This window comes from Marmota flaviventris, chromosome 4, assembly GCF_047511675.1.
Source record: "Marmota flaviventris isolate mMarFla1 chromosome 4, mMarFla1.hap1, whole genome shotgun sequence".
Lineage (NCBI taxonomy): Eukaryota > Metazoa > Chordata > Mammalia > Rodentia > Sciuridae > Marmota > Marmota flaviventris.
The window spans coordinates 6,462,869-6,534,681 of NC_092501.1; the positions used below are offsets into that span (position 1 = coordinate 6,462,869).

Below are 71,813 nucleotides of genomic sequence, written 5' to 3' on the forward strand. Positions count from 1 at the left end.
GTGAAAAGGCAGGAAAATTCTTTGTCCCACTACCCTAAGAACATAATCTGTACAGTATTTTGGTGTCATATAATGATTTTGCCACATTTTTTTGGTACTGAGCGGCTCGAGTAGTTCATGCCCCTCTCCCTCCATCATGCTGTCAATGAGCTCGGGCAACATGCCCACAGTTCTGTCGACTTGAAGAATCAGTCCTCCTCTGACCTCAGATTTCAGAAGGGCTCCAGAGGACCGACTTTCCTTTCTCTCTCTCTCTCTCTCTCTCTCTCTCTCTCTCTTTCTTTATTTTTTGTGGTGCTGGGGATTGAACCCAGGGCTCTGTGCATGCGAGGCAAGCACTCTACCAACTGAGCAATATCCCCAGTCCCAGGGGACCATCTTGATGGCTATCTTGGCTGGAATTCTCTTCCTTTTTTTTTTTTTTTAATAGATACTTCTGACTGGGTCAGGAGAAGAATAAAGTTTATTGTCAGATATGTGAAATAAACCCATGCCAACATTCTCAGGGCCTGGGGAAGACTGGAAATGGAGGCCTGCCTAGCCTCTGTCTAAATACTTAAAGTTTTCATGGATTGGGCTAACAAATTGTTCACTGAAGCATGTTCCTAACAGCCATCCTTTGGAAACTATTCCAAAGTGTCCCGCTATGTTACCTCCACAACAGCAGCCCCTGGGCCACCCCCGGGACCGGATGTGCACACCAGCTCCTCTGGAGAGGGTCCTGGAACCAGGACTGTAGCTCATAGGACAGGCCCCCTGTCGCTCCTGGTGAGCCCCTGTCTTCACCCGGGGACACCTGTGCTTTTGGCTGTGCTCTGAGTGAATGAGTCATTCCATATTTCTCTGGTGTAGGGAACACAAAGCTGAGTAAAAATAGTTTCGTGGGTCACACAGAAACTTCCAGTTCCTCCCAGAACGTAGACTTACGGTGTGAGTTGGCCCAGTCAATGGCTGTGCAAAAAAGGGCAAGAAGAGAATGGCAGAGAGGAGAGCCCAGGGCCCTGTCCTCACGCAGCAGGGAACACACTGGTGAGGTACAGAAAGACCCAGGGAGGGAGGGCAGAAGCAGGCCCAACCAAGGTGGGAGAGGGGCTGTGCAGGCAGGGACACCAGACCAAGAAAGGCACTTAATCAAGCTCATCTGCAGTGAAGGCCTCTCAGCAAGGGGCCACCCTGGGCAGGGCAAATGAGGCCAACCTAGACGGATGACCAGCCGTCTGGGGGACATGCTTGCTCTCTGGCCCAGTGGGGTATGGTGGAGATGGAGAGGCAGCTGGCGTCCTGGAGATTTAGAAAGCCAGGACTTTGCTGGGTCAAGAATGAAGGGGCAAGTAGGGAGCGGGGATACCTGGCTGGCTGAACAGGTGGAAGAGCTGGGGACGCTGAGGGGGGATGAGGTGGTGGTTCCCTGTGGGGCATCTAAGAGGGCAGCAGGAGGCGGGAGGATATAGGGGCTGCACTGTAGAAAGGGTGGGGTCACGGGTGGACAGGCGCGGGAGTCTCCTTCACGCAGCTGGAGGGGGAGACCAGGGCAAAGCTGCCTGCTGACCTCCTGTCCACGGTGGAAATGGCCCACCCAAGCTTTCCAAGGCCAGTGAGAACTTGGAAAAGGAAATCCCGTGAGCGCTGAACTGAGATGAGAAGGGAACACCTAGAACTGTCCTTGTCCTTCCCGAATCGCCTGCAAGAGCCAAGAGGGTCTGGGCTGGCGAGGTCCCAGCGGCCAAGATCTTTTCTCGCCTGGGAGTCGAAATCAGATTCCTGCTCCTCACACACCATTTTGCCATGTGGGTTTGTAAATATATCTTGCCAGCATATTTTATGCTTCAGTTAATTTAGTTGACATCTAATTTAGTTGACATATAAAAATAAAATCAATTTTCAGACAAAATACCCATAAAATAAGTGAAATGGTGTAATAGGTTTCAAGAAATTAAAATGTAATATATTTAGGCTTCTATTCTAAAGCAATTTCATCTAGAATAGTAGATGCTGTAGATGTAATTTTTTTACAAATCTCTGTCAATTATACAATAATAAATGTTGCCACTCTATAGTCAGAAATTTATTGCTTGGAGTAGTTTGTCGTGAAAAATGAGGATTTTTGTTGTGACTTCCTTTAAAATGTCAAAGAGCCTAAATATGAATACTTTGTATCTTGATGTTCAGGCTGTAATTAAGCTGTGACAATGATTATTGCTTTTGATATAAACTCTATCAAATTTTCATTGGGCGAGTTCTTTTTTAATTAATGTTGAGTTATGTTCTGTTTATCATCCCGTTTGCCTATGTTTCCTGTCATTTTCCAGTTGTCTGCCTGAATCCCGTTTTTTAATAGTGATTTAGCAACTGATAATGTGTATTGATTTCAGTTTTGCTTCTAATTTACATTTTTATCTCTTTGGTTGATGTATTTGGCTTAATCATTTTATTTTTATAAGCAGTTGTACAATTCGTTAATTCAGCTAGACGATTAAATTTGGCTTCTAAAGAGAGTTTGTTTTAGAAAATGGTCCCTGAAGTGAATCACTGTCTGGCCTTTCTAACATGTCAAAGGGGCTGATCTCTTACAGATAACTGGAAATGTAATTCTGAATTCTTAAAAGTGGTTTCGCAATTCTAAACCTGTGACTATATAGAGCTGTATATTCCAGTAGGTGGTGCAAATCGACTCCATTTCAAATGGAAATGTAATTTAAAATTGTGATGTAACTATTTTCACTGTAAAAAAATAATATTTCAACATGTTTTCCAAATGCAAAATTATGTCCCTCTCCTTCTAACGGAGCAGGATTTAGCCTGCAGCGCTCATTTTTTCTTATGTTTTATTCACAGGTGCCATCCTGATGATTACTGTACAGGGAGGTGAGGGGACAAATTAGAGGGACTAGAGGAACCGGGGACCTGATGAAAATTATGAATACGTAGAAAAGTCATTTGTCTCTGTGCTTCAATTCCATAATTCAGTGAGTATAATGTCAGTATTGGCATTATTCTAATAGTTTTTATGCCTATATGATGAATCCAATGTCACATTTTGGTCTTTTTATAAAAGTGGGAGTTATTTTGCTCCTGGGAGTCAGATATCCTCACACAAGCACATAAAATATGCCTATAAGGATTTTCACTGCAGCATATTTTTGCGATTAGTTTTTTCCTTCCATCCCCGTCATATAGATACAAGAGAGGCAGGGAAAAGGGACAATGTCGGGCAGGGAGGACTCTGGGGCAGCCTGCCTGGGTGGAGCCCTTCTACTTCAGAGTCTTTCCATTTCCTTTTCTGCAACCTGTGGGCCCTTAGCGGCACCTGCTTCCAGCAGCAGTGGGATCCGCGGGCACATGCGCTACCACTTTAAAGCACGCCCGGCACACAGTAAGCACTGTATAAATGTTACTGCGGCACTTTAAAAAGTAAAGTAGCACTGAAAGGATCCTAATGAAAACCCTCGGTGTCTTGCGGCGTCCTTAGTCTCCCAGCACTGTGTGTGTATTAGCGACTGCTCTGCTTCTGGATGGTTCCTACCACAACTTTAAGAGTTAACCCAATACAGCTATTTTTAAAAACCATCTTCACTGTTTTAAGTGTCTTATTTAATACGTGCAAAGTGTTGTGCAACCTTCACTATTACCCATTTCTAAACCTTTTTCACCTTCCCAAACTGAAACACTGTCCCCAGTAAACACTCACCATCCCCTCCTCCCAGTGCCTGGGAGCCACCATTTCACCTTCTGTCTCTATAAATTTGACTAAATTAGGGACCTTATAGAAGTGAAATCATACACCATTTGTCCTTTTGTGACTGACTAATTACACTTAGCAAATGTTCTCAAGGGTCATTAATGCTATAGCATGTATCAGAAGGTTATTCTTTTTTAAGGCTGAATAATATTCCACTGTGTAGATATACCACATTTTGTTTAACCATTCATCCAGGAATGAATATTTGTTTGTTTGATTTTTTCTGCCTATTCTACTGTGAAAAAGCTGCTGTAAGCATGGGTACACAGGTAACTGCTGAAGACCTGTTCTATTCTTTAGGGCAGATCATTTTTGGTTTTAGGGATTGAACCTGGAGCACTTTACTATTGAGGCACATTCCCAGGCCTTTTTATTTTTTGAGATAAGATCTCACTAAGTTTGTTAGGGCCTTGATAAGTTGTCCAGGCTGGCCTTGAACTTGTGATCCTTCTGCCCCAGCCTCCTGAGTCCCTGGGGTCACAGGCATGTACCACCATGCCCAGCAACACTTTCTTGGTTCACCAGTTTTTCACCTTATCTCTTGACTTCCAGGCATGGTAAATGAGCAGAAGACATTCTAACTGCAATCAACTCCCTACCCCTTTGCCTACACATTCCTCACCACACCCCACTTTTGTTAATAATCAGCATTATCTTTATTATACCTACACAGATGTAGATAACTATGGTTAGCTGTGAAGCCAAATGTGTTTTAGACTCAGGTCTCTGTTTTTGAATACTGTCACTTTTTTTTTCTGGAGTTAACAATGGTGTCAGTTTACATTTGCTGTAGTTTCTGTGTCTCATCAGTACCCTTTCCTCGATACCTTGCTGCATGTTCACCAAAACAAGTTCTTTTTGATTAGAACCCAGAGTTCTTTTTTTTTTTTTTTTAATTTTATCTTCTTTTGTTCTCTTTTCCTTCTTTTTTTTCCAGAAGCCAAGTATTCTTCAGCTCTGGTATGGATGTTCCCTTTGGCTATCTTTTTAAAATTGGTTCTTTTTAGTTATATATGTCAGTAGAATTCATTTTGACATATTATAGGAGCATGGAACATAACTTGTTCTAATTCAGTCCCCAGTATGTCCTCTTCCCCTCCCCTTCTCCCTCCCAGTTCTCTTCCCTCTACTCTACTGATCTTTCTATTGATTTATAGTTATTTTTAAATGAGTATCTTGTGGATGTGTACAATGTGGAGATTCACTGTGGGGCATTCACATGTGGACACAGGAAGGTTGGGTCAGATTCACTTCATACTCTTCCTCCTTCCCTCATTCCCCTTTATCTATTCTCTATGATCTTTCTCCTATTCCTTTGTTATTCCCCCACCTTATTTTGGATTAGCTTCTGCATGTCAGAGAAAACATTCAACCTTGATTTTGGGGGATGGCTTATTTCACTTAGCATGATAGTCTCCAGCTCCATCCATTTACTGGCAAATGCCATCATTTCATTCTGCTTTGTAGCTGAGAAATATTTCATTGTGTATATACACCACATTTTCTTTATCTGTTCATCTGTTGAAGAGCACCTAGGGTTGGTTCCATAGCTTAGCTATTGTGAATTGAGCTGCTGGAAACATTGACATGGCTGCATCACTGTAGTATGCTGATTTAAAATCTTTTAGGTATAAACTGGGGAGTGGGATAGCTGGGTCAAATGGTAGTTCTACCCCTAGTTTCTGAGGAACCTCCACACTGCTTTCCAGAGTGGTTGCACCGATTTGCAGTCCCACCAGCATGTATGAGTTGTGTTATTGCCATCTTGTGGCTCCCGTTTTCCAGTGTTCCAAGACTTCTCTTCTTTGATGTTGTTTCCTGCATCCCAACTTTGTAGTTCAAAGTACATCTCTTAATACCTTCATAAGGAAAGTACACAGGAGATCAATATTTTGAGATTTCAGATGTGTTAAAAATATATTTGTTCTGGGGCTGGGGATGTAGCTCAGTGGTAGAGCATTTGCTCAGCATGCACAAAGTACTGGGTTCAATCCCTAGCACCACAAAAACAAACAAAATATATATACATGTATTTGTTCTGCTTCACTATTTTGGTAGATGGCATAGCTGGGATTCGAATTCTGGGCTGAAGATCAGTTTTCTTTAGTATGCTATAAAACAACCTTGTCCTTGGTCTTAAGCTCTCAGTTTTGCTGTCGAGAAATTTTATGTTACTTTTTATTTTTTTTTCTGTTTTATTTTGCAAAATTTCAAACCTACACACACACACACACACACACAGACAAAGCACTATATACATTTAATGCAATTCTGACAAAAATCCCAATGACATTCCTCATAGAAATAGAAAAAGCAATCATAAATTCATCTGTGTTGAGAGCCACAGCCAAAGCGGCCCCAGCAAACTTCCAGCTGATTGGCTCACCGCGGCCCCAGCAATTGGCTCCTCTGTGGTGATGCTCACTGGGCTGTTTCCCCACCCTTTCAGACCACGGAGCTGCTCATTGGGGGACTCTTTTGGCTCCACCCATGTGAACCAGCCAATGGGCCTCAAGAGCGGGAGGAGTGAGGGGGTTGAGAGGCTCACCAGAAGCTGGTGGTGGCAGTTGGGCTCTGAGGGAATTCCTGAAGAGCTCCTGTGGTGCGGCATGTGTGTTCTAAAAATAAAGTTCATTTCTGCTTGACAAGTGGCTCGTGAATTGTGCCCAGCCAGACTGTGGCACATCTGGAAAAAGAAGAGACCCAGAATAGCTAAAGCAGTCCTTATCAAGAAGAGTGAAGCAGATGGCATCACTATATCAGAACTTAAACTATACTACAGAGCAATTGTAACAAAAACAGCATGGCATTGGCACCAAAACAGACTGGTAGACCAATGGTACAGAACAAAAGATGCAGAGACAAACCCACATGATTATAACTATTTTATATTAGACAAAGTCACCAAAAACATGCATTGGAGAAAAGATAGCCTCTTCAACAAATGGTGCTGGGAAAACTGGAAATCCATATGCAACAAAATGAAATTAAACCTCTATCTCTCACCATGCACAAAACTCAACTCAAAGTGGATCAAGGATCTGGGAATAAAACCAGAGACCCTGAGTCAATAGAAGAAAAAGTAGGCCCTAATCTCCATCATGTGGGATTAGGCCCCAACTTCCTTAATAAGATTCCTTTGGTGCAGGAATTAAAATCAAGAATCAATAAATGGGATGGACTCAAACTAAAAAGTTTCTTCTCAGCAAAAGAAACAATCTGTGAGGTGAATAGAGAGCCTACATCTTGGGAGCAAATCTTTACCCCTCACACATCAGATAGAGCACTAATCTCTAGGGTAAATAAAGAACTCAAAAAGCTAAGCACCAAAAAAACAAATAACCCACTCAATATATGGGCCAAGGACCTGAACAGACACTTCTCAGAAGAGGATATACAATCAATCAACAAATATATGAAAAAATGTTCATCATCGCTAGCGATTAGAGAAATGCAAATTAAAACTAATCTTTCATTTCACCCCAGTCAGAATGGCAGCTATTATGAAGACAAACAACAATAAGTGTGGGCAAGGATGTGGGGGAAAAATGTACACTCATGCACTGCTAGTGGGGCTGCAAATGTATGCAGCCAATATGGAAAGCAGTATAGAGATTCCATGGAAAATTTGGAATGGACTACCATTTGACCCAGCTATCCCTCTCCTTGGTCTATACCCAAAGGACTTAAAAATAGCATACTACAGGGACACAGCTACATCAATGGTTATAGCGGCACAATTCACAGTAGCTAAGCTGTGGAACCAACCTAGATGCCCTTCAATAGATGAATGAATAAAAAAATGTGGCATATAAACACAATGGAATATTACTCAGCAATAAAAGAGAATAAAATTATGGCATTTTCAGGTAAATGGATGGAGTTAGAGAAGATAATGCTAAGTGAAGTTAGCCAATCCCCAAAAAACAAATGCCTAATGTTTTGTCTGATATAAGCAGGTTGATTCATAGTGGGGTAGGGAAGGGGAGCATGGGAGGAATAGAGGAACTATAGACAGGGCAGAGGGGTGGAGGGAAAGGGAGGGGGCAGGGGGTTATAAATGATGGTGGAACATGATGCACATTATTATCCAAAGTACATGTATAAAGACATGAATGGTGTGAATATACTTTGTGTACAACCAGAGATATGAAAAATTGTGCTCTATTTGTGTAATAAGAATGATAATGCATTCCACTGTCATATATAAATTTAAAAATTAATTTTAAAAAACTAAATAAAAAACCAACGAACACCTGAATACACATTGGATTCATTATTTAAACATTTTGGTACATTGGCTTCCTCTGTTTTCTTCTCTCTTAGGGCCATTTTGTCTATTTACCTATCTATGCACATATTCACACACATTTGCATTACATAATTTATTTGTTGAACTTTTGACAGGTGCAGACATCATCAGGCTTCCATCCTAAACACATCCATGTGGCTCTTCTAAGTACAGAGACCTTCTCTTACATTTCCCCAATAGTGTTATCCTAGCAAGGTATTTATAATATAGAGTCCAAATTCCAATTTCCCTAGAAGCTCTCAGGTCCTCCTTTATAGTTGCCTCTTTTTCTGACCCAGGATGGGACTGAGCTCCCACAGGAAACTTTGCTCTTGGTAAGAGGCATTTGCAGATAAATGGATGGAGTTAGAGAAGTCAGAGAAGATAATGCCCCCTATGCTGAGTCCACTCCGTGAGCTCTGGCCAGCTCTCAGCCCTCAGCGCCTTCTGGCCGGTGCACGAGGGCTCTTCTCCCCAGCTGCGACCGTCCTGCTTGACTACTGCATTCAGCTGCAGGCCCTTTCATTTCCTTGCCTCAGCTTCTCACCTGTGGAGAATCCCAGGTGTTGGGGACCGCAAATCAAGTCAAGATGGCGCCTGGCAGTTTGCCAGGAGGAGTGGTTTGTGAGGCAACACCACCGAGCCATTAAGATGGTGGGGATTCCTTATTGGCTGACTGCTGTATCTGGATGATGCTAATTGGGTCAAGCTGTGTGTAATCAGTTAGGTATATATACCTCTGCTGTTGTTCCGTAATAAAGCAGTTCCCACTTCAACCTTCAAGTTGCTTGTCACCTCCTGGTTATTTTGCCCAGCCGGACTGCAGCAAATGGTGGCCCGTACAGGGGAACTCTGGGACACTCGGGGGTAAGTGACAAGGTAAGCAGCCCGTCCCTAGAAATAGATAGGATGGGAGGAAAGCTGCCTGTCCCTAGAAATAGATAGGATAGGAGGAAAGTTGCTCACCCCTGAGGAAACAGGGCGAGAGGATGAATGGCCATTTCAAGAAAATGGAGAAGACTGATACAGTGTTTTTGTTTCGTTTTATCTTAGTGGGTTGTGTTGTCTTTGTTACGGATCAGAAGTTAGTAAAAATCAAACCGAAGGGGTGTTAAGTACATTGCTAAAGGAAGGAGGCACCCCAGTAAAACCAAGAACAGTTAGGGCATACGTTGATAAAAGCCCAGGAACTCTAGTCAGAAAGAGGAAGAAAGTTCAGAAGAGAAAGGACTATCAGGGAAGGAGTTACAACAAAAGGCTGCTACTAACCACTTTTTGTCACTGGAGGGTGCGTAAAGTGGCGCTGCACGGCGGTTGCCACGTGCGCAAGCCGGTTGCAGTGCAGCAGGGACTTTCCAGCCGGTGGCGGTGGTGGCCACCGGCCCTTCCCCACCCGGGGAAGGGGCTGCCCGGGGAGCAGGATGCTGCAGCCGGTGGTGGAGGACGCGCCCGGCACCCCTGAAGTTTGGCCATTTCCAATGCCAATAACTAATGAGTCGTCAGTTTTTCCCTGTTTGCTTCAGGTGCTGCCATGGGACTCCTCACTATTCCTGTGGATACAAATGTTCAGAATGCTATTTTATCTCAAATCCATAACAGCTGATATCTAGAACTCCAGTTTAGCTATCCTTACATCTGTGACAATGGTTCTCCCACACCTGGAGGCTAATGAATAATGAGCACCATTAAGGTCTATTTCAAATGTAAAAAACCTTGAGGCTTACTTGTGGGAATACCTTCAAACTCATATGCAAGTTACAGGAAGAAGGAATTACAGCTACCATCATCACAGCTATCCTCCTCCTTCTGCTTGTGACAGGTTGTTTATGGTGTTTGTGTAAAAACCACTATGGTCGTTATCTACAAGTATGGCTAAGTGTGTTGGGCCGGTAGTCAAAGACGGGTAATATCCAATTGCAATGGTACCAACCTAAGCCAGGAGGCTGACGATTTGAGGTCAGACCATCCAATGACGGGTAAGGACCATATGTAGTATTGGACAACCTAAAACAGGCATGGTCCCTAAACCACATACTTGTTGTTTAATAAAACAAAAAGGGGGAGATGTTGGGGACCGCAAATCAAGTCAAGATGGCGCCTGACAGTTTGCCAGGAGGAGTGGTTTGTGAGGCAACACCACCGAGCCATTAAGATGGTGGAGATTCCTTATTGGCTGCTTGCCGTAACTGGATGATGCTAATTGAGTCAAGCTGTGTGTAATCAAGTATATATACCTCTGCTGTTCCATAATAAAGCAGTTCCCACTTCAACCTTCAAGTTGCTTGTCACCTCCTGGTTATTTTGCCCAGCCGGACTGCAGCACCCAGGTTCATTTTTCTTTGGAGAATAAGCCTCTGCTTTCTTTCTGGGGGTGTAAGGGTAGAGAAATGGTGCTTGTCTCCACAGGGCGAGGAGGTGTGAGGGCTTAACTACTCTACCCACAGAATTTTAGGCGACTTTCCATTTCAGCCCAGCTTTGACTTCCCCCTGCTGTGTTACTAGGTCTCAGTTTCCCTGGGCTCTGGGTATCTCCTGGTTACCTTCCTGATGGCTCCTGGGATATGGCTGTTCTTTTCTGCACAAACTACGATTTCTCTGTCTGCGTTTGACATTTCCAGACTCACTCAGCTCCTTTCGCTGTGGTCTCCTGCTTGGTTTTCTTAGTCCTGGTGGGTCTACACTTCTGAAAACTCCCGTTGGTGGAGGACTTCTAGAAGGAGAGGGAATAGAAGCATGTGGTCAATTTGCCATGAAATGTCTCTGAGGTATGTTTTTAATGGAAAACACCATTCACACAGGACGACTGAGAAGGTGGTGGAGGGTTGGTGCAGGCAAAACCAGGGAGAGCTCTGGGTTTGGCGCTCACCGTCCAGAGTGGAGTGTAAATGCATGTCACATTACAAACTGTTGACAGCTGCTCTGGTGGAGGGTCTGGGTTTCCCCACTGACCTGGGGCCCTTGACCTGGTCTAGAGGAGTTCTCAGTTCTCTGCAGAAGCCATGTTTGAGATCTGAAGGATGCATGGGAATGGACAGATAAAGGGATGGGGGAACTCTGGAGCACAGGCAGAGAGCACAATGATGAAGGAGTCCAGGTTGGAGGTGCAGCCAGGACAAGGCAGGCCCAGAGCCTCACGGTACACACACCGCGCTCAGGATGTATCTCTAATGCCCAGTGTCACGGAGGCCACTGACGGGATTTTCAAGCATCGACATGGTCTGATTCATATTTTTCAAAGACCATAGGGTGAAGCATGGCTTGGTGGGGAGGATGGTGTGAAGAGAGGGATTCTAGGAAGGGGGTAGTCATCTAGCGGCAAAGTAACGGTGACCTACACCAGTGTCGGGAGCAGGGGTGGGAGACATAGCAGGACTTGGGAATGACTTGATTTGGGCCGTGGAGGAGAAGACAGGATGATACCGATGTCTTTGGTGTATAGATGGTGGTGACCCAGGAGGAGTAAGAAACTAGAAAGTAACCAGATTTAACAACTATCAGAAACAACAGGATCATTTATCACCAGAATTACAAGATCAAATAGACTATGATAGAAGCAAAACCGAAGCAGCCATGACCTTGACCAACAGAAAGCCGGACAGACCAGGGAGGAAGAATGTGAGTCATGAATCTAGAAACAGGATCAGTGTCGGGATCATGGATGGACCAAGGGGCCAGTTGATAAATTCCCAATTCCAGTCTTGAGAGGTTAGGATGGGAGGAGGAGGAGGCTCCTGAAAAAGAAAATTTTTGAGGATGTTGTGAAAATTCCTCCTTTTCAAACTTGACACCACCATTTTCAAGGGAAGCCAAGCATACTGGAGGGCTGCCTCCTCTTTGGTGACTCAAAGGAGGAGGTGAGTCAGCCTCCAACATTGGATGGAGCTGCAGGTGGAGGTACCTGACCCCACCTGTATGGAACTCAGTATGGAACAAAGAGGGACCCTGGGCTTCAGGAAGATCTAGCTAGTAAGGGGCTGCCCTCCAAGCAGGGTCCCTAGGTCCCTGTCGGGTTAAAGAGTCCCACTTCCCTAGCCCCACCTGCAGTCCTACCCTGTACCACCCCCATCAGGTTGTGGACAGGAACTAGAGCTTGCCTCAGATGCCTCAGTGGAAAAGATCTGGTGAAGGTGTGGGCAGGTTAGGGGACCTATGAGTGGCGCGGCTCTCTTACCACACCCAGACCAAAGGGGTATGGGGAAGAATGATGTTCCAATGCCCACTGAAAACGAGCCAGGGACGGGTGGAGGGCAACAGGGGCACCTAGAGAGTCTTGCCAGAAGAGGGAGGGAGGTGGGGCGAGATGCCCTGGCTTCTCTTCCTTTGCTCCCATCTCCTGTGGCTCAAACCAGCATGGAAGCTAGAGAGCAAAGGTGCCCAGGCCACGCTCCCCACAGGGGTTACACTTCTGGGCAGAGCTGAAAAGGATGAGAATGGCCAGGAAAGGGGGCCAACTGGAGAAGCACCTCCTGAACCCCTTCTTCCTCACCTGCTCCCTGCCATGCCCACCACCCCAGCTGCTGCTGGCCAGGGCCACCACCTGCCCTGGAGAGCAGCCTGGATGTGAGGCAGTGCCCAGGTCTCTGTGTGCACACCCATCTGGCAGGGAGGCTCCCGTCCACCCACACTCAGAATGAGCACAGGAACTTCTCCCAAGGCCAAATAGAAATGGCTTTTGGATTACCCGCCATTTGGCTAGATTATCTGCACCATTGCTTCCGTCCATTACAGCAGGAGCCAGGAGGTGTCTGCGCTGTCCTTGGCTTTCCAGGATGACCTTGTGGACAGCCCATTGCAGCCCATGCGCCCGCAAAGAAGATGTTTCACGGTCGTTGTTTTCTTCACTCTGGTTCGGCAAAGCTTGATCTTTGGCCTGTGGCTGGAACACATATCAGATAGCCTGTCACTGCTCATGGCTTCTCGTAGGACCTGAATTCAGACTGAAACCAGCCTTTCCATTAGGAGAGCCATAAGGAATCCATATTCGCCTGAGAGACTTCCGGGCCCCTGATTTACTGCCGGGACCTTCTCCATAGGACGTCTTCTTGCCTTCCTCCCAGCTACCTGGCTGCAAGCTCCCTGCCCCAAGCCATCAGAAAGACAGATGCTGCCATGCTGCCAGGGGCCTCGTGTCTGAGCCCAACAGGGAATGAGAGCAGGGGGCAACTCCAGAGCAGGACCAACCAGGGCCGGCAGAGAAGCCGGAAAGGAAAACCCGGACCTTCTAGGTGGTTCCTCAGATTTTGTGGAGGGCACCTGCCTCTGCCCAGCCTCTGATACCTCACAGTTGGACCCAGGACAGACTTTCAGAGCCGCCTGGCTGGACCAGGTTCCCAGCACTGTCCTGCTCCTCTCTGATTCCCTGCACTGCAGCCTTCTGCCCTCAGCCTCGACAGTGTCCACGTAAGCACTATGATATCTCCATCTTACAGACGGGAAAACTGATGCAGGAAGAGAGTAAGTAACCTGCCCCAGACCGTACATCTCAGAAGTGGCACTGCCAGGCTGGCTACTGCTGAAACTCGAGCTGATCCCCACAGGGTGGTATTGTCCCCAGAGGTCCTGGGTGGCTTTTCCCAGGGCTTTCTCTGCTTGCTATCTAAAGGCTGGAAGGTTTTCCCGCTATTCAGAGAAATAGTGAAGCATCAGCACCCAGGTGGTGCTTGCTTCCAAGTATGACTTGGAGAACAGACAACAGGCAATTCTGCATAAACCTCCACCGGAGACTGGGTCAGAGCAGAGTCCAAGTGCACTAAAATCCAGAACATTTTATGATCAACAAAGGTGCAGCATGCAAGTGCCTATTTTTTAACAGAAAAAAATTACAACTTTATGTTAATGATACTGATATGAAGATTAGTAAGGAGATAAATTTAATATGGAACTTAACATCCTTCGGTGACAGGACTGGCGGGTTTTTGCTATTTGCTCTCTTAAAGTCATTGTGATTTCCATACCCCGCCGCTCATGTCCCAGAGGCAGAAACTGGGTCGTGTGGCCAACAAGTGAGTATGTGCTATGAATAAGAAGGGGTGGTTGCATCCTTGGGGCGAGTGTCTGGGGCTGTCTGTGCCAGCTGGAGGAAAAGCCAAAGTCACAGGACAGTGGGGCTGTCATGGAGGCCCTGGGATTTGCCAAGAGTAGTACTTTCCAGGGAGAAACAGATGGTGTTTGGGGATGAGTTCAAACCCAAAGTAGGTGGGCTGGAGTTGGAGTCGGGCATGTGGAGGGTCCGTGAGCACCCGGGACCTGGGAGTCCTTCCCTCCTCCCACCTTATAGAGGCTCAACCTTCTACAGGCATCGTTCCTGGGGAGAGGCAGTATCTAGGAACCCGACCTGCAGTTTCTTCCTTCTCTCTACCCCTTCTTTCTTTACCCACTTCTCCCTCAATCCTAATTCTCTTTTGACAGCAAGAAGGAGACCCTATTGCCTCGTGTCCTGAACAGTTCATGGGAGCCGCTGGCTTCTGGTGCAGCTCCAGCCACGTGGCCAGGACCCGAGCTTCCTCCGTGGCTCCCACAGGTCCCCTGAGTGGGCCTCATTCTCAAGGCTTGGAGCTGTGGGTTGGAAGGTGGCAGCAGAAACAGCAGCCCCGTCAGGAAAGGTGGAGACTCTTTCTCTGCTCCAGTAAGAGTTCTGGAATGAAGTCTGCCTTGCTCTGATTTGGGTCATGGGCTGGTTCTGTAAACAAACCATCTCAGGGGAAGGCAATGCTCTGATTGGCTGGTCTGGGAGCAAGTGGCAGAGTTAGCTCTGCCTAAACCACAGGGAATGGTGATGGGGGTGAGAAGGAAATGGGGATCATTGCTGGGAGAAGGAGGGGTGCTGGAGAGGCAATCACTAAGTACCCTCCCTGATACCCCTGTTTCTCTTACTTCCAAGTAACCCATGATTGCCCTTTAAAATAAGACCTGGGCTGAATGTGGTGGCACATGTCTATAATCCCAGCACCTCAGTAGGCTGAGGCAGGAGGATCAAGTTCAAAGCCAGCTTAAGCAACTTTGCAAGGTCCTAAGCAACTCAGCAAGACCCTGTCTCAAAATAAAAAAAATAAAAGGGACTGTGGATGTGTCTCGGTGGTTAGGAGCCCCTGAGTTCAATCCCTGATATCAAATAAATAAATAAGATTTAGTCCCTGGCACTCATCCCTGGCCTTGATCACGTAGCCTGCCCAAAACCCTATAAGGAAGAATTCGTCAGGTGGTATAATTATTATAAAAATTAGTACTGATACTCAAAGAATTGTGTCACAAGCTGCAAAAGTTTTTCAATATGGGAGAGGATACACACACACACACACAACCTCACACACACACCCACACCCCTCCAAAGTAAACAACATATACCATTTGGGGGTCTGGTTCCTAAGGGCAGAAGCTTTGAAAGTGTCAAAACTGTGTTCAGAGAAACCCATGGAGAGATTTTGGGAGGTCCCGGATTTCCAGCCTCAGCTTCTCATCAGAGGCTTTGCTGGAGCTCAGAGCTTTGCTAGTCCTGGTTGCTGGACTTGAAGTCTTCTCTCCTCAGAGTCTGGGGCAAAGCCAAGTGTCATGCCTCAGCAGACTTGAAGCTTTTCATGATCTCCCTTTCTATAATGCAAGACTCATCACAGTGGGTTCCAAGGAGCTGACAGGAGAACTTCTGTGCCCACCACAGGGGTGGAGTGACAATGCTCCCATGGAAATGGGGACATACTCCTCAGGCTGCGAGTCCTTGAGAGTAGGGACACCTCTCATCCGGTGGCAATCTGGAGGATTACCTGCAGAACACTTTTCTGGACTGATGCAAGTTCATTTTTTGACCGTAGTCAGTCTTGCCCTCCGTTCTTAGCAGATGTAATCGATTTTGTCTGTATATGTTGCAGCTTAATTATGTGGCTTTCCTGTCTGGATCCTGAATGATGGCAAGACATTGGCAATCTATTGCTTGATCCATCGCTGTCTCTTTCAAAAAGAAGTCTTTTTAAAGCTTTCTTTTAAAAGCTGAGCTGGGTATGGTGGTGCACACCTATAATCTCAGAGACTCCAGAAGCCAAGGCAAGAGGATTGCAAGTTCAAGACCAGCCCTGGCAACTTTGTAAGACCCTGAATACATATTTATTTATTTAAAGGGCTGGGGATGTAGCCCAATGGTAAAACTCCCCTGAGTTCAATACCCAGTATGAAAAAGTTAAATTTCCTTCTGATCTCAATAGCAAAATGCATTCATTATTAGAAATTTGGAAAGTCCCAATAAAGAAAAAAAGAACAATCCTAAAGTAAATGTGTAATCTTCATTTTTTTCCACTAATCTTATATATAATTTTTACAAAACTAGGATCATTCTATATGTGTATTTACCTTTCTCTTTTATGGAACAATATATTTTTTCTGTCCCATTCTTTCGTATTCTTCATGACTGCATTGGGTTCAATTGCATTTATATTATGTTTCAATTTTTCCTCCTAACAAATACTGTAATGAGCATACTCAGGGATAAATCTTTGTGCAAATACATGGGTATTTCCTTGGGGTAAATTCTCAGAGGTAGAATTACTGGATCATAAAGGATTTTGGGAGCCTTTGCTACCACTAGTAGCCTTGCTGCCAATAGTTATTTCTTGGTTCTTGGTCCCAGTGCCACTTCTGGCAGAACAACTGCACAGTGCCCCTCCCTGTCCTGTGGCCCTGTGCTCTGGGAGCCAGACTTGCTGGAAGAGGCTTCTTGCTTTCAGTGCTCTTTGTTCCCTACAGATGGACTCGCCTTGAAGGTTCCCCTCCTCCCCACTGCTTTGTATTCAAATGTCTCTTTCAAAATTGTGGGGATGCAGTCTCCAACCTGAGACCCGCTCATGGAGAAGGCAATACTGTGCTCCTTGCTCAACTCTCATTCTCCTGGTCTCCAAGAGGGTGGGGGTGCTGCAGCTTAGGGCACCCCTGCAGTCAAGCCCTGGTTTCCAAGGCCTTCCCCATTTGGGAATACTCTACCCACAGGAGTTATTCTGCCTTGACAATGGCCTGGACTCCAGGGGTGGCCATAGGGATTTTTCTGGGAAGGGAGCTGGTTTTAAATCCGAGGGCTGCCATGCTGTGTGGCCTCTTCAGATGCCAGCAGTAATTGGCCAAAGAAGGCGAGGCTTGTGGGAATGGCCCTGGGCTAGCCAGGCAAAAGTCGCAGCTGCTCTGGCCAATGGCAACAAGAGCTAATTTGCTCTAAGGGCCCTAATTGGCTGATGGTGCAATTACGTGCCTACTATTTTAAGGCTGCGTTTCTAGCCCCAGCTTGGCAGGCTTTCTTGAGACATCTGGCAACAATGATCAGATGCCTCTCTTTTCAAGGAGGCTCACAACCGATTCATCTACGGACTCACAAGGACAGGCTCATTTAGTAGAGCCAACATGTTTCAAAGAAAAGTGTATTTTCATTAACTAGCCTCAAAGCAATAATTATATGTTCAGAGAACACAGTAAAAATTTATTTCTAAATATTTGGCAGTGAAAGGTTGGAGGCGGTATGTGTGCGTGTGTGCGTGTGTGTGTGTGTGTGTGTGTGTGGTGTGACCCCAACGTGTTGCATGTGTTTTAAATAAACTCAGCATCTTCCCCTCTACAAGGAAGCAGGAAATACAATTGTAGACTTTGAAATTTAATTTTTAGCAACAGGATGTGTTTCTAAATACTGCTAACATATCAAAAGGAGAATTGTAGTTAAAGGCTTTAAAATTATTATCAAAGCAATTGCAAAGCAAATGAGGTGCCTTTAAATTTATTTATTTATTTATTTTTAAAGGTTGGTGGTGTCTGAACACTGAAAACTGATCTCCACCAAGGATCAAAAGCAATGGTGGAGTCTTCGCATGAAATTCCGCTGAACTTGGATGCTCCCCCTGATCTGATTCACAGTTTATAATCACAGTTATCACAGAACCATTAAAAGCCTATTAACTTGAATTCCCACAATTCCTTGAGGGCAAGGGCAAAGAGAAGGCAAAATAACTTTGAATGTAAATGTAACACAACATTCGAAAGGAGAGAATCTCTTCTAATTATGCCTGCGAAGGAAGACGTCTTGCGGATGCATCTACCCTGGCAGATGGCTGATAAAAGAATACAGCATGAACTCATAGACACTGGATGTTGGGAAACTGATTTCCCTGGGAGGAGAAGTGTGGGGAAGAGGGTCCAGACCTCTTCCTGAGAGGCAGGAGAGTAGGGGGCTTGTTAAAATGTGTAACTGCTGGCAAGGTTGGCTGGACAAACACTGTACCGTGGCTGATCGAATCAGCTGGAGAAGAATGCTCAGCCATATTCAGTGGAAGCAAAAGCCCAACAGATATTCAAGCTATTGTCATGTGAGAAATTTGATTTCGTGTTTTTCCACCCTCCAGTGCCTTCGCTGACATTTCCCCTAACAATGCCATTATGTGCTGCAGCAGTAAGACAGTGCAGTCAATAAGCTGTCCTGTGACTTCAGATAAAATGGAGTGTTCTTATCTCACCGCAGAACAATTAGACGCATCAAATTACTTTTAAAAAATCATACAGCAGCCAGCTCCATGCATACCAATAGCAAAGCCTGTTCCCAAGTATCTGAGCTCCTTGTGGCAAGACGATCTCCTCTGCATTGGGATACTGGCCCTCTAGGGTCCCCTCACATACATGTGGTCCTGGGCATCTGGATTCAGACCTTGCATGACCATTTGTAAAGGAGTATTGGAATCACCTGAGGAGGGAACCACTTTCTCTTGCTGCCTGCAATAACTAATTCCAATCAATCCAGCTGCACCTTAAATGAGTTCTTCCTGCATGAATTACTCACATTCACTGCCCAGCTTGATCTCATTCCCGCAATGGATAAAGCAAATGACTTAGTCCAGAGGGAGTGGGTTATTGACTAAGTGCTTAATTAGGCGCACAGCCCTGATGTGGTCATTCTTGTACAGTCAAAACGGCTGGACCACGGCATGGCAAAACCATGAATTTGGTTTAGTCCCATTTGCCCGAGCCACAGTTGAATCAATGGGGCAGCAATCTAAATTAAACATTAAGACAAGCACACTGCAGCTTGTTTATGTATCTGTGCAGGGCAGTAGCCTGTCTGAGGACCCCCCAGGGGAGCACATTATCCACTTCCTTCTGATACGTCCATATCAGACTGCACCGGAAGGTGGCCATGGTGTCCCCCAGAGTTTCATAGTTCCCAAGGGAAAGCTTACTAGATACACACGGGGCAAACTCACCCTTCAGCCTCCAACTTTGGCTTTCAAATCTTTTAAAAAAGTCCAATGACTGCTGTCCAATTGAAGGTAGCAGGTTGAGACCAGGCTTTGGTGCTTACCTGCAGGTGCAAGGTCTCCTGTGCTTGAAGGCACCCTCACCATATGGTCCTTTTCCAGAACCGAGAGAGCATTGAATACAGATATGGCGAAGGTGTACGTCCTGGCTTTCTAAGATGGCCCCGCTGGAACTTCAAGGTGCTCAGGAATCACCAGGGAATCTGTGAACATGTAGATTCTGATTCAGAAGGTTTGGGCTAGGCCTGGGAGAAACTCCACAACTGGAGGAGGGTCCCAAATTCCAGGGAAGGAGGGGAGAAAAGGCAGCTGATATTTTGGTGACCACGTGTTGGAAGCCAGTGGGGAGGTTGAAATCCAGGGAAGAAGAGCCGGCTGGAGGGTGGCTGCCCAGCTCCTTCAGGGGACGGCACAGAGCTAAAGCAGCAGGGGTACAGAAGGCACAGCAGGGGTACAGAAGGCACAGCACGGTGAGGCTTCACGCCACAGCACTTCCTATCTGCCTTTCGAGGCACACCCTGTGGGCAAAGCGCCCTGGAATGTGAAGAAAGAACAAAAGCAAGAAAGGACAAATGCCTGACCATCCACTCGATTAACTGAGTTGATGAAGCCTGGGTCCCCGCAGAGTCAGAGAGAGTGAGGCCTGAAGCCAGAATTCAGCCAAGTCTCTTTTATGACTTTGTCTTCTTATTATCTTTGTAACAAGGCTCTTTTATTAGCTCGCGATTTCCTGCCAAGTTGATGAAATCTCCATTATGTTTTATAGTGCAAAATAAGAGAATCAGGGAGGTTTGTTAAAGATCTCTTCGATTCGGGGGCCCTTCCTCCCCTGCCTCTCTCTTGCTCGGTGTGAGGCACACATGAACTTTCTGTCATGTTCCAAGACATTTAGTTTGTGGTGCGATTCTGGAGGCTGGTGTCCTCCATCCCGGGGCTCTTCCTTCTGAATCATAATTACAGCTGTCGTTTATACTGGGTTTTCGGAGGACTATCCTGTTCAAATGCAAGGACAAAACGCAGCTGTGTTTCCAGGGGGTGAAGCAGGGACGGCGTCTTCATGTGACCCTCACAAACACGGAGAAGCAGAAGGGGAAATGGGCCTCAAACTCTGGCAAGCTGAGAAGCAGGAATTGAACCAGTGATTTCCACCGTCTTTGTTTTTTCTTTCAGAATTTAGAGAAGGAACAAACACATTCAGCCTGCCTGCTGCCTCTTAGGTGAGTCTCATTTCTCACCCTGCAGAAGAAAAGATGCTTTTTTCATCAAAAGGCCAAAGCTCAACTCTTCCTTTTTCCTGCTGTTGTTAGTTACTCTTGCCGCCTCCTGGCATCTCTGCCTCCTACTGACGTTGTGCTAGTCAAGGTCACAGAGGGCCGGGTGCTGTCCACGGCTCTTTCCACTGCCTGGATGGCCTGCCTCTTGCTCCAGCCCCATGTGCCTCATTCATTTGACTGAGCCAAGCTCCTCCCAGCACCAGGCCTCCCATCAGGCCTCCGTCTGCCCGGGCTGCTCCCTCCACTTCCCCAGGTTCACTCCTTCACCTCCTCCTAGCCTTTCAGATTCACTCAGGGTCCCTGTCACGTGCTTTGGAAGGCCCCCATACCTTTCCCAGTTTTCTTCTGTTACCTGTACAGTAATGTCTCTCTCCCCACCACAGCCAGTTTCACGAGGACAGGGACTGTATCCACATACCCATCACTGCCGCACCTAGTACAAGTTGCCACATGGAGCACGGCTTGCCGTGACCATTTGTCCAAATTATCAATCAGGAGCTTTTCTAGAATGCATTTGAAAAGTTTATAGCAATTTGTGTGTCAGTCAGAACATCAAATATTTAGTAATTTCAATGACAGTTTTATATGGAATTTGAATTTGGGGTGTCAGGCTGGTCAAGAGTCAGTTGAAGGACTGGGGCTATAGCTCAGATATTAGAGTGCTTGCCTTACATGTGCAAGGCCCTAGGTTTGATCCCCAGCACCAAAAAAAAAAAAAAAGTATAAACAATAATATAATCATTATGAAAAATATTAAAATTAAAAAAAGAGTCAGTAGAATCAAGAGTTGTTTTTTTTTTTTTTTAAATAAAGGTTACAGTGAGTTTGTATGGTTCATTTACTGACTTTCTGGTTGGTCATCTTATCCTTCTTGTCTTTCAGATAGTCTCACTTATCTCGAGCCAGGAATTGCTCTCTTGAAGATGAGGGAGAGATGTAGTGGATCTTCCCAAGAGTTTGCAACTCAAGATAAATAAAAAACTGCTTCCTATTACTGATGTCTGAGGACTTCTCAAGACAGCATACTAACATGCTGTTCCTCCAGTCCAGTTTCCATTGGTACCATAGGAACCCCATATTGTGACCAAGTGAGTGCAACTGGGTCCCCTCAATTTGTGGGCTACTTGCAGGAAGAAACCAGACTCACTCTTGCAGGGTGAAACAAAATGTGATTTAGTTTAGACACCTGAGAACTTCTCAGAGGGTCAGCCCTCCACATGCAAATGGATCGGCTTTCCCCAAGTGCCTATTGAATTGTCCAGGGTTTGTAGACACAAACTGAAAATGCAATTTTATTTGGTAGTGTGACAAAACACAGCGTGCCTGTGTATAGAATCTGGGTGTTTGTGGGTGCATTGCTGGGGGGACATGTGCACACCCATGGGAGAACTTTTCTGCATAGCAGCGATAATCTACCACTTTATCTCCTGCAAAAGACAAATCATTAATCAAGACAAGGAATGGCACATTGCACTGGAAAGACCTGAAACAGACATATCCACCTTTTATGAAATCCTTAATTCAGTGGATGAAAGAGATCTAAAATTCTAAGCACACAAAATCTGCCATATCAAAAAAAAAATACAGTGAGCAAAATAATTTGCTATAAAATCTTGTAGACAGTTCAACGAAAATAATTTTTGGTTTATTAGTAATCTGGGGCATGGGTCATTGAATGCATTGCAAAGTCATGATTTGCTTTTTTTTTTTTTTTTAAAGAACTGCTTTTTGGTGTTTGCTGTCGTGTTTCTAGAAATCACGCTAGCCCACAGTGGACTGGCAATAATGTTTGTTGAAGGAACTGGTAAGCCCCACCATGCACTCATGCTGCCCTGCACGTACTCCCCGGCAGGCCATTTTGGACACAGAACGTGCAAAGGCAGGAGGCAGGACCGCACCTGACCCTCTGTGTTCTCAGCCCTGAGGTCTGAATTCCTTGAGCGCTGCAGGATGTGTTTTCAGAATAGCAGGTCACAAAGTACAGCCCAGTCACTTGACCTCTGAAAAATTATAGCCCCAACGATGAACAAACCCCACCCTAATCTGTGACTGAGAACTCCTAGTTGAAGAAAAATTCTATTTCGTTTTCCTGGCCAAGGTTTCTTTATTTGGTTTTGATTTTCTTGGACAACTTTATTAGAAGTCATAACAACCATTCAAAAGGATATTGAAATGTACTTAGTGTTCATCTACATGGTTTAACAGAGCATAAGACTAAAAGATGCACAACATATTTAAAAAGGAGGTTTTGTTTCTAAAAGAGTTTTGGTCCACTGGTGGGGACTGGTGGTAACATATAACAAATGCTGTGTTGTAAACGGCGCTGGTTTTAGGTTTTAGATTCTGGGTCTATGGCTTCCTCTCCTCTTACAGGCTTCACCTTTAACCCTAGGGTCAGGACCAGCTGCTTCCTGTACCACCCCCGCCTCCTCGACTTGGTAGGATCCCACCCGGACCCTTGCCTTTGCTTCAGGAGAGAGCCCTGGAGTAGCACATAATGTCAATCAATTGGTCCTTGGTCTAGAAGAGCTCACCTTGGAGGGCACTATGGCTGAGTGTGGGCATTTCAAAGGGCCTGCTTTAGAAAGATTAGGAAAGGGAATTAAAGGCATCCTCTGTAAAGTAACTGCCCAATAATCTAACAGGGTCAAGGAACTGTAGTGGAACAAACCTTGTTTGGTGCTGGTATTGACCTTGGCTTCAGTACACCTGGGTTCTAGTTCCAATTCACACTGGTCCTTCCTTCTGGATAAATTTGACCAAAGGGTCAAGGAATAGGCGATACAGTCTTTGTAGCTGGGCTTGGGGGTGCAGAACAGTGGGGATGGACAGTGAATGGGGGTGGGTGGTACATGCAAAAGAAAAGTAATCAGCCTATATCTTGGGGTCGATGGGCAAGTTATTTAAAATGGACAGTGAAGAACTTAGTGGACATTGAAGTTTTTTCCACATGCACTCTTCTTGCTTTTGCAAAGTGCTTTAAAATTGACCAAGTATTTTCTGGGTGCCATGTTGCCATGGTGCTGAGAGTGGACGGCAGGCTTCCTCCTCTTCTGCTGTGCTGGCAAACTTTGCTGTGAGGAATGAAGTTAGGCTTACCCCTAAGATACAAGGAAATTCAAATTCAAGGTTAGGGAGCGCCCTTTGGGCAGGGCCACTGGTTGTCCTCTGACATGCATTCTCTGTCTCTCCTGTGGTGGTGACAGAACTCCTAGCCGGACAGAGACCCCACCAGAACAAAGCCTATTCCACATTAACCCTAGGGGCAGGAATAGCTGAATCCTGGTCCCCACCACTGGAGGCGATTGCAAGGTGTGGTCCTGTGGCTTAGGCTGTGTCACATGACAAGAAGTGTTGTGTGCAGCTGCCAGGGACTTTCGTAAACTCATGACAAGTGTGTGTCCTGGCCCAGGGGTCGGGGATCGGTCTAACATGATATATTGGGACTTCCCTTCCTCCGCTGTGCTGCCTGGAATCCAGATGTCACATTTGGGGCCACAAGGTAACAGCTGCTCTCCGGGGATGGCGGAGTGGTGACAAGTAGGGGGGGAGCCTCATCTCTGAGGATCATGTGGCAGATCTGCCCGACAGAGAGAATAAACATGGATTGTGTTTAAGCCCTGTTATTTTGGGTTTCCTGTCCCGGCTGAACTTGATCCTAATCCATATACCAAATCTTGGCCAGGCTGGGGATCAACAGGACTCTGGTGGTGCTGCTGGGCGGGAGGAGTTCCACTGCGGCACTGGGGAGCAGGCGGCAGCACCTGCTGAAGGTGAAGAGTCCCAGGAAGGGGTCGTGACCCCCAGGTCAGCATCGCTTGCCTGGGGCGGGCGCAGCGGCTGGAGCACAGCAGAGCTGCTCTGTCCCCTCCTACCCTCTCCCGACATGTGGCTCTCAGTGTCCCAGCTGCAGCAGGCCTGCTGCACCTCTGGCTTCAGAGCCAGGAGCCCACCTCTCGGTCTGACTGGCAGAGGACGAGTTCCCATCTCACTTCCTTAGCAACTCCTGTTAGTACCCAGGGAGGTGATTTGGGAGGGGAGTTTTAAGGACATAATTTCTTAGGAAGAGACAGAGTGGGATAGAGGCTTCCGTGGGTGTCACTCTATCCTCCCATGGAGCAGCTGAGAGAGTCTGTCAGACAGCAAAGGAGAAAGGCAGCCGAGCATGGTCAGGAGCAGAAGCAAGGTGGTGCCTGTGTGTCAGCCAGGCCCAGGGAGGAGGGCCAGGCTTCAGGAGCAGCCTTTGCAGCCTCGGGGAGGCCAGGTGGTCCTTGGAAAGGCTCCTGGGCTCTGGAACTGTCCCATCACCTTGGTTTGACCTCCAGTGCCCCATCCATTGGCTGGGCGGCCCTCATTTCCCCATTTATAAAGGTTGAAATTTGTCATGGAAAACAAATAAAAACACAGGGAAGTGTCTCCTTTAGTGTAGCACGTGGCATATAATGACTATTCATGAATGCTACTTCCTTGGGCCTCCGTGCTGTGCAGGCAGGACAGAGCACCTGTAAGTGTGTTGGGACACAGAGAGTCATGGAAGGAGACAGTGGCAGGTGTGGAACCTGGTATAGAAGTGCTCCTGATATGGACAAGATCACCCTCTGCCCAGGGATGGTAACTAAGAGGTTGGACAAAGGGTTATCATGGGGACATCAACTCAAATAGTATTAGTTCCAGGATTTGGAGGTGCAAAGTGTTCGCCATTACTCCAGGATTACCTTACCTTGTCCTTCCCTGTTTGACCCATCCCTGGGACTTCCTCCCCTGGGACCTGGTAGCTCTCTGCTTCCTACTTTGGGGAGCCTCACCTGCAAGGAACCAGAGACAGGAATCCTCAGGGGCTTCAGAAGACTTGTGCACCCATTGTGATGGTGAGCCCCGCTCCATGGCAACAATGCCCCCCGCCCCTGCAGAGCTGAGGGGGAGAGACCAGGAAGGGAGAGAAGGCCTGGCCCTTCGAGTGTATAGAGCTTCTGGGGCCATGGAGCAGTGAGGGTGCCAACCTCAGCCCCCCTCAGCTTCCTGGAGAGAATGCCCAAAGGGAGACGCTTCAACCCTCCGCCAGACAAGGACGGAAGATGGGTAAGAGAGACGGTGCCCTCTGGACACCTCCTCACACCACATGGATGTGGTCTTGGGCACAGAAGTGAGTGCCTATCCCCTTCTTCCTAAAGCAGCATGACCTTTGACAAGCCCCTTCCACTGGCCTCAATTCCTTCTTCAGTGAAACCGGAACCTCTACATTTGTAGGAGAATTAAATGAAATAATGCGGGTAAAATTCTCTGCTCGCTGGACCGTGTAGATGCCCGCTAGGCAGCCTGTTCTAGTCCTTCTTTTTTTTCTCAACATCTATCTTCTGACAGACTCTACCCACCTTGATAGGTGACGGACATTAGTCATCTCTGCTTCCTAGAATAGAAGCTTCATGGGGGCTGGGCCTTGATCTTTTTTGCTCGCTGATGTTTCCCCAAAGCTTAGAATTTGATCTAATACACAAGACACACTTGATAAGTATCTGTTGAAGGAGTTCATATTAAACTAGAAACCTAAACAGACTCCTGTCGGCTGGTATCTGACTCCCTTAGCCCACCCCATGAAACTGGCAGAGTCTAGGAATGCACATCACCCCTCCCTGTCCCTGGGAAACCTTCCCTTCCCAGCTTTGAGCACAGCCCCAAGCCCCTCCCCACTTTGTAAATGTTGCCCAGGTTGTTCCCAAACCCTGGGCTCAAGGCAACCTGCCAGCAGGAGCCCCCTGCGGCAGCCCTGACATAGTCCAGTGGGCGGCCACTCTTCTGGCACCTCCAGGACACCTCCTGCGGGCGGCCCAGCCCTGCAGACCCCGGCTTCTCTTGTTGGCTCTTTGCTGTGTGCATTCTAAGTGTTTCCAATCGATACAGCTCACTCACAAAAGGAAGTCCTCCAGGTGCCCTCCACAACACCCGTGGGAGAGGCAAACCCTGGGGAAAAGCTGGCTGACTTTTTTCAAGAGCAGCAATATGCAGAAAACGGTTACAATTTTTATTTGTTTGTTTAAAGCAAAAAAAAAAAAAAAAAAAAAAAAAAAAAATAGAAAGGCCTTGGCAAATTTGGGTCTTTAAAAAAACTGATTGTTGTTAGTCAGATGTAACCTTGGACTGAGACAAATAGTCTAATCTCAGTTTCTTTACCTGTAAAATGGGAGCATAGTATACCAAGGTGGGATTAATGAGATGAGTCATTCAGAAGTGCTCAGTGTAAGGCTGGGGATGGAGCTCTTGCCTAGCTTGTGCGAGGCCCTAGCTTTCATCCCCAGCACCACACACACACACACACACACACACACACACACATACACACATGTGCACACACACACAAAATGCACGCCCTGCTTCATTTCACTGATATTGGAAGTAATATATGGAAAATATGCACAATAAATTAAGTAGAATTAAAATAAAAATCTATAATCAGTTTAAGTGTATTTAGAATAAGAGACTGCGATTAGGAAGAATTTGACTCGAAGCTCCAAAGTAAAATGGGGAATAGTGTCCACTATATAACACTAATTTCCTATAAAGAGAAAAATACAAATTTCTCGAACTAAGTAGCTGCTACTTCTCTATCACTTAGCTATCATTTAGGATCATGTTTGACTGAATATTATAAAAAGCCAACTGTAGCATCTTACCAGTTAGGGTTTCGGTTTCTCAAGTAACAGTAGAATCCAGAAGCAGGGCTGCAGGGTGCAGGGCTGGGACAGGGCCCCCCAGTCCTCTGAGGCCCAGGTCCTTTCAGTCTTCTATTCTGCCATCCTTAGTGCAGGGCTATTCCAACTCCAGGCAGTGAGTCCACAGCCCAGGAAAGAAAATAGGGGAAGTTCAAAGGACAAAAAAGACAAGACACCCGCTGGCTAAGGCTGCCCCTTTCTTATCCAGAGCTTTCCTAGGAGCTGGGCCTGCAGGCTCATGCCTCTGGCTCACTGGGTCATGTGGCCACTTCAGCTGCAAGAGTCTAGAGACAACCACATTGTCATTTCAAACGGCCTAGAGAAAGCAAGAGTCTGCATTTCAAGGGTAGAAAGTTCATTCCATGCTCCGGTAAAGAGCCTGGGAATGCAGCCTGGTGCCCGGGTTTCGGGGAAGGCCACTGTCCCCCAGGGTTTGACTTGAATCTTTGGCATGGGTCCTCTCTGCTGTCAGCACCTAAGAATATAAAAAGAATATTGCTGATCAGGAAGTTTCCCAAAGTAACTCGTAGACGAGTTGAGAAAATTAAAGAAATTGTTGGCTTGGAGTCAGCAGCAGCCCATTTGGGAGGACAGTAATTGCCACATTAGAGGTGACAGTCATTTTGCAGTTGACCTTGCTGGTTGTAATCTGGCTGTCGCCGCACAGCAAAGGCTTTTTCCCACATACTTTCACTTTCCTATTTAATATTTCAGTCATTGAGTGATTGAATGCAGCAAAAATTTCACCGCCAACTAGTTAAAAAGCTATATTTCACAGTTACAATATCTAACAGAAGGGTTTATTTCATAGCTATCATGTTATAGCCATTAAATATATATGTTAAAAGAGGGAAATTAAAATGCTAGTGCCATTTTTTTAAAACAGCGATTTAGTCCACAGACTGGCAGAATACAAATGAACTCAAGTCCGTCGTCATTTAGCGGGTGAGAGCAATCATTCCTGATGTCAGAAGAGGTGTCCCCAACTGAGAGGGGCTCAGCCAGGCCCAAGGAAAGCCACAGGGAGGGTGGTGAGCCTGGAGCCCCTTGGTGTTAGTTGTATGTAGCTTCAAAAACATTTATAATATAGGGCACAGAATGAACTAGAAACATACATGTGTGAGTTGACTGAAAACCTTTAGGATATATGTTAAATGACAAAAGCAAGGTAAGGCAGCAGGTCCGATGCCATGTGGTATTGGTAAAGCAGTGTAAAGCTCCATGTGTATACGGGTTGGTGATCACACGAGGGATCACTCAGTACTGTCCTCTGGGGTGCAGTAGAGGTGACAGAGAGGGCACAGAAGGCAACCTGAAGTACCAATACATAAAAAGGTATCCACAGCTTTTGGAAGTCATACAGATAAAGTAATCATCCATGATGTCATATCATATCATGTATGTATCATACCATATCATGTCAAGTGATCTGGGCCTATAGATGCACATTTGCATAGGATCATGAAGGGATGGTTTCCAAAGGGTTAAGGGGAGAGGGCCACAGGATCTCGGGGGTGTTTTACTTCCTACGTTTTTCTTTATTTTTTGAGTTTTTAAAACCAGAAATATATATGACATTTCTCAACAGAAACAAATACATTTATTTTTTGTTGAAAAAAGACAATGTAATAACACAAGTTAGTTAAGAAACACTTAAGTGCACAGTGGTGGTCAGTGGAGAGAAAGTCACCCCTTCCCTGGGGCCCTTCCTCAGAGGGCCTGGTGGCCAGTTCCCTGTGTGTCCTCTGGAAAGTTTGTGCACACAGAGGCACGTAGGAGTATATTGCCCTTGACCCCCATTTCCCCTCCCCTCACCCACAGGCAGCCATTTAAACATGTTCAGAGGGAGTTCTTCTCTTTCTGTGTGTCCTTGTCAACCACACATGGTTTTGTGTGCATGGATAGTTTACTCACGTCCATGGTGATGGCTGACACGGCTCATTCTGTTTCTTCCTTCCTTCCACTCTGATCCACCCATGACTGTGTGTCCTTTGCTTCCTATGGATTCCACACCCTCCTCTCACATATATGACATTTATAACATGACCCCCTGGCCTTTTTACACAAATGTAACATACTGAACACACCTGTGGGCAGACATTCATCAAACCCTCCTGAATACACAGTGGTATTGTGACTTGAGAGGGTGGACAGCAATGTCATACTCCCAAAGGGAAGAAGGGGGGACTGGCCCAAGGCAATGGCGTTAGGTTTGAGGACAAAGAAGAGGACAGCTATGAGCAACTAGAGAACCTGCCAACCATGATGGAGCACTACCTGGTACATGCATTTTCTCTTTTAATCGAATCCACCCTGTTGAGTAGGCATTATTATCCCACTCTACAGATAAACAAAGCTGAGGCTTGGAAAAGTTGTCACCTAGCAGGAGAGAGAGGGCTGGACTGCGCTCGGGCCCTCTGCTCCTAGAGCCTGGTCCCAGCCACCACGGGATGATTCTTCTTCCCTAGAGGAATCGGGTCTTGACTTTTGCTGGCTTTAGCTTCCATTTGTTTTCTTCTCCCAGAGATCCCTACTTCAAAGCTCATTTTTTTGGGGATTGCTTTTCAGAAGTGCCATTCACATAAACTAGGGTGAGCTCCCGGGGGCATCCGGTGCCAGTCATGCTTGCGTCAGGGATGAAGGACCGTTGCTCTGGGTGCCGAGAACACCTTAGGGATCCCATGGCCAAAGAGCACACAAAGGCCAGAGCCCCTCACCCCGATTCAGGGCAACTTTGAAGGACCACACTGTGCCCACAACTTGCCAGAGCATCTGCTGAGGCCCTGTTTGGGACAACCCCCCTCGGCCCAGCCCTGTTTCCTTTCTTCCCTTTGTAGGGAGATGCTGAGGACAACCCCAAATAACCTTCCTTATCCTGTCTTTCCTTCATTTTCTCCTTCCCCCCTTTTCCCTCCTTGACTTCTCCTATCCTCTGCCTCACATAGCAGTGGGGAGTCAGCGTCCTCACCCCTCACCTTCCCCTTGTCTCAGGCCCCCTTCGTGCCTACCTGAAGGGAGGTTGGTCCATCCCTCTGATGGGATCCTAGGAGGGAGCTCCTGGAATAGTGGGGATCGCAGAGAGCCTGTTGGTGTCTTCTCCCAGTGCGCAGGTGCACACTCCAGGCCCTCACCCTCCTCACCAGGCTCCCACACACACAGCAGGATGGTCCTACAACCTGAGACAACCGCAGGGATGGATCTGGACTATTACAATTTTATTTTTATTTTGTCTTGAAAATTACCAAATCATACCATTTCCACTGCATGCCAGAAACACCCAAACTGCACTTTAGTCACCTTACAGAGGAGACACTAAGCCTTGGTTATAGTCTGGGGGGGTCCAGCTCTAATCAGGGTGTGTGCTGATTTCCAGTTCCCTCACATTGGACTAACGCAGACGACACCAGAGTCCATCACTAGTGCTACTTTGAAAGAGCCTCATTATCCACACTCATCTGGACGAGTGGACGGGAAGCTGCCACCCATATACAAACGGGAGAAGGTGAGTCGGCTTGCAGCTGCAAGCTCTGTGGCTCTCAAGGGGCAGCCCTGTGGCCTTCTGGCCGGCAGTTCTTCCTAGCAAGGCTCTTGCACAGTGACCACTTCCTGTTGGGTCCTTGTGCCAGGCTGGATATTCTGTAAGAGTGGCTGCCTCCTAGACCACAGTGAGCAGAGCTCCCTATAGTCGTCTCAGGTGGTGCTCTTGGGTCATTGGCATCCCTGTCCACCTCCCTGGCCAGCTCATGAGCAACTCAGGGCATTGTGGCGGCATGGGGAAGAGCTGGCGTGGGCCTAGTCCTGCCAAGACCAGGGTTCTGGTCTCCTGGGATCCTTACTGGTTAGAGAAACTGGTCCATGTGACCTCAAAATTCTTTTTCAGCTTTTATTTTGTGAACCTGAATGCTTTCCCTATCCCTGCCTCCAGAGCAGGTGTTTGGAAAGAGGATTTTTCTGATTTTTAGAAAATTGGCAGTAAGGCTGAGTTTCAGGTCCCCGACACGTACACCCACATCCCCATGTTCCTGCTGTTGCTGGGGCGGGTTGAGTCCTCTCACTGAGCGATCGCTCTGCCCCATCGGGCCTCCTTCCTGCCACATACTAGTCTGACAGTGCCCCAGAGTTCTGGGGAGTTCTGACGTGTGCCTTCCCATCTCCTCCTTCACTCTTTCCAGCAAGCAGCGAAGGACAACTTCCCCTTCTCTGTGCATGACAATCGTCACAGTCTTGAGAACTCTGGATACTACTTTGACTCTGTGAGTATTTCTTTCCAAATGACTGATAAATCAGGGAGTAGCCTCAGGGCTCTTGATTTTCAGAGGCCTGCGGGAGACAGAAGACTGATCTCGGAAACTGAACAGGGTCCAAACAGAGTGGGGTCTTCAAGAAGACTCAGACAGGTTACAAGAAACGCCTCCTGGAGTTCGCAAAGTGGCCAGCAGTTTTCAAGTCTGCACTAACCTTCTGTCCTGTTAATGTGCCTCTCAAGCTTTTCCAAAGTGCCCTTCCCATACATGGTGTCTTGTGAGCTTTCTTGTGAAGATCTGTCCTAGGAAGGAGGAACATGCATGTCTCTGGATGACAGAGCCGGGTCCTCAAGGAGGGATCCAGGAGGGAAAAGCTAACATAATAGAAGGAAGGACTTCCGAGTACCTAGTTACCTTTTCTCTACAGGTGGTGAGTTCCCTGTCATTGTTGAACTTGAAGTCTGATAGCACTTGTTAGTGGTGGTTAATAGCACTGTGATAGGAATATAGAGCAAGCTGTGTATGTGATTTTAAGTTTTCTTGGAGCTTTAGTAAGTAAAAAGAAACAGGTGAAGTTAATAATGTTTTTCTACTTATGAAGGTTTGATTTTTTCAACTTAATGGTGGGGTTCAAAAGTAATAGGCTTTCAGGAGAAACCATACATAAATTTTGAACTTTGCTCTTTTCCCAGGTATCAATATATGGTACCACACTCTCTTGGGATGACTGACAGTAGCAGGCGGCCGCTGCCCCCAGGCAGGTCTGGTTGGGAAGCCTCACCATGGAAACTGCCAGACCATAACAGAGCCCTGTAGTGCTAAGCTAGGTTAGTCAGGAAGTTTTACATAACATTAGAGGCTTTTTCTTCTTCTTCTTCTTCTTCTACTGGGGACTGAACCCTTTACTACTGAGCCACATCCCAGCCCTTTTTATTTTGAGACCGGGTCTTGATAAGTTGCTGAGGCTGGCCTTGAATTTGTAATCCTCCTGCTTCAGCCTCCCAAATTGCTGGGATTATAGGCATGCATACATTCTGCATAGCTTATATGCATTTGTGACTTAGGATATTTTCAACTACCAACAGGTTTATCAGAATATATGTCAAGGAGGAGTTGGGATTGTGGCTCAGTGGTAGAGTGCTTGCCTAGCATGTGTGAGGCACTGGGTTCCATCCTCAGCTCCACGTAAAAAAATAAATAAATAAAATAAAGGTATTGTGTTCATCTACAACTAAAACAGAAATTCTTAAAAAAAAAGAAGATATGTCAAGAGAGTTTGTATTTTTTAAAATTTATTTTAGTTGTAGTTGGACACAATATGTTTATTTAATTTTATGCGGGGGTGCTGAGGATTGAACCCAGTGCCTCACACGTGGGAGGTAGGCACTCGACCACTGAGCTACAGCCCCAGCCCGAGAATTTATATATTTTATTCAACACAATATTTCCTCCAAATTATCAATTCAACATGTAATCTATACATGCAAGTTATTAATGATATATTAATTAATTAATCCAAGCTGTCTTTAAACTCCAGTTTGTATTTTACACACCCCTATTTTGAGGACTCACATTCCTAGTGCCTAGTAGCACTGTGGTATGCCTATGTCCTTCCATGTCCCTAACTGCACATTCAAGGCTGCAGGGCCTTAGGTAGAAGGTGGTCAGGAGAGCTCTGGGAATCCTCACCAAACCTGAAAGTCCAGGATGGTGGGGACCATGCTGTTAGTCATAGCCATCATTTACTTAAACTGCCAGAGGCCAGCATCTCATGTTGTCTCATTGAATCCCCATGGCAACTCTATGGGCTTTCCTCCAGTCTACAGTGTCCTAACTAAATCTAAGTGGCTCTAACCTAAAACAGCACCAACCACCCAATCTCTGGTTTTCCTCTGCAGTGTTGAGTATAGAACCCACGCATGCACCAGCCTGCCTCTTCTAATGAAGAGATTAATGTTGTTATCTAAATCACCAAAGTAGCATGCCTTTAAAAGAGAACTCAAAAACCATGGAATTATAAAAAACTAGAAATGAAATTCACTCCCTTGTTTTCCCTTCTGACCATCTCACCTTGATGACTCACTGCTAGTGATGGTTTTCAGATGGAAGGGGAGCTTTGCCTGCAGTACACACACACACACACACACACAAACACACACACACACAGATGTGTGAGTGTGTACCTTGTTAGTGCTCAGATAGGATCCTGCCACAGGCACTTCACCAGAGTCACCAGAGTCTTGCAGAAGACATTGCAAGCTTTTCAGCCTTCTCTGTGTCCTGGAATAGTTTACATAACATTGAGACTTTAAGTTTAAAGAAGGTTGGACAGAATTTGCCCATGAAATTACTTGGGTTCAATGCCTTTTTGAGTTAAGTTTTTTAAAACTACTTTTTCCTTTTCTGTTTTGGGAATTAATCTATTCAAACATTCTTCCTCCTTTTGGGTAGATTTTGCTGTTGTATTTGCCTAAAATATATCTAACTCATTTTAAATTTAGTGGTATAATCTCTCTTAAAATACTATTATTTGGGGGCCAGAGTGTGGCTCAGTGGTAGAGCTCTTGACTAGTATATGTGAGGCACTGGGTTCAATCCCTGGCACCACATAAAAATAAACAAATAAAATAAAGGTATTGTGTCTATCTACAACTAAAAAATATTTAAAAATACTATTATTTTGCTATTCTTTTAGAAATGTTTTCAGTTGTAATTTTGGTTAATTAATCTATGAAGACCATGAATGTTCTTCAGATTATTGTTTTGGATATGTTGCAAAGGTTTTTCTAATTAAGTTGTCATCATTATTTGCTTCTAAATAGTCTATGATCTAATTTTTAATTTCTATTTTAACTAAAAAATAATTTATAGAGTATTTTGAATTTTCTAGATGGTTAGAATTTGGTTAGGCCATCTAACAAAGTTGATAGATGTTGCTACTATTTAGTTTTATGGGCTATAGTAAGTTTATAGTGTATGATCTGTGATTTTGAATTTTTGAATTATAGAAATTATCTTTGTAATTTTGAAGTGTTTTATCAGGGTTTAAAAAGAGCATAATTTCCCCTTTGAGTTACAAAGTTTTTTTTATTAATGTCCAACTTGTTATTGCAACCTTTCTTATTCTTATTTTTCTACTTGATGTTCCAGTTTCTGCTTCTAAGATTATTCTTGAATTTCTAAGCATTCTTGGTTTTGCCTTACCTTGTCTTTCAGCACAGTAACCCCAATTGTTTTATCTCCAGGCAGCCTTTGCCCCGCCCACCAGCATGGAGTGCTCCTGACAGGCCTCAGTGCCTTCAGCCTGGGCTCTACCTGTCTGCCAGGACACTACACCACCTTTTTGCTAATGTTATTTAGGTTATGCTGCATTCCTTTGTCTTCATCATTTTTAGTGATATTGCTTTGGGTTTGTCTTCCATTATAAATAGTATACAGCATTGCTTTTTAAAACATCCAGGAATCTTCGTTTCTTTATGAAAGAATTTAACCCATTCATATTATTATGACAGCTTGTGTTTTTGGTTTTATTTCTGTCCTTTCTCATGTTTCTTGTTTCTTGTGTGCATGTCATATATATATATATATATATATATATATATATATATATATATATGACATATATATGATAAAATATAAAATATACATATATATGATAAAATCAAGTATGTGTGTCAATGTACTAATATATATATATATTAGTTGTAAACAGACACGATATCATTTTGTGTATGTACGTATGTATATCCGTGGTGTTGAGGATCGAACCCAGTGCTCACACATGTGAGGCAAGCTCTCTACCACTGAGCTACAGCCCCAGCCCTCATGTGCAGGTCGTGATTATCCCCCCCGCCCTCCTTATTTTGCTAGATTGGCTGAATTTATTTGCTCCCTTTGATTTCTGTTGCTTTTCTGCTAGTAGTTACCTTCAAGTATAAATGTTTAATACATATATTAACGTCATGTTATTCTGATTATATAAATGGATATCTCTAGCTCTTCCCCAAGGAGAAGGCAAGTCTTTTAAAGTGCTTATCTCTGCATGTCCCTTCTTGGGGCTGTTGGTGGCTCTAGCTAGGCTCGCTCGCTCCCAGAGGTGCCACTCCAGGGCTTCCGCCTGGACATCGGAGCTGCAGACCTGGCTTCCCCAGACAGGGCCAAATCCTGCAATTTCAGTTGTAGATTCATCCCCCCTCCTCCTCCTCTCTCTCTCATTCCTTCTTGCTCCCTCCCTTTCTTCCTTTCTGTGAATTCTTTTTTTTTTAGTATTTTTTAAGTAGTTAGTAGACCTTTATTTTATTCACTTATTTATATGTGGTGCTGAGAACTGAACCCAGTGCCTCACATATGCTAGGCAAATGCTCTACCCCTGAGCCCCAGCCCCAGCCCCCCTTTCTGTGAATTCTTACTGAACGTCCCAGCACATTTCTTAGTCACAAAGTCACCAGTTATTTGGACATAATTGCAGTTTTACCTGCTGCTCTCCTTCCTGCTCTTCCCCCTTATCTTTGTTGTTCCTGTTGTGTCTTCTTACATTTTCTGGTGTATCCAGCATCTTGTTTGTCTCTCCAGAGCCACTTGCTTCCTACCCCCATGGCCCTGGCCCCACAGGCTGGTCTATGTGGACTACCTTAGAGCCATTGCATGGCCCCTGCAGGTCCCCCTCACGCACCAACTCGTCCGTCAATATACACGGGGACTGGTTCTGAGACCTTCAGACATCAGCCTGCTCAAGTCCCTGGTATAAATGGTGTAGGATTTGCATGTAACTTATGCAATGCTCCTGTGTATTGCAAATCATCTCTACGTTAATTAATACTTCAAAAAATGTAAATGCAGGGTCAGTAATTGTTATATTGTATTGCTCAGGGTATAATGTCACACACAAAAAAAATCTGTATACATCTAACAGGTTCAGTTTAAAAAAATATATTTTCCACCCACAGTCAGCTGAATTGGAGGTTGGCTGCCTGCATCCTTGGTTGTAGGACTCGAGAATACAGGGGGCCACCTGCAGTCCCTTCATAAACTCTGCTCCGATGGTCTGAGTTTAGGTGTGCTGTTCTTCTCCCTCTGCAAACCTGACTGCTGCTGGCCCTTGTGAACAGAGCCCTCACTGACTGATGCGAAGTCTGGGTGACCTAGTGGCCGCCTCCTCTGGGTCCTTTGTGTTAGCATAGTGTTTTCTTTTTTCGTTTTCACCTACTTGTGATAAAATCAAGTGTACAACTTTGAGTACATGGTAATTCTCGGGTTCCCGTGTCTGGTGTCACAAATTAACATGTGAGCCTGTGGGCAGAGACAGAGGTTCTGTTTCCTTCCTGGGAACCCGGGGTTGGGAAGGAATTCAGCCTCCCATCTTCTTAGAGAAAGATGCATCTGTCCTGCTGCGTAATGAGGAGGCAACCAGGGATGCAAAGATCTGCTGGGGTCCCTGGGATCTGAGGCCAGTTAGCGGGCACTGATGGCTGGGTTCACTGTGGTTCTGCCTTCCACGTCTCTGAAAGTCCAGCCCCCTGGTAGCACAGGAAAGCGCGAGACACTACCAGGCTGCAGTGTAGGTTTGTGGAATCCAGCAGGCTGGCCAAGGGGACCTTTTGTGAAAGGTGGCGCAGGGTACATTTAAACATAACACACATCATGTAGCTGGTTTCATTGCAAATCTCAAAACTATGTGATCTTGAATGTTTCCCCTCTGATCTTGTCATTCTTCCCCAGGGCTTCGGACGTAAGAAGATTCCCCCAGATAAAAGTCAACATGTTTCTAGAAATTTCAATCTCTGGGCAAGTGACTATGTTCCATCTTGTCTCGATGGCTTTTCAAATAACCAAATATCCTATGTCTATAAGGAGGCCATGATGGTCCCAAACTTCAGACGCTTTCCAAGACGATATAACGAGCTGTGGAGCTGTTTCACATTCGTTCCCTAGAGAAGCTACACAGAGTTTTTGAAAAAGAAACCAAAGGAAAGTTCTCTTTTGACAAAAGTGCAGCCCTTCCACGGGAACCCCAATCCTCCCAGAAGACTCGTGAGGAGTTTCGTGATGTTACTATTTAACCAGTCATTCTAAAAGCATATGCCTTCTGATCCAGTGCTACCCTTTGGTCTTTGAAATAGTTTCATGGTTTTTAATAAGATTGGAAAATATTCAGATCCTTATAAAATAAGATGTGCAGTTATATAAATAAACTTAAAATTGTCCCATTTACTTTTGGGGGAACTTAAGAAATTAACAGTTTCTACATGGTTATGTTTTCATTTTGCAATTTCAAACAATGCAGAGGAAGCACAAGGTCCCTTGATTCCATCACATCTCCAGTTCTTGTCCCCCAAGTCACTCAGACGTTGTTTTTATTCCATGCCTTTATGCACGTGCATGTATGTGTGACATTGCAATGTGAACTTTGTCTCACAATATCCACCGTTCTATAATTTTCTTTTGATATTTAATCATGTATCTTGGCATTCTTGTTGTGTCACTATAAATAGACTGATTATTTATTTGCCATATGGGATTGAACACGGTTGCTCTTACCTCTGAGACAGGATCTGACTGAGTTGTCCTGGCTGGCCTCAAACTTGTGATCCTCTTGCCTCAGCCTCCTGAGTATAGCTGGAATGACAGGTGTGGCCATCACATCCAGCTTATTTTTTAAAATCATTTTTTATTAGTGGGAATTTGAATTGTGTTTAACCTTTTGGGTCAGGCATGATGTCAGAAGAGCATGTTAGATCATACTTTGGGGTGTACCCATCTTAGGAGCAGACATTGAACCTGTATCTGACTAGTGCTGGGAGGACAGGACACAGTTGGAGTTTACTGCCAAACTGCCCTTGAGAATGGCCCATTAACTGCGAGCTTATGATTCTCTCCCCTTACAGGGTCTTTTGGATATTTAAGGACAAAAACGTCACTATTTTCTTATTTTGCATTTCTCCAATTACTGGTGAAGTTTGATATCTTTTTCCCATACAACCGCCATTTTTATTTCCCTTTCTTAACCGAGTAGTATCACTGTTATTCTATACCAAAATTTTCTTGTTTATTCTTGATATTTTTTTCCTATACATAAATTTAATAATAAGCTTGTCAAGTTAAAAAAAAATCCACTGCCAGGTTGATAGGAATTTTTCCAAATTTAGACACCAATTTATGGGAAAGCTGACAACTTTATATCATGGTATATCTCCCTATTAATGTTATTTTATATTCTTCGGTGAAGTTCATAATTTTCCCAACAAAGACCTGACACGTTTTCTCCTGTCCTTATTCCTGCATACTTTGAAAATTTGTGGCTGTTTTGAATGTTGTTTTCCAGTTGCCCTTTTAGATTGGTTTTGGTGAAGGGGTGAGAAAATCATTGATTTCTGTATATGAATCTTGTATTTGTTCACTTTCTAACCTTCTAATAAATAAAACCTTCTAATGGTTAATAAAAATTTAAGTTCTAATAATGTTGCAGTTGACTTTTTTCTGGATTTTCCATCTAAACAATCAAATCATTTACAAAGGTGATAATTTTGTGTAGTTTCTAACATTTATGTTACCCCCCATCTTATTGCATTGAAGCGGGCCTGGGTACGGTGCTAACATCATGGACAGTGATTATCTTTATTTTCTATCTGAATTTAATGAGGGCTGCTTCTAATATATCACTAAAACACCTGGCTTTTATTTTTCAGATAGGTAACTTTTACTTAATCATCTAGTTAAGGACGTTTGCTGATGGTCTTAGTTTTTTAGGTTTCGATTTTTGTTTTTGGCCTTATTTTAAGGTCTGTGTACATGGGAAAAGTTTGAAGAAAATAAAAATAAATAGTAAAAGCAAGGGCTGGGGTTGTAGCTCAGTGGTAGAGTGCTTGCCTTGAATGTGGAAGGCATGGGGTTCAAGCCTCCACACCACATAAAAATAAAATAAAGGTATTGTGTCCCTCTACAACTAAAAAATATTAAAAAATTAGTAAAAATCCCCCCTCATATCTCTGCATCCTTCCCTGGTCAGTCAGTGCATAGATTCTCTCTCTCTTACACCCCCCGCTTAAGGAACACTAGGGTGGATCTTTTTCACTCCTGATGCCTGCCACTCTCTCACCCCTTTGCTTCTGAATGTGTCCTCCAAGATTCCCTGTTAACACTGACAAATCCACTTTCTGAAGAAAACATGATCTTTGTGCCCAGGGATGTGCCATCGTTCCTGTAATCTGATGGCCATTTAGGCAAGTCCCAGTCTGTCCTTACTATAAACAATCTCAGACAAACATTTTAGGTAAGCATTTGTGTCCATCTATGAACATTTCTACACGTGAACCCATAAAAATAAACTTGTTAATTAAAGAATATGTGGGTTTTCAATTTAGTTCACATGGTTAAATTTTCTAGAAGTTGTATTCCAGCTTCCAGTTTCACTAAGGAGACGTGAGATAAGAGAGCGCCTATCTTCCTACACCCTTGCATGATCAAACTCTGTTTGCCAATTCGTTAGCCTAAAAATGGTACTGAATTTTAATCCACATCTCCTTCATTATGTGTAGCTGTAGAAAAGCTATTTGTATTTCTTTTGCTGTGAACTGTTCATTAGTTTTCTTTTAGTGTATATTATTCTTCAATCCCTTGGATGATTTCTATATATATACTTTGTATTAAGTTTTAAAAATCAAACATATTCCAAATAATTTATGTAGTTTGTTGGTTTTTGTTCCTGTGTTTTACACACAGACACACAAACACACACACACACACACACTCACACACACACTTTAAATTAAGAGACTATATTTTTTAGTCTTAAGTGTAAAGAAAAAATTGAATGGGAAGTATAGAATTCCCACCAGGCTTCTCGCAATTCTCCCCTTGTAGTTTCTCCCCTATTAGCATTTTGAATCGGAACAGTATATACCTGTATCTTTAGCCCTGCACACTGTTTAATGTAGTAAAAAGAATGACTCTTTTACTTAATTATTTCTGGATTTTTTTTGCCTTGCTTAGAATTTCTTTTGATATTATTAAATCAGTCTAAATTTGGGTTATAGTTTTTATTGTGTATGTATGCGGTGACATAGCAATTAATTTCTAGCATTTATGGAAAACATCATATACATTTTTCACATTAATCTGTTAAGGAAGAAGCATAGTGAGGGACTTCCTACTCTGAGCCATTCTGCTGTACTTGGCTATGATGACTAATTCTTTTGAAACATTCAGGATCTGCTGTGAATATTCCACCTGTAGCCTTTTGCTTAACTTCTGCACTCATAGTTTTAGCTGTGAGTTGCAGAGAGCTTTCGCTCCTTTCTGGAAAATGCAGGGTTTGCCAGGGAGCTCCCTGTGCTGCTGTCAGTACAGATCTTTGAAGTCTGTTCACTTTATTTCATGAAGCTTGGTCTGTATGGTGCTATTTCTTTTCTAATTTTGATCATTTTTATTTTTGGTGGAAATCACTTGCTCTATGAGGATTTAACCATTTTCAGTGTTTTAATTTCTTCTCTTTAGGTTTGTGAAGTCATGCCCCACCCTTTGACATTTTGAGTGATGTTCACATGTCTCTGCTGTTTACCAGATCCACAGTTTGTTGCTGTTCTTAGCTTTTGGTTTCAGTTTATGCTTTGGTGTTTACTAATTTCCTTGCTTGGGTTTATTTTGATTTTCCTTTTATAGTTTCTCAAGGTAAAAACATAACCCAATTATTTTTAGTCTTTTCTATATTCTTACAAATGTAACTAAGGCTATTTCTTTCAAATACATATATCATCACCATCATCACCATCAACATTGTCATCACTACCACCACCATCATCACCACCACCACCATCATTACCATCACCATCATCACCACCATCACCATTGTCACCACCACCACCACCATCATCATCACCACCACCATCATCACCATCACCATCATCACCATCATCACCAGCACCACCATCATCATCATCATGGTGCTCTCAATTTGTTCATTTGTATCGTTCTAAAACACCTTGTAATTGCTTTTTTTAAAATCTAAGAACTATTAAACAGTATATTTTAAAGTGTGTTCTTTTGTCAACATTTTATTAATTGATTGGCGATTAATCTCTACATTGCTAGCGATTGAGGTTTGTATGATTTCTATTTACTGAAAGTTCTAAAATGTTTTTGTGATTCAATACACAGCCAATTTCTGTGAGAGTTCTCTCTCTCTCTCTCTCTCTCTCTCTCTCTCTCTCTCTATATATATATATATATATATATATATATATATATATATATATTTAATGGATGTGAAATCTCCTTTTTAAATAACTTTTTTTTTGAGGGGAGAATAACTATAGGGTTTTAGGGAAAGAATTCCTAAGCTTCATCTTCCAGTTCAACAAAGAGCCCTTCACTTATCCATTCTGCTCTTTGGCCAATTTACTGAAGTTTTCCTACAACTAAGCGTTTTAATCTCCAAGGATTCTCTCTGGACTCTCTCCAAGGACTATCTCTTGGTGACGCCCTGTTTAATTCTGCCTGATTCTAATTGTCCTCATTACAGTACCTTGTTGCTTTCCTCCACTCCCTTTGCCTCCACAGGAGTTGCTGTTTTTCTTGCATGGTGCAGACATTTTGTGTTTGTGTTTGAGGATCTGTGAAAGCTCGTCCAGTGTTTATGTTCTCACACTGTCAGCATGAGGCTGGGACAGATGCCTGTGGGTGTGGCTACTGACTCCTCTTGGGGAGTCTTCCCGGATTGGCTCTTGACATCTTCCTGGGACACTGCTTTGGTCCCCTGGCCCAAGCACTGACTCTGGTCTCACTCACGAGGCACTGGCATGGACCCTGTCCATGGTACAGAGGACATGATGGGAACCTGCCCAGGTGGAGAATCCCATTGCCCTGGACCCTATCTGTTCTTTAATTCACTGCCTCCATGCCAGCACCCGGGGAGCAAAAGTTAACACTTTTGTACAGATATGATGGGTACACAATTGGATCCTGTCAGTCTTCCATCGCTTAGAAAACCAGGATAATTTGTCATAGATAGAGGGTAATCCCAAAGTAAATACAGAGGGAAACAAACAAACAAGCCGATGTGATTGAATTCCAGCTGGGTGTCAAGGCCTGTCCTCGGTTTGTGGAAACAGGAGATTAGTAAGTATTAGACAGATGTTAAACATATTATCACCAAACCCAAGGTTTTCTGCTTGACCTCAACAGAAGATTTGAAATAGAATAGAAAAAGAAATTCTTAATATGTAGGTCAATATTATTTGATGCTGCATCTGGCAACTACCTAAAAACTGCTTCCCATACCTTAAGAAATACAGACTAAGGGCCTTAATGCTTAGAAAAACTAAATTTTAAAAACAGACATACAGAATATCAAATGACACCTTAGGCACCCGAGTTAGTAATCATGGTAATTTCTGCTTTCTGAGGGAAGCCTTGGTAACACTCCCCACCTGTCCCTAGATTCAGAAAAGCACTCAGTTTTTCTGGTGCTCCTTTTAGCAGAAGGCCTGGAAACAGGCAGCTTTTGTGACAATGGAGCTTCTGATGGCCATTCCTGCCCCTTGGGTCTCACCTCTGCAGACCCAGTCGTTGGATGCATTTTGGGATTGCAGCATGCATAAATTCTCAAGTTCATGTCCGATGCACAGGGCCGTACACCTTCAGCTCTGCACATTGCCCATGGAGCACTTTGCTGCCCCACTGATGTGCAGGAGTGTTGTTCTCAATAAGTGCATTTTCCTCTGCTTTCTTCTCCCAGAAGTCCTCAGAAGAAATCCTCACTCAGCTTTCCACGTCTTCTTACACTGCCCAAACACCAAAAATCTCCAACAAGTGACTTGTAATTCAATTTCCTGGGAATCAAAATTTTTAAAAAATTACCAAAAAGGTACACAGAACCAAATCTTCAATCAGGTGAAGGAGGAATGTGGGATTAATGAATTGGAGTTATTTTTATCATCTTTTTTTTCACTCAAATGTTTTCTCTGTAAAAGAATAAAATCATCCAAATATCTCATGATTCTCAAGTTGGTGGACCACAAACAAAAGGAAGCCGTGCTTTAATGGAGGGTAGATCTGGGGCCCCCAAATACAATAACTCACTTTGGGCAAATCAAAGTTTTCGATAGCCTGGCATAGTGCCAAGGACTTGCTATCGCTGGCTCCTTATTTTAGTGGGTTGTTTAGAACAGAGAAATAAACAAGCAGCCGGTTAAGAAAACCCCAACTTACTAATCAATTACATGCAGGTGTTTATAGATTTCCTCTGTTTTAATGAATTAGACTTGGACCTGTGCTATCTAGAAGTGGATGACTTAGACACCTAAAGGAACAACTGATGGCTTCGCAATCGCATTTTGGAGAGATGCTGCCTAATTTCTGTTCCAGAACCATCCCAGGAAGTCCTGGTCACTCCAGGACATCGTAGGCACACGTCTAACTGCCGAATCTCTATATTCACAAAAGTCCGATCTAAGGGTCCTTAGACACCATGGTTGAAGGAGCAGAGTGACAATTTCCTCTATGAAGCCGACTCTTCAGTGCCACCTATATTTAGACAGAGAAGCACATTGTCAGCGGGTCTGTTTGATGTCGATGTGGATGATTAAAGATTGCCTTGTGACTTCTTTCTGTTTAGAGCAACTTGGGACTGGCTTTGGCCAAAGTCATTCTGCTCTGGTGGCCATGCTCCTGAGTCAGACATAGTGACAGTTCTCCTGGGGCAGACAAGAACAATCTGGCCATTCTAGGAACTTCTCCACCTCATAGTTCAGTGATCGTGTGGGGACTCCAAAGTTCAGGCTTATCACTGCTAGCCCTTGGGTCAGGAGGAAAGGACATCTCTCCCACTTCAAATTTTTTATTTCCATCTACAGAAGAACTGGTCCCATATTGCCGATTCCTAGGGGGAGAGGTAGGTGTGGGGAGGAGGGCTTGAAGTGGTTAGCTAAGTATAGCCTTCCCATATGTTCCGTGGAGTGCGCGAGGAATCTGTGCTGTTATGGTAACACCCTAAGAACCATAAAACAAGCAAGAATAATCGATTTTCTTCTCCAGGCTCTTGACGCTGCCCACCTCTTTGGTCCTCGCCTGGTCGGGGAGCCAGGCACTTCGGAAGACCCGCTCAGCTCTGCTTTGGGCCTTGAGGCTGGGCCGTCCTGCAGGAGCCCTGCCTTTCTCTGGGTGGAGCAGGGTGGTGCCTCCCAGACACACAGGGTCCTGGCACCAGGAGTGCTGTTGAGGCTAGAGGGTGCTGAGCATGAATGCCACATGCTGCCCTCGCAGGCGCCCATCAAAACAAGAGCATCTAGTCACATGCACAGTATTGAAGCAAACATCTGACCAATCCACCAAAATAATCCCCCAAATATAAACAACAAATCAAGCTCCTGTCAGAGCCTGACTCACTGAATAAAGGGAATGAATAAAATTGTAACGTGTGCGCCTGCCTACAGCTGTGCGGAGCTGTTGAGTTTGTGGTGTAGTGTGTGATTTCTACAGAGTAACCGAAATCACCTTACTGCCATATTCTCTCTCCTAATCAAAATGAAACAGACCCGGTTTCCAAATTGGCCAATCCAAGCTCAAGGATGCAAGTTGTGTTGTCTTTCCTTCTGCTGCTCCTATCGCCCCAATGGGAGCTGGCCTCGGAAGGTTGGGGTCCAAGGACTGTCACTTCCAGGACACTGGGCGCTGCTCTGCCCATGCTGTTGCGGAGGACAATGTTAAGTTTCTGAGGGAAGGCACAAGGCTGCTCATTCTTCATGTTGCAAGCTACCGGCTGGGTTATAAGTGGCCAGGGCGGAGAACAGCCTTCTTTTCTGGAGAATATGCAGTTATTCTCCAGCCAGAAAAAGAAACACTGAACCATCTGAAACATCTGGTGCCATCTATAGCCTCTGTCTAAAATGCCAGGCTGGCATCAACCTTGAGCCATGTACCCTACAATTGCCATTGTGGTTCCAAAGGGGACTGAGTTGTCTCAATGTAATCCCTCAGGGGAAGTCTTCTTGTTCCTCAAAAGAATGTTTTGCAATATCTGTGACATTCTAAGTCTTTCAAGGAAGGATTTGGCTTTGCTGACACCCAGCAGTCTGAGAGTTTGGTCTCTCAGTCAATTAAGATAGCTTGTGTCAAAGCAGACACAGTTTGCCAACTGTACCACAACTCATCCCAAACAGGGCCCTGCCTCTCACCTCCCACCCCCCATCTGCTCCCCCTCCAAGTTGCTCCTTTCCTTTTGGGATGGGTGTGCAGCTACAGTCTGTGTGTCCCAACACGCGTGCTGAAAGCCGTGCCAAAGGCTCACATTCTTACTCATCACTCACAGACTATCTGTTGAGCCCTGGCTCTGTGGTCAGCACTCTGCTGGTCCCTGGGGTCCAAGGGCAGGCAGGCAGCCGGAGATCCATTCCTTGCTCACAGTGCATCCGGACCACACTGTCAGACGGCAGAATGCAGCCCCCCCACTTATAACAGCCCAGGCTAAGCTAAGGATGTCAAGGAAGTGTGGATCAGGCGATGATACTTTGAAAGGTCATAATTATAATTGTAGTAAGCTGTGATCAGGGAGAGAAGATAAATGTCATAGCAACGTGTTTAATATTGGATACATATTATATTATGGAACAATTATGAATTTATTTCTTGTATACATTAAAATTTGGATACATGTAAAGGCAAAAGCTGAGCTTAATTTTTGTCTGTTGGATAAGGAATTGATTTTAATTCTTTCTCTGCTAATTAGAGGAAAATTAGAAAAACAAACTACTTACTAAAGCACTAAATACATTTTGATTACTTATGGATATAAACAGTTATTTTGGCTTCATTTATTTATTTACTGAAAACCTAATGATAGGTAAAATGAAGAATTAATAGTGTAACAGGGAGGGATAATGGGTTTATTCAGCAGATGGAGCGAGGTCTGCTGTTTTCCCACCTTACGACTGGGAACTCAAAGTTACAGGGTTCGCTCTTGGGTGATGCCAGGCAGCGTGTAGCTCCTGCTCAGACTGAGTGATCTGCAGGGACTGCGGAGGGCCAGGCTGGGGGACCATGAGAGCTGTGGCAGACAGACTCAGTTCAAGGTGAGGGAGGAGGCAGAGGGAGGTCTCCAGCCTACGGCCGAGCGTGGTGGCCCAGTTCTGGAGTAGCTCAGGAGGAGGATGAGACACGGACGGAGACGCGAGGACGTTTGATGGGGGAACAGTAATGTAGAAGGATTTTCTTAAAACACAAATTTATTATGGTTCTCCTGGGCGGTCAGAAGTCCACAACAGGTCTCACTGGGCAAAAATCCCAGCATTGGCAGGGCTGCTTTTCTCTCTGGTGGCTCCAGGGGAAGGCCAGTGGCTCTTCCTGCCCAACTTTTGTAGGTAGCCTGAGTGTGTGGCCCCTTCCTTCACCTGCAGGGCCAGCCACGCAGAGCCAAGTCCCTCCCACACTGGGTCTCTGGTTCTGTCTTCTAAGTTCCTCCCCTTATTCTCTGTGTTTTAGGGTTCCCTTCTTCCCTCCCTCCCTCCCTCCCTCCCTCCTTCCTAACATGGGAAAGGGTGATGCTTCCAGACCAAGGCAAAGAAGGGAATAGAAATCGACAGTGTTCTCCTGAGGAGAGGAAAAGCAGTGAGAGGGCTGTTGAGGGTTGGGCAAGGTGTGCAGCTGGGTAGGAGACCCACCTCCGGACGGGGTCACATGGTGCATGGGTGGCTGAGAAGAGATGAGAGGAACTTCAAAGGGGAGAGGGAGGCAGCTGAGCCCGGAGCAGCTGCTTCCTGTAGGGAGGTGGAGGTGGGGCTTTGGCTGAGAAGGAGGTGCCTGAGACGGGAAGCGGGCAGGTGTGGAGTCACCGTTTGGGGAAGGCCTCACCAGATGAAGCTGGAGGAGGCCCAGAAGCAGAGAGATGGTCTGGAGTCATAGATGGTTCATGGTCCTGCTTCAGGATTTCCCCAACTGGGCTCAGCAGGTCCAGAGTGGGCAAGAGGAAATGATAAAAGGGAGTGAATGCCCCCGTGGGGAAGTTAGGAAGCGTGTGCAAGAGGAGGCTGGGGTGAGGCTCCCGAGGCTGGCTGCCCTGCAAGTCTCCTGGGGAGTCCAACTAGAGCCTGCTAGTTCTTGGGTCCCACTGGACCCGCCAAGGTAGGACCAGCTTCAGCAGTTTAAAAAGCTCCCTAGGTGATTCTAGGGTCAGCCGAGGCTGGGCACTGCTGGTGGAATGCAAAGAGAAGTGTATTCAAAGGCCTGAAACCAGGGGCTCAAAGAGGCACGTCTATTCCACTGCAGCGTGACACACTGTGGTCCCCATATGGAAGCCCGTAAATGTTCCCCAGTGGTCGGGCAGATAAAGACCATGTATGCAGTGGGATACTAGTCAACCTTGAAAAGGAAGAAACTTCTGTGATAGGCAACAACATGGGTGGATTTTGAGGGCAGATGTTAAGCAGAATAAGCAGACACGGAAGCACAAATTCTGCCCAATTCTGCTTATGTAAGGTCTTTAAAATAGTCAAATTCATAAAAATCAAAGACTACGATAGTGTTTGAGAGACTGAGGCACAAGCAAGAAGCTTCATTTAAATGAGATGAATAAGCTCCCGAGCTGTGCCACACAGCTCTGTGCCTAGAGCCAACGACAGAGTATTGTACACTTAGAATTTAAGAGGCTAGATCTCATGGTAAGTGTTCTTACAGTCACAAGAAAATACACCAGGGCTCTTGAAGATGCTAGGAGGGGAGTGAGGGTGAGAGGGGCGCTTCTGGAGAAGGCTAGACCAACCTGGATGGGAGGAGGCGGGGCACAGCGATATGTGGAGCAGATTTACAGAAACAGGATTTTAAAAAGTCATGCTTGTGAGGTCGTTTGGAACTTACACATAGGTATCCAAGTCGAGTCTCATTTGGCCATTCATTTAACGAATCGCCTATGTAGCTGGGTTCAGCAAACACAATGTGTAAATATTAGGAAAGTCTCGGAAATTCAGGCTGTGAGTGGAATCCTCATCCCAGAATCTCATTCACGTCCTGACTTGGGTGCCGGCCAGTGTGCACAGAGAATGGGAGGAGCTGAGCGAGCAGGTAGGCCCCAGGGGCAGGGTGACACCAGGACGGTGCCAGGCTCCTAGGCTCACCACGGGGCAGTATCTGGGGACAACTGAAAGACTTCCCCCTTCTGCTCCACCTCCAACCCCAGCATATAGCACCCTGCCCAGCACACAGGGCCTTATTGCAGGGGATGGCCAAAGGAGCATTCCAGAATGTCTTTGCAAAGGGTGGATGTGGAGGCTGGTCTCAGCTCACTGGCTGGGAGCAAAGCTTTGGTACCCAGCCCAGTTACTGTCTATCTTTATGACCTTGAGCAAGTTGCTTCCAAATTACCTGGAAGATTCTAACAGCCAATCAGTGAGGCCTCAGGGTGACCTTTCTGTGTCCCTTCCAGATGGATGGACTGATGGGATGGTGCACACTTCCTGTCAAGACTCTACCATTAAATTGTCATGAAATCAGGTGCCTAGTTACAGTGCATTTGCACCCAAGTAGAGTCTGCTGGTTCCTGGAGAACAGAAGGATGTTAAATTGGCAGTGGGCCTGATGTGACCTTGCCCCTTCTTCCTTTACTAAGAAAAGGTCTGGTCATTTCCTCCCAGCCCCAGCTGCAGCTCACATTACCCCTGCCTGCTGGCTGCTGAGGACCTGCACAAGCTTCATTCTCCTCCTGGGCTGCAAGAGCCTGGGTTCACTGTCCATTCAAGCCACCCATATTTAGCCACAGAGATCAGCATGGCCCCCACCCCTCTCTCTTTCTCTGGGTTCTCTTTCACAGACCCCCAGTAATGATTTGGTGCACTGAAGGAGTTAGTGCACTAATGAATGAGTGTTTTCAAAACAGCCAACCACTAAACCAGTGTTTGCAGATCTGGGCATTTTTAACCATCTGGTTTTTAACAAAGTGGACGTTAATTTTCTAGCAAGCAGCAACTAGCCACTTGTTCTGCAAAGTTGCAGCAGTAAGTAAAAATGTGCCTGCAAAGATGACAACATTTTACTAAGGTTGTATTTGTGGGAAAGAACTCTCCAGTGGGTCTTCTCTGAAGATAGATTCCCTTCAGTTATTTATTTAATAGCTGTGATCACAGGTAGGGAAGATGGCAATTTTGCTCTAGACGAAGCATATTCAGAGATGAATTTCACAAGGGAAAGTGCCTGCACACTGCCTTTCCCAGGACTTGGTAGAGGTTACCAAGTCCAGTGGGCTTGCCAAGGAGCGTGCTGTCACAACACACCCTCTCAGTATGTCACAGAGTGCACAGAGAGAAACAAGGTCAGAGCATCTCTTCTTCCTGGTGCCAAAGAGGGACACGGACAACTTGGGACTGGTTCTGCAGAACAAATGCCACTCCCTCCTTTTCAAGTCCTAAACACTCAAGTGCTACAAAAAGATGAATCAGATTCAGAGAGCAGTTTTTTTTTCTTTTTAGACCACAAACTTCCTTTCTTCTTTCCCTTAAATGACTGTGCAAAGATAAGTTTGTTGTTTTTAAACATTAAGACAAAGCAAAAATCATGTAACATCATTTAAAAAAAATAAAAAACCCAGAGAAAGGAAAGGAATCAGATGGCAGAGGAGCAGACTTGAACCTCAGCAGCAGGGTGGGTACTAATGGCCCATAAAGCACCGCCCCACTTCCCACCCAGTGCCTAATGACTGGTCGGCATGCCTTTGTGGGCCCTGCCAGGGTCTGCTTTAACAATGCAGTCAAACAAGGTAGAACTGTGTCCATTTATGGGAAAGTCAAAGACCAATAAATAAAAAGTTTAATTTCCTGATTCCCCGAAGTTGATGGGGCTTAGAAAGTGCTCACCAAGCTCCCAACAATGGTCTTTCAAAACATCATGGGGGCAGCACCTCGTATCACATTTCATTGCTCATAAAAAAGAATCAGATAATGGTAAGTGAAAAAAAGCAGGCCAAAGGCCCCGCTTGCCCGCAGCTGCAGAGCCGGCCGCCTGGGGCGCGGGTTTGTAGGCCTGCGGCCTTCTCAGCACAGCTGTGCTGGGGCAGGGATGGGAGGGCGCTCACTCTGTTTTCTAAGCTTTCTGCTGCTATATTAGCTTCACGACAAAACTTAAAAAAATAAAATAAAATAAAACAATTATTTGATTTCTTAATAGACATTATTAGTCAGAGCAATAGTACCCTCAAGGCTGGCAGTGTTAGGCAAATCAGCTCAATGTGGGAAATTCAAGTAAATGTCATAAGAGACTTTGTTAGCTTTCAGGGTAGTGGACTCCTGAGATGTCCAAAGGTGCTACCATTCGTTAAAAAAATAAGCCCTCATCGGGTTTCTCCACCTGTTGGATTCTCTTGGGTCATCAACAGCATTTAAGACGCATTTCCGTGTCTTCTGTAAGAAGAGATGAAGTAGGAGGAGAGGCCATCAACTGTGCACAGGATTCCCACCTTTAGTAAAAAATGGTTTGGGTGAATAGGAATGTTTCCAGGACAGTCCATCCTGCTTGCATGTGGACAGAACCAGTTCTGACCAGCCCAGCCATGCTGTCAGGTTGAGCAGGGACCAGAGCTGAGGGACAATATACCCACTGGCCAGCTCTCTTGCTCCTTCCCTTCTGTTCTGTCCGTCACCCTCCCTGGCTTCTCTTTTTCCAATGCTTCTCTAACTGTGGTCTCAGAGTCTCAGTCTCCCTTCCCCTGCCCTCTGCTTCCTCTCCTCTCCCCTGCACTTCTGTGGGCAGCCATTCATGTGGCAGAGGTGCAGAGCTCCTTCAAGGAGCCAGACAAGACCAAGACAAGAGTGTCTTTCGCTGGAGATCATGGAACGCATGCTCTCTGGAGGCTGGGAGACACACGGAGGAGCCACACTGATTTTATAAGCTCAGGGTCCTGAGGCAAGGCCAAGGTTGCTTCCTCCTGGACTTACTCTCCGGATGTCTGTGAGCTCAAGCTCTCCCCAGACTCCCTATTCCTCCTTTTGGGAGCCCATATTTTAGTTAAAGACGCCGCCATCTATGTAATCATAGAAGCCAGCAGGAGCCTGAGAGCCCTGCCACACGCCTTCCTGCAACTCTTCTGTCCTGTCTGAGAAATGTCCCTAGGCCATTTCCTTCTTCCCCTGTGCATGGCCGGTACCCCAGTTATCCCTCACTTTCAGACTTCCTCTGTTGTCTTCAGGCATAACCTCTCGCTGCCCCATGAACCACCTTGCACAGAGTGGTTCTCCTAAACACTCACAGCATGGAGCCTTGCTCAGAAGATCACTCTCGGTGAGGGGATCAAGTCCAACCTCTTTGCAGTGGTTCTGGCCGACCTCCACTTGTAGGCTGGCTTGCTTTCACCTGCTTCCTGTGTCACCAACCAGGGTCCCTGCGTGCAATCCGTTTCTGAAGTACAAGGCCCTCTTCAACACCCGCTGGGCTGTGGTGCACACTGTTCACTTTACCTAGAATGCCTCCCAAGAAAGGAGGTAGCACACGCTGTTCACCTGTCATTCAAGGCTCTAGGGCAAATCATCTTCTCTGTATCCTCACACCTCCAAACCCCACCCAAGGTCATCTTTCTACCCCAAACCCAGGCAGGATGAGTGGCAGTCTCCTGGGGCTCCTCTGGGTCGGCCATTCCTGTCATTGGGAGTATATTTGCAGACTACACTCATCTCTCATTCTGACAACAGAACATTCGAGATCAGCAGTGAGACCTCCTCCGTCTTACTGGTTTGGCTATACCTAGGACGCGCCTGCTTCCCGGCTGTCTCCTGAGATAACTTGTGAATAGTGATCACTGTACCAGCATCTGATCTTTCTGAACATCATTTACGAATTAAAACACTCATCTTTTAAAAAATAAATCTGGATCAGGATGAGACTCCGTAGGTAATTATAGACAGTCTTGCATTTTGGGATTAAATGCACTTGCATTGGAGATGGCCTCTGACCACACCTTTCCTGCCTAAAAATCCCTCTCAGGGTGTCTGATTGTGGCTTCAATGTCTGTTTCCAGGGTTACTGGTGAGATTGAGTTGTGTGTTTTTTTTTAATGTGTTTATTAATCCTTCATATTTCTCTGAGAAGTCGATGATGGAATGATCTTAAAATGCAGGCGGAGGACAGTAGGGAAAGGGGGTCTCGGAAGTAGACCTCGTCTTAGAAGGGGAGGACAGAAAGAAGCCCCCATGCCCCCCTCCCCGGGAGCCTATCGTGCCTCGTCGTCTGCACGAGGGTCCCTCCTCTCCCTCCCATTTCTTTCTTCCAGAACCAAATCCTGGAAGCTTTAGCCTCTTCCCTGGGACCAATTCCTCTTTTAGGACTTCTCCCTCGGTCATTTTCCTGGAGACGTTAAGGGGAAAGGACAGGGATCCTTTCCTGCTGGTCTGTGCTGGATGGAGGTGTTAGACGGGTGCCCACCCCACCACAGGACTGCTCTGATGGCAGCAGGTGGAGTCCTCAGGAGGCCCAGGGCCCAGGCCTCCCTGCGTCCTTGCTCTTGGTGTTCCCTTCCCACCCTGAACAGGGCTGGGCCCTTGGGACCAGTACTATACTGTGGGAAGCATCCTCTCTGCCTTTCTTCCTCTTGGCTAGACCCATCAGGTTTTTATTTATTTTTTTTTCATTAGGAATTTGAATGAGAAAATGTGGGGAGAACCCACCCCATGAGTGGAGAGATAACAAGAAAGCTACAAAGAAAGTGTGTAGGCCAAGAGGTGGGCGGAGAGACAGGTAAGGCAGAGCAGAGGAACAGATCCTTGTTAGAACAAGGACTCGAAAAAGCTACCATGGGTCCCAAGTGCCCCTGAGACATCTGCTTCCTGTCTCTGTACCACAGACCCCCGTTCCTTGAGGCAGCTTGTGTGAGCTTTGGTCACTGCCATCAGGAGTCAGAATGACATACATGGCAGGTACAGCCTCGCCTCAGTACCCACAGGGACAGCTGAGGAAATCATATTCTGTGGATGCCCAGGTGTAACATTCGCATATAATCTATACACATCCTCCTGTATATATTTTGATTTTTCCTTTTAATGAACATGCAACAAAGGTAGATATTTATAGGGTAAAGTGTGGCATTTCAATACATTATACAATGTGTACGGCATTTCTACCTTCTGAGACTAAGTCAGAAAATGGACAGTGCTTCTGCCTGGCTCCCTCTCTTCTCAGCCTTAGAACACAGCCACTCTGATCTGAAGAAAGTCCAAACCAGCACATGTGACAAGCCTGTACATAATGAAAGGAACTGAGGCCCCCAGTCTACAGCCAGCCTCAACCATCTGACCTGAGTCAACAGACCTTCAGATAGAACCAGTCCCCACCCTTGAGTCTTCCACCTGAGGCCCCACACAAGCCACCTCCTGTCTGAATTCCTGACTCATAGAAGGGTTGTTTGCACCATTAAGTGTTGGGGTGATGTGTTGCATAGCCTTAGTGCCTGGAAGAAAATAAATAATGAAAAGGAGAATTTTGCTCCAAAAATGCCATCACCAGCTCCTGGCACCTAGTGTTGGGGTGGGGTGGGGGGATTAAGGCCCAGCAGAGGCTGCATCTAGGAAATGGTGGTTGAAAGAAATCTGGACTATTTGGAGACAAGGCTCTGTGGCCGGATGTATGGACAGCCACATCAAATATTGATTGGGCTACCCTATTTCTTAGTCTTAAAAACGCTCTGTGATTGTACAGATGCGTGCCACAAGAGGGCAGGTGTTCATACTGGAACAGGGTTTCCTCCACTTCACCCCTGTCTCTCTTACGGACTTTTTTCTTTCTTGCTTTCTTTTTAATTTCACCAATGACTTTGTTTCCTATTGATCACTGCCCTCAGACAAGCTTCGGTTTTGAAGAAGTGAATCTACATTTCAAAACCCAGCCAGCTAGGAAAGCCTTCAGTGAGTTCCCTAACAGTTAATTTAACAATGCCATATTTGTGTTTATTATAAAATATATTTTTATAATGAAAACACCTACAATTTCATTACTAAGAAAAATTGAGCTGCTATTTTTAAATGTCAGTGGGATAAACATTTCCTGACTCCGTGTCACCGCATGAATGCAGATGTGCTATTTACTCAATCTCATTTACTTCATAATGGGATTAAATAATGCTTCATTATTTCATAATGAACAAAGTAATATTCGATTTTGAAAAAAGAAGCAATTACACTTATTTTTCTTTCACCTCAGAACCCCCATGCATTCTGACATTAAAATGAACTAATTTGTTGGGTAATTTGAAGTCGCCTTCATTTCTCTAAGAAAGATGAAGAAATAGGCTTCTCAGAACCTGTGCTTTTTCTGATTACAAATTGTCTTCTCAAAATGTTATGTGGAGGCTTCGCAGAGCCCTGCTCGGAGCATGCTCCTGACCCACCCACCTTCAGCACTTGTTTCCTGACAGATGGCTGTCACGATGGAGGCAGCACTGAAAGAGCAAGGACTGACCGGTCCACCCTCTTGCCATTTGCCCTGCACCAATCCAGAGCTGCTCAGGGAGGCTCGGGAGCTAAGAGCATGGGTGAGAGTTTGTGCCATTGGGCACCTCAGTAGCTCCTCCTAACCTTAGTTTCCCATCTGTAAAGTGGGAATCACAGTTCTATTTTTCCCAAGAAAATCCTGGGGGAATTGGATAACAGATAGAAAGCCCCAAGCTCTGTGCCTGGCCTATGGTTAGCACTCAGTGACTGATTCACCCCACCCACAGCTCTCCCTGAGGTCACATGTCACCTGCAGAATGCCCACAGGCCTGGGGTACAGCAGACACTTGCTAGACTGTTAACTATTGTTAATTTTTACTGCTCCACTTTCTGTTCTATAAAGGCCTTAGGGTTGAAGACAAAGATATTAGATAAATGCTGTGCCTCCCTTAGCCACTGTATACACATGCACAACCTCTCCAAGGTCTTTTAGAAGATTCCTCCAAAATGGATGCTCCTTTCATGCTTCCTTTGCACCTAAAGATCTATTATCTCTGGGGAAAACATCAAGAAGAATGACACCTTCTCAGGCTGTTTTCCTGATTGGTGTCACCAGAGACCTACACGCTGATCTATTCCAAAAGGAAGCAACTTCCAAAATGGCTCATTTTCAGTTCCCCTCTCTGAGGGTCACTGCAGTATGACTACAGGAAGGTTTTGCACAACTGCCACCAGACCCCACCAGAGGCCACAGTAACGAATAAGACGCAGTGGGGTGTTAACCGTGCTTTCATGTTCCAGGTGCTGGGCGGGAAATCATTCTTGATTTCCCAGGACTGGTCTGGTCTGCAGCCTGTCTGCATTATGCAGGCCTGGCTTATGCTGTGGCTCCAAATGAAGCTCTTGAAAGCTTCGCTCCTCCGGAACAAGCACACAAAGCAGATGTTTTTATAGGGAAGAATTTTACACTTGCATTTTTGTTCTCTTTCACATGCCAAATGTTTCTTATCATTATATGATGTCAAATATAGAATATTAGGTTTTTTTAAAGGCACCTCTAATTTACATCACATTTAGCCCATGTGTATAAGCATACTAAATCTGGACAGGCAATAAATCATGACTCCAGGATTAAAGTCACTTGGGTGAACATGGACAAGTCTCTTAGTCTTTCATTTGGATCATCTTCAAAGAGTCTTGCAGGTTTTACATGCTGTGAGTCACCACCCGGCCCCTTCTCAAATCCCATGAAGAGGTCACTGCTTCCTTCTGGGATCTGCAGGGCCCTGAGCTTATGTCCAAAGCTCCCAAGTGAATATCTTTTATCCCTTGGTATCCCAAGAGCCTCACACAGACCTGACCCATTTCTTGGGATCACAACATCAATGGCATCCCTGGAATTGTACAATGAGGTGGCACATAGATAGTCCCTCAAATATTTGTTGAATAGAAGACAATAAGTTATGACATTTCTGATTCAAAATATTTGTTTTAATCCTTTTTTAATAAAATTAAGATCATGGTTGTTTTAGAATAATGTAAAATGCAATGCTTAAATGGAAAATGACATTTTAAATTAAAGACATGCTTTCAAAGAACTTAAGTTAATAGATTTTTTTTTCCTGAATGACTTTAAGCATGACTTAAATATTCTAACAGGCCAATGGTTTATTGATCAGAAAAACTTGGGCATTAAATTACCAGCTGAATATTGCCCTAGGAATCCCATTTGTCTTTACATTATAGGGTGATTAAGTTGATAAATAGCCAAGATATATTCTCATCTTTGCAACATCTAAAAGCACAAACTGATGTTCATTGTTCTTTTCTCCGGATATGTTCTAAAGAAGAGTGCCTGACTCCACAATTAGCATTTAGTTTTTTTTTTCAAGTATAATATGCCCCAAATTCAGATCAGTGAAAACATCTCACCCCCCAGTGTCTTTTCATCTGGTTTTTTCCAAGGTTCTTCCCCTGTCGGAGATACAAAATTAAGAAAATCCTGTTGACCCTGGAAAGTAACAAAGGAGGATTTAAGTTAATCCAGTGCTTGAAGTGGGACGTGGGCAGCCTGCCAAGATCACGTTACTCTTTTTTCAGATCCCACTGCCCACCACCCGGAAACTCCCTCTTTCCCTGGACCCCAGCAGCAGTGGGAGGGGGGTGCAGGGAGGCCTTACCGGAGAAGAGCAGAGCCCACCGGGTCTCTTCCACTTCCTGCGGTTGTGCGTGCAGGAGAGCTTGCTGTGGGGGCCTCTGGCTCTGGGCTCTGTCCATCCCATTGCTCTTGTGGCTGGTTGCATGGTCAGCCAGCAGCCTCGCCTCCACAGAAAGTCCTCCCCGATGGCCATCCTTCTGGCCCTTCCTGTGCTGGCCTTCAGTGCCTGGGAGAATTCTCTGGCTGAGCGTCAGCCTGCTGCCCCGGACGTGAGCCCTCTGTGAGGGGCAAAGTTCTCTTTCTTCCTTTTATCTCACTCCTGTGAGAAGCAGGTGGTTGGCAATGTCCCTTGAGTAAAAAAGTGAATGAATGAAGAGATGAAGAAGCAAACCAGACGGTGTGAGGACGGCACTGTCCTCAGCACAGTACCACATGGAGAACCCAAGGCCATGCCTGCTCCCTGTGGTTGCTAGCACCTGGTGCCCCACCTGTACCTCACCTGGCATGGAGAGGGCACTCAGCGCCCTCTAGGGGGAACCAAGGCAGGAGAGCCGATCGAGGTTCACCACTGGAGGTCTTGGCCCCAAGAACAGAGTATGAAGTGAGTTCAGGGTACAGGATGTTGGTAGCAGGGAGTCCAAGGGACCCGACCTGGGAGAGGATGGAGAGGAAGAGGGTGAGGCAGGGCAGAGGGGGAAGCTGGCAGCCCAGCTGGGAGGCTGGCAGCTCAGTGATGGCCTTGGTTGGCCCATGGAGCCCCCAGCTCAAGTGGCCCTCTGGAGTTGCCCTGAGTTGGCTCGACCTTCGTACCCTGCATTGATGGTAAGTGGATGGGGGTCTCCTCAGGAAGGGATGAGACTTTGAAGCAGCTCTTCACAGCTGTGGTCCCTGAAGCTAAGGCCTCCCTCTACGAAGGGAGTCTGGGCAGCACACACCAGCGCCCACCACACTGATTCTCGCAGGGAACACTCTTGGAGCCGAGGGAGGTGGGTTCCACACGCCCTTCACCCACAGTGCAGTGGCTTCCATTGGAAAAGCAGCCTGGGTGGACAGGAGGGTCTTTGTGGCCACAGGACTACTGCCCGTGGACAGGTGCTGGGACCCTTGGGAGCTCAGGCCCTCTGGGCTTCTGGCAAGGTTGTGTCTTGCTCTGGGTGTGGGGTTACACTGAGTGGCACACTTATGACATGTTTACTTTCTACTTATACATTATAAAAATTACACCTCGATAAAGCTGTTAAAATTGCTCAACACTTTGTAACAACTGCATTTGTTTAACCTTCCATTCAGCCTATCACTCCTTTTAAAAAGGGAAAATATCACAGGCAGACACAGTTCTGCCAACCACCAAATGTTTAAAATAGACATTTTAGAGCTGAGCTGTGAACTGAGCCAGGACATCAAAATAACCTTTGGATAGAACCTGAATTTTACTTTAAATTTGAACAACTCTCCATTATCTACTTAAGCTCTTCAATAACTTCCCTCTCACTCAATTAAAGACTAAAAAAATGAGGCAAGACCCTTGGGCAGGATTTCAACTATTTTCAGTTCCTTTTGATCCAAGTTTAATTGAGCATCTCCTTAGTGCTGTGCACCATTGCTGCTCTGGGCCTAGAAACAGACTGAATGAGGCACAGTCCCTGCCTGTGAGAGACTCCTGGGTGGTGGGAGCTTCAGGTGTGTGTCATGAGAAGAGCTAAGTGGTGGCTGAGCCACCAGAGGACAAGGGAGGGCCAGGGTCAGCATGGGTTTTCTGGAAGAGGTGCCAGACGTGGCGAGATTGCTATCTAGAGTATCTGGCCCGTCTCCTGGAAACTGCTTTTTGCTCGTGTTTATTCTCCAAACGCCAAGGTCACCCTGGCCCTCCCTGCAGTCGGGCTCCTTGGTTTGCCGTTCTTGCCTTTGTGCCCCGTCCTTATCTTTCTCTGCACAAAGGCGGCTTGCTCTCAGATCTCTGTGCTTGCCTTTGGAGGGACAGTCACTTTTCCTGGAATCCTTGGCTTCTGAGTCTCCTCTCACAAAGCCCTCAGTGCATCCATTTCCTCATGTTCCCTGGACAAGTTCATGTGGTTTGTGTGGTTTCAGCTGTTGCGTTTATGCCTTTTTTAAACTGCAGAACTGTATTTGGTCACCTCGAGGAAAAGCTCACAAGAATAAGCTGGACGGGGGCCTGGCAGACCTTGGGAGCCCAGATGATCTCCTCTGACTGGCTACCACCCAGCTGGGCAAGCAGTGACCTGTCTGTCTCCTCCTCTAGCCCTACTGATCTCTTCTGCAGAACTCAGGGCAGAATCAAATCCTTTGACCCCAAATAGCTTGGTAACAAGCTCACCCAGGGCTGAGTCACCCCTGATCCCACTCAGAGGAAGGAAACTCCTGCCAAAATTCACGTAGGCATCTGCGGGTCCTTTGCTATCATTGGGAGGTTCTTGGTCTATTTGATAGTGGACTGCAGGGAGGTCTTGGGAGGAGATCAAAAGATCCAACAGCCAGAATGTGTTTTGCTTTCATGAATGCTGAGGTGAAGTGGCTTCTCTGAGCCTGTAACAATACACAGCTGGGAGAAGGGAACTGGTCCGCAATGTTTGCCCAGCTGAGGATCAAAAAGTACTACTGCAGATAATTCTGACAGCAGAGACTTAGGAATTGATGATGCCTGGTGGGGGTGGGGGAATCAATGTCTTAGAAAACCTTCTGGTTGTCCACACGTGTTAATCCTGCCGATTCCCTCACGTGTCCACTCCAAGGTGGGGATAAGATGATTGCTGTCCTGTGTCCCCATGCCTCCAGAGTCAAAGCAAAGAGGCAACTCTGTATTTGTAGATTCAAACGGCATAGACAGTCATTCAAAATAATTTACCTCCAATCCTTTCTTTAATGTGTTATTAAATCCCTGGGTACATATTTGCTGATACAACATTCACGGTGAGGCTGGGAGGAAGGCAAAGTGCTTTTCTCTCACACACAGAGCTGCTTCAGCCCTACCTATCAGACCTGCAGAGCCTCCCACCTCACTGTCTCCGGGGATGACACAAGCTGTTTCTTCCATCGGCAATCGACCCATCTCAGGATGGTTTCAAGCCGACTTCATATTATAGGTATTCCTAAAGCTGGGAACTAATGCAGAAGGACAAATTCCCCCCAGCATCACTAGGCTACACCAACATGGGGCAGTGCCACAGATTATGTGTTGTGAAGACAGACAAACCACCAAGCAGCTCACGAGCGGTCACCGACCATCAGAGAAATGCAAATCAAAACCACACGAGGTATCACCTCAAACAAATCAGGATGACTACTAAGAGGAGGAGAAGGAGGAGGTGGTGGAGGTGGAGGAGGAGGTGAAGAGGGCAGAGAAGGGGAGGGGAAGGAGGGGGAGGGGAAGAAAATGCCCAAAATGTCAAGTGTTGATTTGCACACGGAGAAACCAGAGCCCTTGGGCACTATTGGCGGGAATGTAAAATTGGCATGGCGGTTCCTCAAAAGGTTAAAATCAGAATCATTGTATGATTCAGCAATTCCACTTTTTCCAACATATTTCAGATATATACCCAGAAGTTATTTGAAGATATCGGTACAGCCATTTCCAGAGCGGCACTAGCTACAATAGCCAAAAGGTAGAAGAAACCCAAGGTCCACCGACAGACAAATGGGTCTGTATGTAGAATGGAAGACCAGTGGCCTCAGAAGGGAAGGAAAGCTTGATGCCTATGACAGTGTGGATGAACTTCAAGGACTTTCTGCTAAAAGACCATCTCTGGATGATTCCACTTATGCCAGGTTCCTAAAGTCAGCACGGGCATAGAGACGGAGATGGAATGGTGGCTGCCAGATGGGTGGAGGGAGAGAGGGAGAACTGTAATCTGATGGGGTCAGAGTTTTAGTTTTGCAAGATGAAAAAGTTCTAGAGACTGACTGCACAAGAATATGAATATGCTTAACAGCACGGAAGTGAACATTTAAAATGGTTAGGATGTAGCTCAGTGCAGAGTGATCCTGGCACTCACAAGGCCCTGGGTTCCACCCGAGCACTGAAAAGTTAAGATGGCAAGTTTTATTACAATTCAAAAATTCAAAGCAGTTGTCATCAGCTGCCAGGTAGCGTTTTGGCCCCAGGTATGTTGAGTCCTTGACTGTGTCTCCGGATTCGTGTCTACTGGGGTCTGGTCAGGGTCCAACAAATAGATGTTCAGCCCATTTCTACTGAATGTTAAAGGAAAATCAGGAGAGAGAGGGAGGAAGGGAAGAAGAAATGAATAGAGAATCCACAAAAGATAAATTACAAATGGACAGTCACCAAATGAGAAAATGTTCAGCTTCACTAATAATCAAAGAAAAGCCCATTAAAGCAATAATGAGTTTCCATTTCTCACTATGAAATGAGTAAAGATTTTTATTATTATAATTTAAATACCTAATTCTGGCAAGGATTTGTTAGATGGATAACTTGAGAATTGGCACATTTCTGTAAGGAAGTGAGATAGCACATATCAATAGCCCTATAAGAGTCCATGTCATTTGACCCAATAAGGATCAATCTGAAGGATCAACAAAATACTTAGACAAAGATTTGGGAGCAAAGATGCCTATTTCAGAGTTATTTATACAGCTCAAGACCAGGACTAAATATCTGGCAAAACAGAAGGCTTAGGAACAAGATGAAAAATTTGATTGAAGTATCATTGTTTAGTTAGCTTTTTCATCACTGTGACTACCAGAACAATTATAGAGGAGGAAAAGTTTATTTGGGGGCTCACAGTTTCAGAGGTGGTCTCAATCCATAGGCCGAATGCTCCATTCCTCGGGGCTTGAGGTGAGGCAGAAGGTCATGGCAGAAGTGTGCAGCTCAAATGATGATCATAAAGCAGAGAGCAAGGTCTCTTCTTGCCAGACACAGAATATATACCCCATAGCCACACACTCCCGTGAACCACTTCCTCCAGCCACACCCCACCTGCCTGCAGTCACCACTCAGTTAATCCCATCAGGGATTAATTCACTGATTAGGTTAAGGCTATGGTCCAATCATTTCTCCTCCAAACCTTGCATTGTCTCACATGTTAGATTTGGGGGGACACCTTCCATCCAAGCCATAGCAATCATATTTTAGAAGGATATTTAATGATGTGAGAAATGTTTACAATGACATGAGCATGTAGATTATTAGTATGGTAGGATTAGTTTTGTAAAAACAAAACAAAACAAAACGAACAAAAAAATTATAGAAAGCAGAGAAGAAATATAATACACCAAAATGTGAGCTGTGATTTCTGGATTCCGGATTCTGGAGGTGGCAGCGATGAATTTTCCGCTGATTTTCTGTAGCTTCTAAATTCTCGAAAGTCAGCATTTGATATTTTCATAATTAGAAAAAACATGATTTGAAAAAAGTGAAAAACACATCATCATCTGAATATCTGAAGATCTCAGAGAAGACAGAAAGGAGGAGTCCCTGACCTCGCGGAGCGTCGGCGCTGCCTGCGACCTGGGATGGCACCAGGAGGGACGCCTGGAGGGTGGTGCCATTGCTGGTCTCTGCCTCCGCTGGCCTCGGTGGTGGTGCCTGCTGCTGCTGCTGCTGCTGCTGCTGTTCTTCCTGGCCTCACTGTCTCTGCTCCTGGGTGGGGCTTACAGGGCTTTAGGGCTTATTCTCCATGGGACCTGTGCAGGTTCACCCCAGCCAATGGAGCAGAGACGCCAAGGTGAGTCCCTTTAACACCCTCACCCCCACAGGGTGCCAGTGAGCGTTTGCCTAAGTCCTCACTTGGCTGGCGCCCCCTTCAGCAAACCTGGCCTTTCTCGGGGGAGATTGAGGATGGGAGGTGGCAGGACCTGCACTGCCTGGAGGGCCACAGCAGCAGAAGCTGGGAGCCGGGCCATGTAGCCGGGTGCAGGGTGGTCGGCAGTCCTCCCACTTTCCAGTGGGGAGGGGATCTGCAGGGGGACAGTGACTTTTTAAGGCAGGGTGCCAGCTCAGGGGCAGCCTCCTGACAGCCTGGGGGTGCACCGGCACACAGCACCCACAGCTGCCCGACTCAAGCTCTTGGCGGAGGTGGGGGGGGGCACGACCCCTGCTTCCAGCTGGGACACTGGTGCAAAATGAGACCAGAGTGAGCTTGGGGAGGGGGAAGGCGGGCAGTGCTGGGGCTGCTTTTTACTAAATGACGAGTACCTTTGGGTGCACATCCAGAGATCTTCCAGATAGCTTTTAAAAATTAAACTTAAAAAAAATTACAACCTAAATGAAAACCACCTCTTATTTTGGTTTTATGTACTTTGTTTTCTGATTATAAAAGAACTATGTGTACAGAAAGTTTTAGCCAATGCAATAAAGAAAAAAGTGAGTTATCACTGTAGAAGATGACCCCAGTTACTTTCAGATATTATATCTGCCTGCTTCTAAAACCCAAAGCTACTGTAGGTAAGAAGGGGACCACATGGCATTGAGCCTCAGCTGGCCCCTCCCTGACTGCACATTCAATATGAAAGGCCTGACAGGACATCACTGTACAGCCATGAAACTGTGTACAGCCATGAAACACACACACACACGTTTCTGTCTAGATGCACTGAGATAACTAGATTCAGGTGGGGGCTGGTAGAGATAAACAGAAACCCTCAGTCACCCTGAGTGATCACACCTGAGCAGATGCAGGTACCTGGCACTTCCATGCATGCTGGGGACACAGAGTGGGAAAGAGAAAGAGCACTACCCTCGTGGGGCCTGTGTGCTACTGTAGGACACAACACCCATCTGAGAGCGGCCCTCCCCAAAACCCTGCCCTGTGCCAAGTGCTATGCAGGAGGGAGTCTGGTGCCTGAGCATCGCTGGAGACTTTGCCTGGCCCAGGAAGTCAGGAAAGACACAAGTTGCCACCTGAGGGCTGAATGTAGCTAAAAAGTGGATTAAACAGAAAAATGTGAAAAACAAATCTGAAAGAAAACGTAGGGGAATAATTGAAGGATAGGACTTATTTAGCTATTAGTACCATACCAAAAAAAACCCCAACCAAACAAACAAACAAAACAAAGCACTGCTAGATTTGACCCTGTCCACATTTGAAGCTTCTGCATTGAAAAATCACTACCAGCAAAAGTCAAAGGCAACGTACAAACCAGAAAAACCCATTCACAGTCAACTCAAGCAAGAGTTGTAATTTTCAAATACAAAGAGCTGTATCTATCAATAAAAGACATACCTACCCAAACAAATGGACTTAGGATAGCTCACACGCACATTAAAATAAGTCAATGTAAAAGGCCAAGAAACAGAAAAACGTTTGCCTTCAGTCGCAATCAAAGGCAAATGAATTCTAACAATAGTATGCCGTTATTATTTATTTATTTTGAAATTGACAGGGATTTAAGTGCCGACGTATTAAAGTGTTGAAGGAGAGTGGCAGGAAACAGGTAGGAATATAAATTGGTACGATTTTTCTGGAAGGTAATTTGGCAGTATCCATCAAATGCTTTAAAAATATGCCTACTTGGTAATTTCACCCAAAGAATTTGTCTTAAGGAAATCAATGCACTTGTGTGCAGAGACGGAGAGAAGGATATTAACCTCAGCATTATTTACAAAAGAGGAAAACCGAAAACAACATAACTGTCTAACAAAATAAACAGTGACAGAATACCAGGCAGCTATTAAAACTGACATCGTGGAAGAACACCTGACGATGTGGGACACATTCACAGCATGTGACTAAATGGGGAACAAAGCAAACAGAGAGACCAAAGACATGAACCACACCCCCGCGCCTGGAAGCCTGATTTGCTAGATTTGCTATGACCAGGGCCACTTTACAGAGCATCAGAGAAGGAATGGATAGTTCAGGACATGACACTGGGCTAGTTGATTATCCATATGAAAATAAACACTTCGTCACACCACAGACAAACGTAAGTTCCAGAGGAATGACAACCTGTAAAGGGACAACTAAAACTCTCAGCAGACAAGGTAGCACAAATCTGGATGACCTCAGAAAGAAGACTTCTTCTTTTTTTTTTTTTAATTAATGCTTTTATGTAATTGAAGATACAACAATATAATTCATAAACAGGTATTTCTTAAGTGACAAAGAGAACCGACAAACCATAAAGCAAAATATTGGTAAATACTACAATGCTCAAACGTGTTTAAAAATCTGTACATTAGAATTCAGAGCCAAAAAATGCAAAGGCAGCTGCAGACCCGCAGAAATGAATTTAGTGCACATTTAAAAAAGTGGGGGGGATGATCTCTGAACATTTGAAGCAGTGCACCTTAAAATTTAATGTATACAGGAATCACCAGGAGGTTTTTGAAACACAGGTTTTGATTCAGCAGGTCTGGGTGGGGCCCAAGATTCTGCATTTTTTAACAAGGTCTCAGGTGCAATTGATCTGTTGGTCCACAGACGATACTTTGAACAGAAAGGATATAAAGGATTCCTACAGATAAGTAAACATAAAGAATAAAAATCTCAGAGTAACTGCAGCAGAGGCTCTTGAGCAGGCAATTCTCAGAAGGAGAGAAACCAAAAGACCAATAAACATGTATTAGGATGGGGGAGCTGCTGCAATTCATAGACCCTGTCACAGAAATTTATTTCTTGCTTATATAAACAGGGAACATGTTCTAGGCTGGTGAGGGGAGGCAAAGCTCTGCTGGACCTGGCTTCACATGGTACCTGCACTTCCCTTCACAACGCCCATTCACTGGAACTCCATTTAGGGCTCCAGCTAACTTCAGGGGAGGCTGGGAGATGTAGTCAAACGGTGTCCCAGAAAAAGACACCATGCTGGCTGACCAGCTAGCAGTCTCTGCCACATTTCTGAAGAGTTACTCCGCTCACTAGTAACCAAGGAAATGTGATTAAACCCATTTTTCACTGTCAGGTTGGCAAAGCAACACATCAGGGCCACCAGCTGCTCAGCTGTAGGAAATGGCCTTCGCAGGGACTCTTCCCTCCCCGCCCTCCCCACTCTCCTTTCTTTTCTTCAATTTTTTGTATTCCACATTTGTGCTCCCTCTAACATTCCATTTCTTGACTACTGATAATATTTGTTTCTCGTCTGTTTTCCCTTTGGAACATCCACAGGGTGGGATATTGCCCATTATGTTACTGTGTCCCTAGTGTCCACCACAGTGCCCGGTGCTAGTAGGATCTGCGGAATGGAGAGGCTGACGTGGAGGCGTTCAGGTGACATTCTCGCCTTCCAGTCACTGGACTCCAGCACCCAAGCGACCAAGCAGGGCCTGGAGGGACTCCAGCCCTTAGCCACGTCCAGCCTGTGGGACCTCCCAGCAGAGGTCTCAGCTTCAGGGAGGGGAGACCAACTTCTCCACCATGTCCACCCCAGATTCCCAGTTGGGATACCTTCTGTGCTTGCTGTGTTCTGGTTGTTTAGTCTATAAAATCAGTTTTTAAGAAATTATTCATATTTAGTAAAATTTAGTACAGTTGATGAATTTGGACAAATGCACAGACCTGGTGAAGTGACCACCGCACGGAAACACAGATCTTTTTAACCACCACAGGGTCCCTCCTAAGGCACCAGCCTTTGGGGTGTTTGGTTTCACAACCAACAGAAGCCACACTCTTTTTATTGTGCAGGGTGTACTCAGCTCTTGTCTCTTTTCCTGCTCTGGAATCTCCTTTTTGTGAGCTCTTGCTAAATGTGTTTCCAGTGAAGACTCCGAGCTGTCAGGGTCCCAGCTGTGTGATTTGTTCAACATGGCTGCTCCTAGCACCTAGTAGGTGCTCTTTAAATCATTGCTGCATGAACTGAGGAGTGTGGACAGCACCTGATGGGCCTGGAGATTGGATTTCTCACTGTGGCTTCCACCTTATATAGGAAAGTCATGTGACTTCTCAGCCTCAGGCAGGTCAAATATAAGGTGAATTATAGAGAAAAGACAGGGAGCTGGTTTAGATACCTCCCTCATTTACTAACCAGTAAATATTCATGCAACACCTCTGTGCAGGGGAAATGAAGGAAGACATGCTCATAGGGCTTCCCATGAGGTTGGGAGCCAGGTAAATTCAAAATCCGCACAGAATATTATGTGTGTTGCTAGATCATGGTGAATGCAGTATAAACCTGACCCTGAGCTCAGGTTCTATAATGTTCTTTGCCACATGAAAAATCCCCATGTTTTCCTGAAGTCTCTGCTCAGGAGAGAGGACCATTCTTGTTTGCTGTCAAGGATAAAGATGTTCTGAGACTCACCACATTTATGATGGTAGCTGGCACAGGGAAGGCAGAAATAAGCAAAGCCACCAGGCTACTCCCTTTATGACATCGGACTTTAAAACGACAAAACAAACCTTTCAGATAAACCAATCAGCCACCCAAATATGGTCCAGAATTCAACCTGAGGATGCTCGCTCGAGAACGCTGGAAATTAGAAATGCTTCAGACTTACCCTTCAGTGACTTTATGATTTGGAAGGAAGCACACTGCTTTATAAATATTTCCTATTATGGAACTTTTGGTAAGCTCCTAAAGTAATTTCAGATCTCAGCTAGGTTTGTTCTCCCTGCTGCCCAATACAATATCTTCCAGGGCTGCGGCACTGAGTGATCCAGAGAAAAGGGAAATTAAGACAATTTCCCAGCATTCTGTAAGCATTTGCATGTGAATGCAGGCTGTCCTGCTGTTTGATAAATCTGATATGTAAGAAAACCACAAGAATCAAAGTTCACATCCAGTTGGGCGTTTTATATGTATGTTGTGAAGGTTGCTACAAAAAATGTGATAATATCCTTGCAAGTATATGACTAATGAGAATACGTATAGCACATCTGAGACAGCTCAAATGTGTAATTATTGTGAGGATTTCACAGACACATAAATATAATGATCTTCAGCTAAGTAAATTGCTAGCTACCAATGAAATAAATAGGGTCCCTTCAGAATTTGAAATAATTTGGAATGGTAGGTGGTGGGAAATGATTCACCTTAGCTGTTATCTCTGGAACAGTAATATAGGAATATATCTGCCAACTCTGGTGCATTTACATTGTTCTTCATATCCTGTAGAGTTTGTCAGAAGAGCTCTGGTCCCTGCTGGCTCCCAACCCCTTATTTTGATAAGCCGCAGCACAGCATGGCTCAACCCTGGGCAGGCGCAGCTAATATTGTTTACCACAGTAGGCATCCAGCCATAATACTTTTCCAAGAAACACTGATGTGTTTAAAGGTCAGGTTGATACTGATTTGACGGAATAACACAAATTCATCTTTCTAGGAGTAAAATGGTGTACATGACTTGGTTTAAAGGTTAAACTGTTTTTGGTGCACTGGATAGGTCAAAGATATAAGGCTTTAATACACAAAGCATAATTACCTGTTTGGACAGGCAGGAAGATGTGGTCTAGGGTTTGGATTTTTGCAGACATGTTTGAAAACTTAAGACTCTATTGACATCTCGTCTTTCTTGAATATATTTCACTGAAGGAAAAAAATAATCCCACCAAGGTGCTCAGTTAGAAGGACTTTCCCTTTCCTACTAACATGACTGTCAGTACTTTAGGAATTGACTTTTAGAACGTTGATACAATCTAAGAATGTTCCCACAGGGCTAGTAAATCCCCAATACAAAAAATACATAGTAGGTACTAAATAAAAGCTTTGTAGATGAATAAATTGAATGCATTTTGAAAATTCAAACAGCTGTTTTTTTGTTTTGTTCATGGTGCTGGGGATTGAACCTGGCACCTTATGCATGCAAGGCAAGCACTCTACCAGCTGAGCTATGTCCCCAGCCCAAATAGCTGTTTTTGATAAATAAGCAGAACTGTGGATAGATTCTCTGCCACTGGAATCTAAAAGTAGACAAGTTTTGGACTCTGGGTTTCCTTCATTCCTTCCATCATTTATTTATACGTTTTTTTTTTTTTCATTCAACAAAAAATGTATTAAGCACTTACCATGTGACTGCACCATGCTGGATATTGAGATTAACTGGGAAGATGTGGTCCTAACCTTATAGACTTCACAGTCTGGCAAGACAAATAAAGTGAGGGAGGACATAAGAGGGGTGGGAGACGGGGGACTTGGGCACCACCGCCCTATCCCAGCAGGAGCAAGCACCTGGCCAGCCCTCTAGCATCCTCCTCTTTCCTCCCATACCGAGTTCTTTCTCCCTCTTTTGCCAATTTGGAGTGGTGATGGTGGTGGGAGACACAATACCTTTATTTTATTTGTTTACTTTAAAAAAAAATATGGTGCCAGGGATGGTACCCACTGCCTCACGCATGCTAAGCAAGCTCTGCCAGAGCCACAACCCCCGCCTGCTTTTGCCAAATTTTATCACACACTGTTTTATAACGAAACATCTTTTTCCGGAGGCGTCCTTCCCACTTACCTACACACCGATCCTCCTCCAATGCTCCTCACCAGGTCTTTTCAGAGGATCCCTGGTGCAGGTCCCCTGGAGAGGCCTGGACTGAACTAGAGACTAAGGCTCAAATTTTCATCCTGCGGCGGCAGAGTCAAATGCCCTGTAACTGACCGGCCCTCTGTGCCCACCCAGGCCTCCTTTTTACCTGGACCCTGCTCTGGACTGTGGCGCTTTGTCAGAGGGTCCTCTTGGGGGTCGTTGTGAGAGCAGCGCAGGCTTGTGGGGTCGGGGGTGTTGGGCTGTGGGGAACCATGGAGACTGTTCCTACAGAGGTCCAAGGCAGCGGAGGCGCGCCCACTCCCCACTGCAGTGCAGGCAGGTGGCTGTGCGGCCCTCCCAAACTTCGCTGTCAGTCGCGTGCGCGTCCTGATGTCAGAACGACAGTCGAGTGGTGCACACTGCAGTTTGTTAATCAGCAAATTTTGGGGCCGCGTTACAGAAGAATATTGGGTGGCCAGGGAGGAGCGGCGACAGGGCCAAGGGTGCAGCCGAGGGCGAAGGGCGACGGCCAGGGGCGCAGAGAGGGGCGCGGAGAGCAAGGGCAGCCCAGGGCTTCCTCCTGACCCTTCTCCCCTTCTTTGGCGCAGGGAAGGGCGCGTCTTCCCGGAGGGGTCCCTGGGAGTCCCAGGGTCCTAAGGGAACCATCTCCTGCTCTAGTTTCTAGCGGGGCCGGGGGAGGGGTGGACATTTTATTCAAGTAGTTTTGGTCGTAGCAGCGCGACTCTTGGGACAGGTGGCCTGCCCCAGGGGGAATCGCTCCTGGAAAACGGCCCGCCGCTCCCCGCCCCTCCAGCTCGCTGGTGCGGGCGCCAGGTGGGCCTGTGGGCGGCCCCGCAGGTGGCACCTTCCGGGCGGGGACCTGCGGCCAGCAGCGCGCTCCCCCGCTGGATGCTCCGCGCCGGCGCGCTCGCGGGACTAGCCTCTCCGGGATTAGCCCGTATTCCGTGGGAAGGACAAGGTGTTATTCTCTCCAAATGGAGCGAAATTTACAGAGTATGGGAATATAATCAAGAATTTAAAAATACACAAAAAACCTGCAGGGAGAGTTTGGGGGTGTTTCTTCCTCCGTTTCCCCGCTGCTGACTTCTGGGGCGCTCAGGGCCGGGTTGTTGAATGAATGATCCAAACGCGAGGCAGAGAACCCTGGGGCTCTGCTGGGAAGCACCCCGAGGGTTTCAGGGTTTCGGCGTGAGGAAGGGTGGGGAGCTTCCTGCGAGCGGAGGGAGCGATGGACAGCCTCCCTGGGGCTGGTGCAGGGGCACGCACCTGGCACCTGCCATACCAGCTGCTGGGGCGCTAAGGCGGGAGGACCACTTGAGCCTGTGAGTGTGAGATTGGCCTGGGCAAAACAAAACGAAACCATCCATCTCTGGCTTGAGCACAGAGCGGCGAGGGATATGTTGGAAGCTGGGAGTTTATTTAATAGATGAAGAGGGTTTCCCCTCCTGTATTTTACGCAAAGAATGACAAATTTCACGGCAAAAGAGCACCCTGTTTATTTCTAGACGGACGGCCAGGACACAGACCCTGGAGTAACCCACATCCCAAGAGGAAATGGGAGGTGTCTCTCTCTGCCCCTGTTACAGCTGAGCTCTGTCCACCCCAGGACAGCCCTGCTTTTTCTTTGTGTTAGGTCAGGAAGCTGAGGCTCAGACCGGGGCAGCGACTTGCCCAGCGGGGAGGCAGAACACTTAGGTAGGCCTCCCTGGCACCGCAGCTTCCGCGGGTCTTGCTAGGAGTCTGGTTCCCTCCTTGCTAGGGGCAAGGGCATGGTGCTTGTCTCCTGCAGAGCAACAAGAGCAGGGACCCGGATGCTTCTAGAGTTTAGCTGCTGCCTCTGGGCCCTGTTCAGGGAGGAGACCCCAAGGAAGCTTTCCAACCAGTATGGCTGAGCTGAGTGCTGCCCTTCCATGCTTTAGCAGTTCCGTGTTCTCAGAGGGATCTGCAGAGTCCATGGGCTGTGACACATCAACATATTTAAAAATGTCCCAGGGTCTTAACTCACCTCCAGAGGTAGGACTGAAGACAGAGATGGCCAGCTAACAATGTAGGGCAGATGGGACCTTGGCTCATCGGGGTGAGCCATCAGCAGTAGGAGCAACTGGAAGCAGTGAGCACCATCTTTCCCCAGTATTTTCTAAACTGAGCTGGCAAGCTGGGGAGTACCATTGTGCATAGGTGATAACTCAGCCGGAAACAAGTGTCGTGATTCACATTACAGCTAATGCCAGCTAATATCCCCCAGCAGGGATGAGCAATTACAAATTCCTGAGTTATCTTCTGTATCTGTACCTCAAACAAATGGGCAATCATCTGTTTCCTTAGCTACCCCTCTTTGGGAGGATAAGA

The 71,813-nt window shown here is 45.8% G+C and overlaps 1 protein-coding gene and 1 long non-coding RNA gene across 3 annotated transcripts; one reads left to right on the forward strand and one right to left on the reverse strand.

Annotated features, from left to right (window-relative positions):
* Positions 1 to 22,672: 22,672 nt before the first annotated feature.
* On the reverse strand, positions 22,673 to 27,557 carry LOC139705346 (uncharacterized). Of its 2 annotated transcripts, none has more exons than XR_011707214.1 (3): positions 27,243 to 27,557; positions 25,295 to 25,379; positions 22,673 to 23,675 (listed from the first exon to the last, which is right to left on the reverse strand). It is a non-coding gene; the product is annotated as an uncharacterized lncRNA (long non-coding RNA). The 2 variants fall into 2 exon arrangements; XR_011707215.1 differs by lacking the exon at positions 27,243 to 27,557 and adding an exon at positions 25,947 to 26,032.
* Positions 25,603 to 37,456, forward strand: Tex36 (testis expressed 36). Its single transcript, XM_027929919.2, has 4 exons — positions 25,603 to 25,653; positions 30,655 to 30,783; positions 31,454 to 31,534; positions 37,244 to 37,456. The coding sequence occupies exons 1-4, from the start codon at positions 25,603 to 25,605 to the stop codon at positions 37,454 to 37,456; spliced, it is 474 nt and encodes a 157-aa protein (XP_027785720.2).
* Positions 37,457 to 71,813: the final 34,357 nt, after the last annotated feature.

Excerpts from the sequence above, each read along its gene's own strand:
- Tex36 (XM_027929919.2), top strand. The coding sequence starts at position 25,603 with ATGCCCAAAGGGAGACGCTTCAACCCTCCGCCAGACAAGGACGGAAGA. Across the intron at positions 25,654-30,654 it reads CAGACAAGGACGGAAGATGG|TTCCCTCACATTGGACTAAC; the intron begins GTAAGAGAGACG and ends GCTGATTTCCAG. Across the intron at positions 31,535-37,243 it reads CTGGATACTACTTTGACTCT|GGCTTCGGACGTAAGAAGAT; the intron begins GTGAGTATTTCT and ends ATTCTTCCCCAG.